The 72,089-nt window shown below is 41.4% G+C and overlaps 1 long non-coding RNA gene across 1 annotated transcript; it reads right to left on the bottom strand.

Annotated features, from left to right (window-relative positions):
* Window positions 1-32,055: 32,055 nt before the first annotated feature.
* Window positions 32,056-44,478, bottom strand: LOC137658283 (uncharacterized). Its single transcript, XR_011047309.1, has 3 exons — window positions 44,396-44,478; window positions 35,339-35,426; window positions 32,056-32,204 (listed from the first exon to the last, which is right to left on the bottom strand). It is a non-coding gene; the product is annotated as an uncharacterized lncRNA (long non-coding RNA).
* Between the last annotated feature and the right edge of the window lie 27,611 nt (window positions 44,479-72,089).

Raw genomic sequence — 72,089 nt, 5'->3', positions numbered from 1 at the left:
GTCCTAGGGTTCGGTCATGTTGGTTGCGGCGGTTTCTGTCTTGATAGAACATTGATCTCGTCGTCCTCAGGGGACGTTGCCGAGGAGTCTAAGGAAGAGCAGCTGCTGAAGGAGGAGAACGAAGGCGGTGCTGACAATGATGCTCCGAGGCGAGATGCTTTGGAGGCCTCGTGGAGCTTCTGAGCCTTCGACAGGAGTTCGTTCATCGGGAGCGTGTCGGCGTCTGTCAATTGGGCCCTTACGTCCTGTGGTAGGCGTCGAAGAAAGATCTCGCGAGATAAGCTAATCTCACATCGTCGGCCGTTGCTGTCTGTTTCGGGGAGCATAAGCAGGCCGGATAACTCGTCCCACGCCTCGACAGGAGAGGTGTCACCTATGGGCTTGCCGGCAAGGTCCAGGACTTTCTGTGTCCTTGCTGAGACGGAGAGGGAGTAGATACCGATGAGTTTCGTTCTCAGGTCGTCGTATGAAACTTGGCCGGCCTGGGCGTCGAGCCATGGGGAAATCTTGTCGAATACCTCTTCAGGTATGGAGGTGAGAACGATGTCAGCCTTGGCGCAGGAGTCGCTGAGTCTAGCGACGCGGAAGAGTACGTCTGCTCTCAGGAACCAGGAAGCGGTGTTGTGTTGAGAAAAGGGCGGCAGTTTGACTTTGGGCGTGGAGGCGAGGCCGTTGGTTGCGATGGGCGTGTTGCTTCCTACATCGTGGCCAGACGACGAGTCGGCGAAGAGGTGAGAAGTTGATATGTCGGTTAAGCTCATCCTACTGCCTTACATGCACCAAAGTGTGGGAGAACCAAAGGCAGGCTCACGCCTAAGGTAACGGAGTATAGAGGAGGTAGCACGGCTGTAATAAGTCCGTTAATGGCAAAGCCAAAACCGCTGATGCTACTTTCAACTTCGGGGACACCAATTGTAAGGACAGTGAGACAAGCGTCACCAAGATCAACTGATACTTTATTCAAATGTGCGTGGGAGTATATTACAATGTGCGGACGGAAAGGTAGGATGGCGCTGGCGCCAAATCAGATTGAATTGCCCGCCAATATATATGTGTTTTCTTACACTTACAAATATACGAATTGTGAGTTAACAGAAACATGTAATGAAATAATACATATGTCAAAATGTAGCTCTGATAGAGCGGAATAGATATACATGGGAAGCCATGGTGGGGCGAAAGGAGAATTCAAATAAATAAATAGTTTGTTGATTTTCTGGACGACGAAGGAAGCGGTGTCCTCACAGTCCGACAAAGAGTTCAGTCTTTCGAGAGTCTGCGGAACCGGCTGGACAAAGAGAACGAGTGTTCTTTTCTGCCATAAAAGAGTGAATTTAAGAAGATTAAATTCGAAACTAAGAAGAAATTGTTCTTTGAGATAGTGCAGGTAAGTTGAAACATAAAGACTTGCCTTTAATTGAATTGAGTTAGATAATTCTAACACTATTACTCTTAAGGTATTTAAACTTAGCCCTTTAAGTAGATCGGATATACTTTCCCGAGATTAAATATTCATGTTGGGTAAAATCAATCGAAAAAGGGAGTAGTGATATAAAAGGGTAATTAACCTAATATTGTTACTTTATTACACAAAATTTACATTGGAAAATCGAACATCTTAACATCAAGCAAAGAGGTTCAAGCAAACACAAAATAAAGTAAAAGAAATGCAAATAAAAACGTAATCAAAATATGCGCGACACAAGGTCTCTTGCAATATGATAAATGATTAAAGTGGGGTCGGACACATGGTCGTTTGACCAGAGACCATACTAGTCTCTGAAGCAAAACTTATAGGCAAAATCTGTACACACTATCCCACAGCTTCAGCCCGAAATATGTAAAATGTCAGTTAAACTAAATCAAGTTAAACGAAAAATTAATCTAGTCTAAAGGGGGAAAACGATGTGGCCACGTGGTTTTGCTTGCACTCCTTATTTGAAAGGCAGCCCTTGTCCTTAATGGGTGTTACAGCTTATTGCTGGTAAATTACCGTCGATCGGATAGTTTGCACCCTTGACTGGCCTACTCTTGGAATCCTCACTTTTGGTAGATAGGGTCTCTCAGGCTCGACTTCTTCCCTATCTCCAGCCGACGTGACCCCAGCATGGCAGCACTCCTTTCATCTGTTTGGTGGGAGTCGAGTTGGGGCTTGGGAGTGAGCCAGAGGTGCACAGATTGACTAACCAGGTCATTCAGCCGGCCACAACCAAGGCTCTTTCACGCATGGGGCAACGACCCTCATGTCGCGTGGATTCATCTCATTTCAGTTTCCAAACAAGTGAGGGTCATGGTGCGTAAAATAACGCAATTTAGGTGCTATATTGGGACTTTAGGGCAGGGCAATGCAACGTTGTAAGGAGTGAGAAGGAGGCAGGGTTTTGTGGTAAATATGAAGATAAATCTTGCAGCTCTAAGGGAGCATAAATACATAATAATCCTACCTATTCTGGCTTACTAAAAATTAATAACTTAAAGGAACAATTAGTAATAGGCTGGTGCGATGGGTATACATCTTAAAATTAACAGACGTGAATAGGTACTGAGAAATGAAATAAGCTATTTATAAGTCAGCAGTACAGTGGCGTAGCTAAGGGTGGGCATGGGTTGGCATATGCCCACCCATGATATTCCTGTGCCCACCTAGGTGCCCACCCACTGGCCACAGGCTCATTAGGGCATCTCCATTAACGAAATATTTTCAAATATAATAAATGTTTTCCCGCAGCTTGGAATCAAAATTTCTATCTTTTTTTTTCTTTGTATTACATAGTTTCATGATTTAAAAATGCCAAGTAGTAATAGAATAGTATTTAAAGTGTATTATAGTATTATTAGTTGTGCATAAATCTTATTGCAATAGGTTAACTTATAGAAATAGATATTCACTTATCTTTTTTGGGATTTCTTTTTTATATCCGGAAACAGATATAGCGTCCAGTAATGAGTGTTACATATGAACTCTTACGACAATATAGTTTATTAAATTTTTATATAGCATATGAATATGTGTATATATGCATACGCACATCTATATACACAATATATTATTGTTGTATATATACACAAACACACACAATGTATATATATATATATATATATATATATATATATATATATATATATATATATATATATATATATATATATATATATACAAATACTGTGGTAGGAGGTATATCTTTGCAATTCATGTTTGTCAACGGTTATATAAGCAGATGAGCAACTTGGTGGAGTAACGAGAACTTTGGGTGTGGTGAAAATGACTCCCTAAATCTCGATGAAGTCATTAGTACCCGGGTGATGGATGTGGTTTAAGGCGAGAGACAAGTTGTCTTTTCGGCTTCTACTCCTGATGCCTGGAGGATGAGGTTACTGGAATTAGTATGGTCCGACAGGGGTCAATCGCCTTAGCTAGATAGGCACTGTGCATCACAGGGAATTGGCTATCCTTAATGAATCTAGCTAGTGAACCTGTATGGATTTTGGTCAGTTTAGGGAAAAACAAAATGATTGAATGGCCCCCAGTCCCAGGAAAAATGGGGTGCCAAGATTCTACCAGTTTATGAATACTAGAGAAAAATTGAAAATTGGTAATTGGAATGTTAGAACCATGAATCAGATTGGGAAGTTACAGCAAGTGGAGAACGTATTTATGAAATATTGGTTGAATATTTTGGCCATAAGTGAAACACGTTGTAAGGGGGTTGGTAAAGAAACTTTAGACCAAGGCAATATATATATCTATTCAGGATGAACAGATGGAGTTGGAAAAGAAGGGGTAGAAATGATGATGACACCAAGAGCAGAAAAGGCATTACCTGAGTGGAGAGCTGTAAATAGTAGATTGTTACTTGCTAAGTTTACATCAAAGCAGTGCAATATGAGTGTTATAGTTTGCTATGAACCAATAAATTATTCCCCTGATGAAAGGAAAGATGAATACAATGAAGAACTGCAGAGTGTAATAGATCGGATCTCAGAGAGAGATATGAAAATTGTGATTGGTGACCTCAGTGTTAAAGTTGGAAGGAGTAAAAAAAGGTATAGAAAATGTGAAGTTGCAAATGATATGGAGCCTATTTTAAAAGTTTTGTTCATCAAAAAATCTAGTTATTGGAGATACTCTTGTCCAGCAAAAGGACATCCACAAATATACATGGACTTCACTATACGGAATTTCGTTACATTTATCTATTGCACCACTATCAATATATATATATATATATATATATATATATATATATATATATATATATATATATATATATATATATATATATATATATATATGTATATATATATATATATACATATATATATATATATGTATGTATATATATATATATATATATATATATATATATATATATGTATGTATGTATATATATATTTTTGGGCTCAAGCCATGTCGTCCTGATGGAAGTTCCTATAGGGTAGCTTCCTAGGGTATATTACAACTACGGCGATATTCCCAGAGAATTTACCTTAAGGTACCAGAATTCTAACTCCTGGAGCGAGTATCCCTCGTGAAAGGGATATCATGACATATCAGAGGACGTATTCTAGACACGTCACATGGCAATCTACATCCTGGACAGAGATTTCGTCTCGTAGGAGGTGATTGGCGAGATACGAATTCGGGAAAGAAAAAGGGGAGCCGCTCCCAAGGCTTCCCTATCCCCCGATTCGTATGCGTGCCTGGCGCCAATCCTGGCGCCATCTGCATTCCTTTTTGCGTAGCTTAACAACTCGGTGTTTTTTCCTGTTTTTCTCGCAAATCTTGGATTTATTCGGCTTTTCATGGCTTCTCCGTCTTCGTTGGTCTCTGATAAGTTGAGTATAGTGTCTGTTATGTATAAATGTAGGCTCTTGGTTAAATTTTGAGTGATTAATAGGATTAATCTTTGATACAAGAGCCGTAGCCTACCAGAGGTGTCCTGGACACTGTCGCTCGCTAGGTATAAATTAGTTAATCAGAGCGACATTCCTGGTTGTTTTGCTTTAATAAATTTTAGCTATTTAGCATTACATAGGATTTTCTTTCATGCTTAGTATTATTTGGCGAAGTATTCGCCATTCTGGCCTACGCTAGGCCATGTAGCCTAGTCTTTTGGTCCTAGTACTTCATGCATGATTTTGGTTTTTCCGAGTGTAATTAAAATTTTATTGAAGCTTTAGGCTATATTTTATACATTTTAGACTGTGTGGAATATTTCCAAGATTGTATACGTGTGAGTTTCGGTGAATTAGGTAATCGATTCTCTTGGTGCCTAGGCTAGTTGCTTATGGAGCCTTAGTATACTTTATCATACTCCCCGGTTGCTTTCTTTTCTTCGGAGAAGGTATGCAATCCCTTTCCCTCTGTTTAAGCCTTGGGCTTATCCCTAAGTGGTTTTTTCCGAATTTATTTTCGATAAAACTATACTAGGGTGTTACTGTACCTTCCTGTTCCTGTAGTTATGGTTCAAGAGGGACAGAACAACAGAGTTTTTAGTCTGAGTCTGTGTTGTCTGGCTTGGGGCTGAGTCCCCCTCGCTGACCTAACACATACAAAGGGAGCTTAGCTCCCTTAGGTCACTACCGAAGGTTTCTGTAGTTATGATTCCTTCTTTTGTGATCTACCAGACTAGTCCTGTTGCTGTTCTCGGGGGAGGATAAGTTCTTCCCTTGGGAGTAGCAACGCCTTCCTTGCTTTGGTGCTCTGGAAGCTGGCAAGTATTGCTGGCCTTTCCCCTTAGATCTCCCTTAGGCTAAGATAAGTTTCTTGGCTGCGGGTGATCTGTCACTAAAGCAAGGTTGGCAGGACCCTCTTGTCCCTTCCCCCTCTATCTCCGTAATGGCCTAGCCATTACTGTACTGTACGTCGTTCTACATCTAGACCTAGTATAGGTTAGGATGTGGAATTGACTCAGCCCCTTGCCGGCCGGCAGAGCTGGCCGGCAGGGGTCTTACTGTACTGTACGTCGTTCTACTTCTGGACCTAGTATAGGTTGGGATGTGGAATTGACTCAGCCCCTTGCTGGCCGGCAGAGCTGCTGGCCGGCAAGGGTCTTATGTTTTCGAGTGCTGCCCGGACCTCTCTTGGTCCCTCATCCATGCCTGCCGGCAGAGCCGGACGGCATTGGTCAAGGAAGCCTGAATTAGTTTCTCCCCTTCCTTATATGCACTCTTTCGGTTGCCGGGCTTGGAGGCTGTGTACACTCTTATCCCGGCATCCATTCTATTTTTCTTCTAGTGCTGTACCTGTCCCGGCTGCCGGCCTATGAGGCCGGCAGCCGGGCAGGTGTAGTCCTCTGGTTCTTTTGCTGCCGGCTGGCATCGGTCTTGTACCTTTGCCGGCCGGCTTATGTCAGTCCTTGCCTGCCGGTCACCAAGAGTGTGGCCGGCAGCTGGGTACTACCTTGTGTAGTTGCTGTCCGGCAGCCATTGCCGGCCAACACTGGCTGTTACCGGCCGGCAGTTGCTGCCGACCGGCACAGGCATTTGAACCAGAGTGCTGCCGCCCTATAGCTGTTAAGTAGTATATTTTAAAGCTAGTTGTGGTGTGTGCCGGCCGGCAAAGGCAGGCCGGCACACATCCCCCTATACTGTACTAGTATTCTTCTGTATAGCATATACAGTAAGAAGAAAACTATAGTAAGGGTTTTGGTACAGCACTGTATCTTCTAACACTATTGTGTTTTCTTGCACATCCCTTTGATGTTGCCCTCAGATAGGAAGCTGAGTTCTTCCCTGTCTATTATCCAGGATTTTAAAATCATTGCTTAGGTGTGAGCTCCACCTGTTTCCTCTGGAACCTTGCATTGGTTACTCTAGAAGAGATATACCATTTTGATTTTATTATCTGGAAGGCTGCAACAATGGGTTGTGAGGGAAACACAAGTGTGTGTCTTTCCTTTATGAATTGTTATGCTATACAATGCATATCCAGTGATACATAGTTCACTTGATACTCATGGAAATTTCTTCTCTTTACAGGAGGACCCTCCGAAGTGCGGAAATGTTTTCTGCAATGTCCGCAGCAAGAACCTCTGCGGACATGAGTGTTGTAGGAGACACGCAGCATGCGCTGTCTCCAAGGTTGATCTCCAGTATTGGGACCCTCAGGTATGTACTGTATGCACTAACCTGATTACTGAGGCTTTTGATTCCCCTAGAACGGCGGAATCAAGGGATATAGCAAGGGAAAAGCTTCGTACTTGGGTAAGGGGTTTCAAGAAGAACACCTCTGGCCCTTATCTTCCAAGTGAGAAGATGAGGGCGTATCTTTTTCCCCAGGCATCAGCTGATGCAGTGATTCCCCAGCCTCAAGAGGAGATCCCTCAAGATCAAGTCCAGGTGGACGTGGAAGTCGCAGTGGCGATGCAAGACATCCAGTTAGATGACAGGATGTCTGACCTGGACGAACGTTTGGAACAAGACCTCCTGGCAGAAGGTCAGGATGAAGTTCAAACCCCGGATGTCGTAGAGGATGAGGTCGACGAGGTGTCGGCTACTCCGGTTCAGATTCCGGAGCCTATTCCCTCAACATCGGCTGGTCTCCCAGTAGAACTGGGACAGGCCCTCTCTTCGATTGTTGGAATGATCCAACAAATGCAGAAGGAGAATCAGGAGAAGGCGGCTGCAATGGAACTGCGTATGCAGTCCCTGGCAGAATCACATGGGCCCCGGAAAAGGCTCAATGTGAAAGACCTTCCCATATGCTCAGATGCTAACCCATGGAGGTATGCTGAGCACATGCCGATGACGACTGGAAAGATCGTCATCTCGGATAAGCTGGGTTCAGTTCCCCTAGAGGAGGTAGAATTCTGGCCCAGCAAGGCATCATATCCGGACTGCTATGTCCGGCTGAGAAAAGAACCAGCTTCAAGGAAGGAGACAGAGCCGAAGGAGGTCATTATTATGGACCAAGCTAAGGCTCAAGCCCTACTTTCATCCTCGATGAAAGAGAGGGGCTTCTCTAACTCGAAGGTAGCTGCATTGAGCAAGAAGCTCCCTTCTTTTGTGTCCTCTCCTGATAGAGCCTTCCCCTTTTTACAGAAAGGGTTTGCGGCTGTCCTAAAGGCAGTCGAGGCCGGCAAGCCTTGCCCCTCCCTGGAGGAGTGTAAACCCTTGTCGCTGGCCCTGCCTATGGACCACAAAGACTGGAAGGATGTCCATCTGACATTCTCAGTGGGAAAGTTGGAGGCTGATATTGCCGGACGGCAATTCGGCGAGGACCTCCCCAAGCTGTCCGACTCTCTTTTACGAAGAGAGTTCGAGACAAAAGAAAGACTGGCTGCCTCAATGTCTCATCAGACTACTCTTGAGACGATGGCAAGTGACCCCAAGGTCCATGAAATGTTCATGGTAGTGGCTAAGTCTCACCTAGCCACAGTGACGAAGGACCTTTATGGCTTCGTCAAGGCAAGGAGAGCTTGCAGGGAGTTCGTGTTCACCGGGGCTTCGGTGAGACACGAGCCAAGGAAGTTAATCTCCTCCAACATTTGGGGAAAAGACCTTTTCCCTACCGATGTGGTCAAAGAGGTTGTTGATAAGGCCGCCGTGGAGAATAGAAACCTTCTCCAGAAGTGGGGCCTGGCTATCAAAAGAAAATCTTCCCCGGATGAGGGTCCTCAACCAAAGAGGAAGAATATGAGGACTAGGCTACCGTCTCGGCCAGCCAAGCCTTTTAGACAGCAACAGCAACTGCAATTGCCATTGCCTCCAGTGCCCCAGATGGTGGCACAAACCCCGACTACTTTTCAGTGGGTACCCCAGGCTGTGCCAGGTCAGTCAACCACATTCACCCCAACGTTCGAAGGACAGTCTTCTTCCTTTCGTGCAAAACCTAGAGGAGCAGCCAGAGGCTCGTCTAGGCGCCCCTCAAGGGGAAGGGGATTCAGAGGTGGTCGTGGTCAGGGAGGCAAGACCTCAGGACGGCAGTCCAAGTGAAACGATACCGGTAGGAGGGAGACTGATGAAATTTTGGGATCGCTGGACCTTCGATCCCTGGGCCCAAAGCCTACTCAAGAATGGACTGGGCTGGAGCTGGTACAGCACTCCACCCCCGTGCCTTCGGTTTTTCCAACACTCCACCCCCGTTTTGGAGGAGTACGTTCAAGAACTGTTGGAGAAAAAGGTGATCCGAAAGGTGAAGTCCATCAAATTCCAAGGGAGGCTGTTTTGTGTTCCCAAGAAAGACTCGGAAAAGCTCAGAGTCATTCTGGACTTGTCGCCACTCAACAAGTTCATAGTGAATTGCAAATTCAAGATGCTAACACTGCAACACATAAGGACCTTACTGCCCAAGAGGGCATACTCAGTCTCTATAGACTTGTCAGACGACTATTGGCACATTCCAATCAGCCGTCGACTCTCCCCCTACCTAGGGTTCAGGCTACAACGGAGACTATACGCCTTCAGAGCCATGCCATTCGGGCTAAACATAGCCCCAAGGATTTTCACGAAGCTTGCGAGCGCAGCTCTCAAACAATTACGCCTAAAGGGAATTCAGGTAGTTGCCTACCTGGACGACTGGCTGGTGTGGGCAGCATCCGAGACCGAATGCTTGCAAGCTTCCAGTCAGGTGATCCAGTTCCTAGAGTACCTAGGCTTCAAGATCAACAGAAAAAAGTCTCGACTTTCTCCATCCCAAAAGTTCCAGTGGCTGGGAATCCACTGGGACCTTTTGTCACACAGTTTCTCCATCCCGACGAAGAAAAGGAAGGAGATAGCGGGCTCTGTCAAGAGACTTCTAGATTCCGAAAGGATATCAAGACGCAAACAGGAGAGGGTACTAGGCTCTCTCCAGTTTGCTTCAGTGACAGACCCAGTGCTAAGAGCACAGCTAAAGGATGCAACCGGAGTTTGGAGAAGGTATGCATCAAACGCGCGAAGAGATCTGAGAAGACCAGTGCCGCCTCGGCTACGTACTCTTCTCAGACCTTGATCCCAAGCCAGACATCTAAAGAAGTCGGTTCTTCTTCATCCACCTCCCCCGTCGATGACGATTCACTCAGACGCCTCAAAGGAGGGATGGGGAGGTCACTCTCATCGGAAAAAAGTCCAGGGGACTTGGTCCAAGCTATTCAGGACCTTTCATATAAACTTTCTAGAAGCTATGGCAGTGCTCCTTACCTTAAAGAAAGTCTCCCCGCGTCACTCGATCCACATAAGATTGGTGATGGACAGCGAGGTGGTTGTGAGATGCTTGAATCGACAAGGGTCGAGGTCACCACCTCTCAACCAAGTGATGTTAGCCATTTTCCGATTGGCGGAAAAGAAGAAGTGGTACCTGTCGGCAGTTCACCTTCAAGGAGTCCGCAATGTGACAGCGGACGCTCTATCCAGGTTCACACCGATAGAGTCGGAATGGTCCTTAGACGCAGGATCATTCTCCTTCATTCTGAATCAAGTCCCAGAACTGCAGATAGACCTCTTTGCGACGAAAGACAACAAGAAGTTGCCCTTGTACGTGTCCCCGTACGAGGACCCCTTAGCGGAAGCAGTGGACGCAATGTCCCTCGACTGGAACAGATGGTCCAGGATTTATCTGTTCCCTCCTCACAACCTTCTGTTGAGGGTCCTCAACAAACTGAGATCCTTCAAGGGGGTAGCGGCAATAGTGGCCCACAAGTGGCCGAACAGTATGTGGTTCCCCTTGGCGTTGGAACTACAGATGAAGTTCGTGCCGCTACCACATCCAGTTCTGACCCAGCGAGTCCAGAAGTCGACTGTCTGCGCTTCATTACAGAAAACCCGGACCCTGAAGCTCATGATTTTCTCGCCCTTGCGGTGAGAAAGCGTTTCAGGATTTCGAAAGCCAGCATAGACTTCCTAGAGGAATATAAGTGCAAATCGACTAGAAGGCAATATGAGTCATCTTGGAGAAAATGGGTGGCCTTTGTAAAGGCAAAGAATCTGCAGGAGATCTCAACAGACTTCTGCTTATCTTTCTTCATCCACCTCCATGGCCAAGGGTTGGCAGCTAACACGATTTCAGTGTGTAAATCTGCTTTGATGAGACCCATTTTATTTGCCTTCCAGATCGACCTAGGTAACGAGATCTTTAATAAAGTTCCGAAAGCCTGCGCTAGGCTCAGACCTTCAGCACCTCCAAAGCCCATCTCATGGTCTTTAGACAAAGTTCTTCATTTCGCCTCCCTGTTGAGCAATGAAGAATGTGCGTTAAAGGATTTGACGCAAAAAGTTATTTTCCTATTTGCACTCGCGTCCGGGGCCAGGGTTAGTGAGATCGTAGCCCTCTCGAGAGAGGCAGGTCGTGTTCAGTTCCTGGATGGGGGGGATCTGAACCTGTTTCCGGATCCTACGTTTCTCGCCAAGAATGAGTTACCCACCAACAGGTGGGGTCCCTGGAGAATCTGCCCTCTGAAAGAAGATTCATCTCTATGTCCAGTAGAATGCCTAAAGGTCTATCTTCGTAGAACTTCAGACTTCAAGGGTGGTCAACTATTCAGGGGAGAAACATCAGGCTCAAATTTATCTCTGAATCAACTCAGAGCGAAAATCACATATTTTATTCGCAGAGCGGATCCTGACAGTACACCCGCAGGTCACGATCCGAGGAAAGTTGCCTCATCCCTAAATTTCTTTAATTGTATGGATTTTGAACATCTCCGCTCATACACGGGCTGGAAGTCTTCCAGGGTGTTCTTTCGCCACTATGCGAAGCAAGTAGAGGAACTTAAGAGATCTGTGGTAGCAGTGGGTCGTGTAGTTAACCCTACTGTTCAACTCTGCGAGGAACAGTGGTCTTAATTGGGACGATTAAGTCCAGGGTGAGTGTGTAGGTACATACTGTACTACAAACTAAATGAGGGCACCAAGTGCCCATATAGACTGTTCCTTCTTTCAAAGGTGAACCTAGCATAAGTTCAGACATGTGTGCCGAGCGTTTCTAACGCTAATGTGATTGATTTGTAATACAGACTTTTATGACTTGATACCTCGGTATCTTATTAAAGTGGTGTTTAATGGTTTTTCTTTCAGATAAACAAGTTCTGTTTACTATCATACTTATGCTGAAAGTTTTGGGTTATCCTCTCCTATATATATATATATATATATATATATATATATATATATATATATATATATTTGTTGTTAACCTGTCTGTTTATTGTCTGTCAATAAACTTGTTCTTGAGAACCTTGCGTCTCTTTCACCTGTGTCAATTTATTGGTATAATTGAGCATTTTAATTCTATGTATCTTATCTGGGATAATTCTGATAGAATTGTTCTGTTATGCAAGCTATGTTGCATTGGTTTATGTAGTCCCCTAATGGGAGGACTCCGTCCCATAAAGGAACGAGGGCGGTTTTATTAGTTTCTTCCTATGCGGATATAAACCTTTGTCCAATACAAGTATTGTGCGGATTACTGGTCAATATATATTGACGCAGTGGTTCTATACAAACTATGCTTTACTTAATATAGGGCGAGACCATTATATTAGCTTGCCTGGTATTCATACATAGATATATGTACTTTTCGAGACTTTTCCAGAGTCTAGTAGGACTCTTCCCTGTAGGGGGCAGGAAGCTCTAACATAGTTTATAGTTAGTTGAAAAGATGTATAACGGTAACATCTTAGGTCTCTAGGTCTAGTCGACCGGGAAAAAATTACCTCCGGGGAGTACGGCACGTTCTGAGAATCCACAGATACAGTAATGCTCTGGTACACTTCCATCAGGACGACATGGCTTGAGCCCAAAAAACGGATTTTGAGCGAAGCGAAAAATCTATTTTTGGGTGAGATGGCCATGTCGTCCTGATGGACCCGCCCTTGCCTTTCTAAGAAAGGGCTGTAGGACCCCTCCCTACATACAGTATCTGTAGCACCTCGTGTACGCTACAAGGAATACAGATGGCGCCAGGATTGGCGCCAGGCACGCATACGAATCGGGGGATAGGGAAGCCTTGGGAGCGGCTCCCCTTTTTCTTTCCCGAATTCGTATCTCGCCAATCACCTCCTACGAGACGAAATCTCTGTCCAGGATGTAGATTGCCATGTGACGTGTCTAGAATACGTCCTCTGATATGTCGCGATATCCCTTTCACGAGGGATACTCGCTCCAGGAGTTAGAATTCTGGTACCTTAAGGTAAATTCTCTGGGAATATCGCCGTAGTTGTAATATACCCTAGGAAGCTACCCTATAGGAACTTCCATCAGGACGACATGGCCATCTCACCCAAAAATAGATTTTTCGCTTCGCTCAAAATCCGTTATATATATATATATATATATATATATATATATATATATATATATATATATATATATATATATATATATATATATATATATATATATATATATATATACAAGCCCCTGGCCTTTCAGCATCCTGCTTTTCCAACTTTGGTTGTAGCTTAGCAAGTAATAATAATAATAATAATAATAATAATAATAATAATAAAGTGCTTGAGAAAAAAAAGAAATAGAGTGATATTAGCGATTATTTTCAACTTGATGCAATGCCCTAAATTATGAAATACTTAATGTTCTAAAAGACATGACATTAATTTTAAGGTGTGACGGCCGAGAGAAGGTTGTGACTCAAAGACAGGTTGAAAGCAACTGAGTAAATTTATTATAGAACACTCTCCTTTATATACAAAAGCTCAAAGCAACAAGAAATTTCATGTTAAAAAAACAGACACTGTTAAAGAGGAGAAAAGCAGACATGTTTATTCTGGTTCTTTTTAGTGCGAGGGAAGAGAGAAGAAACAAGCATAATATATACACAAAATGAACTATGTACGATCATGTGACACGGTTGGTACATGGCATCCCCCCTAAAAATAACATACTGTACATGTTAAATACGGCGCCCTGATCTAGAGAGGCGAACTGTAGGCGGGTCATCTGGCAGAAGATAAGCAGGTTTTAGACGATCAATGGAGACCCAGTCTTCTTTGCCACGAATGTTAGTAGGAATGCTTTCGGACTGCGTCGGATCATAAGGAAAGGGCCCGTGTAAGGGGGCGTTAGCGGTGGCCTGCTAGTGTCGTTGCGCAGGAAGACTTGCAATGCAGAGTGCAAGTCTGTTGGTATGTGATGCTTCGCTGGGGGCTTGTAAGTCTGGCGGCATGGAGTAAATTTTCCCACGACATGACGTATGCTCTGGAGATCGTCGGAGGAGGTTGTAGAAGGAAAAAATTCGGCAGGGACGACCAACGGGTCACCATACACCATTTCAGCTGCCGAGACATCGAGGGCATCTTTAGGAGTGGTCCTTTGTCCCAGGAGGACCCAGGGAAGCTGAGTAAACCTGTTGGAATCCTTGCAGCGGGGCATCAAAAACGTTCAACCATTCCATTGGCAGCAGGGTTGTAGGCCTTTGTCTGATGTAGGGTGATGCCCAGGAGATTCGCTAATGATGTCCACAATTGAGAGGTGAAAGTGGTACCCCTGTCAGAAGTAATATGCTCAGAGATACCAAATCTTGCAATCCATCCAGAGAGTAAGGCAGATGTACATGAGGCGGACGTTGCAGTTTCCATGGGAATGGCTTCAGGCCAACGAGTGGAGCGGTCGATGACGGTAAACCGGTAACGATGTCCTTGTGATGTAGGTAGGGGGCCTACAACGTTGACGTGAATGTGTGCGAAACGACGCCGAGGTTGAGGAAAGGTGCCCACTCCTGAATCCGTGTGTCGATGTACTTTAGAAGTTTGGCAAGAAGTACAGGCGCGGACCCAATCCTTAGCATCCTTAGAAATGCCGTGCCAAATGAACTTTTCCTTCAACAGCTGTGCAGTAGAATGGCACGAGGGATGTGAAAAGCCGTGAATGAAATCAAACACCTGCCGGCGCATGGGATCAGGAATCCAAGGTCGCGTTCTACCAGTACTGACGTTACAGAGGAGGGTGGTGTTGGAGTCTTCGAGGGGGAAGTCTTCCCAACGGAGGGACATGCAAGATGTCCTACATGCTTGATACTCTGGATCCTGTCGTTGGGATTCAGCCAGGGCGTTGTAATCCAATCCCAGTTGAACAGCAGCCAACGTGTTTTTTAACAGGGGATCGGCAACGGGATTCATTTTCCCAGGGACGTATTGAAGGGTGCAATTGTGTTCAGCCACAGCGGAGAGATGTCGGCGTTGCCGGGCGGACCAGGCGTCAGACTGTCGAGTGAAGGCGTGCACCAGAGGCATGTGGTCTGTGCGAATGACGAAGGGCGTACCTTCTAAGAAAAGGCGAAAGTGACGGACAGCCAAGTGCACCACCAGCAATTCGCAATCGAAGGTAGAATAACCCGATTCTGCCTTGGACAGTTTTCTGCTGAAGAAGGCCAATGGGCGGGGCGAGCCATTGACCACCTGTTCAAGTACTGCACCAATAGCGATGTCGCTGGCATCGGTGGAGAGAAGGAGAGGGGCATGTGGGAAAGGAAAAGTGAGAGCCGCAGCAGTTGATAGGGCCTTCTTTGCATTGCAGAAGGCCGCTTCTTGAAGGGGACCCCACGTCAGGTCCTTTGGCTTGCCCTTGAGGGAGGCGTAGAGGGGAGCAAGAGTGGCGACAATGGCTGGTAGAAAGCTGTGATAATAGTTCATCATGCCCAAGAATTCCTGCAGAGCTTTGACGGTCGAGGGCGCGGGGAAGTCCTGAATGGCTGCTACCTTCTCAGGGAGGGGATGGATTCCTTCAGGAGTGATGCGGTGCCCTAAGAACGACACTTCGTTGGCGCCAAAGGTACACTTGTCGTACCGGACTACAAGGCCGTTTTGTTACAGGCGGTCGAGCACGATGAGCAGGTGACGGAGGTGTTCCTCTTTTGAGGAGGAGAACACAAGTATGTCGTCCACATAACACACACAGAAAGGGAGGTCCCCTAAGATGCCATCCATGAGACGTTGAAACGTGGCCCCAGCATTACGAAGGCCAAAACAGGAGTAATTGAAGGTGTATGTACCAAACAGAGTGGTGATGGCTGTCTTGGGGATGTCTTCTGGGTTCATAGGCACCTGATAATACCCCTTCATGAGGTCAAGCATAGAGAAAACCTTCGCTTTGTGCAGGTAGGAGGTCACGTCGGCAATATTTGGGAGGGGGTAGTGATCCGGTTCTGTTTGCATGTTCAGGCACCCGTAATCCCCGCACGGATGGAGGGATCCGTCTTTCTTCAAAACGATGTGTAAGGGTGATGACCATGGGCTGGAGGCCTTTTGGCAAAGGCCCATTATTTCCATTTCGGCGAACGTCTGTTTGGCGGCTGCCAATCGTTCCGGTGCCAGACGTCTGAATTTTGCGAAGACTGGGGGTCCCGTCGTCTTGATATGGTGATAAATACCGTGCTTGGCAGGAACCATGGTCTTGAAGTGGCTGTCCATAAGGCCGTCGGCTTTGGTCATCAATTCCTTTATGGGTAAACTATCGACATCAGGTATGGCAGCGCGTATAGGTCCAGGTAAACGGCGTATCCAAAGGGCACGAAGTAGGTTCACCTCACGAGGAGAGCCGTCTGTGGCAGGTTGCAGGCGAGTGATACTGGTCATTTCCCTGAGGGCAAGCGAAGCCCTTTGGTCCCCCAACGGTTGTTGCGAGAACTGAAAAAGCTTTGCTATACGGGCGGCTGGCGACGGCGAGTACTGCTGCAGAAGGTATGTTTTGAGGGCGTCATACGCTATTGGGGTGTCTCCTTGTTCACAAAGCCAGTCGGATATTTCCGGGAAGGTGTCCTCGGGTATCGCCACGAGAACATAATCTGCTTTGGTGGTTGAGCGAGTCACGCCCTTGATGCGAAACTGGACTTATGCGCGCTGAAACCAAGCAAACGCCTCTCCGCTGGCGAACGATGAAAGTTTCAATGGGGCAGCCGCAGCACCAACTTCCATAGGGTCCGCCATAGTACCAACGATGGAGGGGCGAAGGGGGAGGGGTGGAAGGCGGTGGGAGCGAGTCGACTTCCGGGGTCACCAATGTGACGAGCCGAGAGAAGGTAGTGACTCAAAGACAGGTTGAAAGCAACTGAGTAAATTTATTATAGAACACTCTCCTTTATATACAAAAGCTCAAAGCAACAAGAAATTTCATGTTAAAAAGACAGACACTGTTACAGAGGAGAAAAGCAGACATGTTTATTCTGGTTCTTTTTAGTGCGAGGGAAGAGAGAAGATACAAGCATAATATATACACAAAATGAACTATGTACGATCGTGTGACACACGGTTGGTACAAAGGCCAATTTAGATGGTCAATGTTACAATAGTACCTTAGTTATGAGTGGCAGACACGTAGGAGTTGCAGCATGCATAAAACAAGAGGCACCATTTGCTTCCTAAAATTAGTTCATTATGAATGTTGCATAAGACTTTTTTATAATTCTGACCCTCCTTTACATTCAGATCTTCCTGGACAGTTCTATCCTGTTCGTAATACTAGGCATACAGTTAATTCTCATAGTCAGGCCTTCTCCATCATGAGGCTCAATACTACACAGTATTCTAGAGGTTTTATTCCAGCTGTGACCAAGTTGTGGAATGATCTTCCTAATCGGGTAGTTGAATCAGTAGAACTTCCAAAGTTTAAAGTTGCAGCAAATATTTTATGTTGAACAGGCTGACAAAAGTTTTTTTTTATAGATATATATGAATTATCTGTTTTAATGTTATTAATGTTTTTAAAATATCTCATTTTAATTTTCATTACTTCTTGTATCGTTTTTTTATTTCCTTGTTTCCTTTCTTCACTGGGCTATTTTTCCCTGTTGGAGCCCTTGGTCTTATAGCATCTTGCTTTTCCAACTAGGGTTATTGCTTGGCTAATAATAATAATAATAATAATAATAATAATAACAATAATAATAATAATAATAATAATAATAATAATAATAATAATAATAATAATAATAATAATAATAATAATACAGTATGTACCCTGTCATGCCCATCGACTAAATCTAATTCTTGTCGATGTCATCAAATCTTTACATGACGCTTCACAATTTTTCTAATAGTTGGAAAAACTGTTTGTATTTATTATTATTATTATTATTATTATTATTATTATTATTATTATTATTATTATAAGCTATGCTATAACCCTAGTTTGAATCGCAAGATGCTATAAGCCCCAGGGCTCCAACAGGTAAAAGTAACTCAGTGAGGAAAGGAAGAAAGGAAATAAATAAACCACAAGAGAAGAATAAACAATGAAAATAAAATGTTTCAAGCAAAGTAATAACATTAAATTAGATCCTTCACATATAAACTATAAAAGCTTCAAAAAACAAGAGGAAGAGAAACAAGACAGTGGTTCGTATGTCCATGCTAAGCGGACAAATGTACAAAAAGAACTTTATCCTAATGAGCAAACAAGAGGGCTAAAACGACAGTCAAATACCCAATGTGCTTCCAGGTATCATGCTTGCATTTAATCAGAGACAGGTTGTGGTACGTGGTCTGGAAGATATAGAAGATGGCATTAATGCAGATAGGGCTATTCATGCAAGCGGATCGATATGTTAAATAAATGCTCATTTTGTTATGAGGTTATTTATCATGATATAAATTCTTGGTATGAAGGGGACTTGATAAAAACTGGAGAATTAATTAAACTTTAACAGTTCTGCTTGAATAGCTGCATCTAGTTCCATCTTTTTTTTTTTTTAACCTTTGTGTGATGAGGTAAAGAAGAATTCAACAGCTCTTGGTTTTCATACTTTAGAGTGTAGAGTACTGTAGACTGTCAAGGAAGCGGAGAATTTCTACCAAATTTGAGGAGTTTGTTGTCGTTGATCTCAGTGTTAAGGATTCAGCATGAATTCACTTTTACTACCGTATTGCGGACTATATGCTGTCAAAATGAAAATGCGGTTTAGTAATGAAACATGCACGCTTATGAAAGGATTACAGTAACTTAACCCACGAAGTACGAATTCTTACCTTTCGATAAAATGTGTGGACGTATGCCTGAAGATCTCAAACATGAGCTGTACTTTGAAAGACGCTCCAAGGACGTAAGTGACCCTGAAAGGCCTGAATCATTGTTAGACTTACTGAAAACTCTTAATCCATATGTGGAGGCATTTCCTGATCTCTGCAGACTAGCCAAAATTTTTGTAGTGTTACCTGTGTCATCATCTTCAGCAGATAAAAGCTTCTCTGCTCTAAAATTAATTAAGAAAGACTATTTTCAGAAATGCAATGAGCACTGGTAGATTAAGTAATCTTGCTGTGTTATCACTTATTATTATTATTATTATTATTATTATTATTATTATTATTATTATTATTATTATTAGCCAAGCTACAATCCCAGTTGGAAAAGCAAGATGCTATAAGCCCAAGGGTTCCAACAGAGAAAAATAGCCCAGTGAGGAAAGGAAATAAGGAAATAAATAAACGATATAAGAAGTAATGAAAAATTAAAATTAAATATTTTAAGAGACCTTAATAACATTAGTATGCGAGTTAAAAGACTAGATCTAGAGGAATTTGTTGAAACATTTCCTGAAAATCGCAGCAAGAACAGGAGAATATTATAGAAATGAGCCATGTCGCAGTAGTCTGTTGCTTCATCACATTTAATATATAGCAAGCCATTTATTTCGTATTTTGTTACTTTCAATATATATATATATATATAAATATATGTATATATATATATATATATATATATATATATATATATATATATATATATATATATTCATTCATTTATTTTCTTATCAAGAGTACCAACTACATAATATACTTATAAATTCGACTTTTTTGTTCTTTTGTTTCCATGTTTTTATTTTACAGTTTCTGCACGCACTGGAATTTCTGTGTTTTTCATAGCTTACTTTATGTTTTTCAGTTACATTTCTGTAACTCTTATTCTGTAACTACGTATAATTATAATATACCCTATTTCTGTTCATCTCTGTTTTACTTGATATACTATTTAGGAATCACTGATATTTGTATGATACCTGAATATCCATCGCTGATCTCTGAATGTGCCCAAATACCTTTCCTATATAGCTTCAGAATGGTTGCAAGTTGCATAGTGCCCGCCTAAATTCAGATGTGCCCAGTAGGTGCCCACCCACTGGCAGACTCCTAGCTGCGCCACTGCCTAGAATGCATGCAAGGCAGACGTGACTAGTACTAATGATAAGACTACAGTATCGCGACAATTGGCACTATGTGGTTGTGAGAACAGTGGTATAGCTTCCTGTGTAAACTATAGCAGGAAACCTTTAAGAATGTCTATTCTTAAAGTATTTCCTTACCTTCAAGTCTCCTTTGTACCGCACGGGTTTCATACATGCTCATATACTGTAACGGTTTTGCTTTTTTGTCTTATCAGTTGCTCTTCCCTGATCTGATAATAAACCAACCTGTGTAAGCATGCTAGCTCATGTATTATTTTGTTTGAATTTTTGTGATGTTCTTGCCTGCATGTCCTGTTATATAAACTCGATTTCTCTTTAATAAAGTTTAGTTGCATTCACCTCGCCTCTCAATTACAACCTAACGGCTCACTCTCACGCCTCTCTCAACTTCTGGTCATGTTCAACACTAAAATTTATTCCTTTCATATATATTCTTGACTTAAGCTCGCACATACAGTAGGCTACACATCTATTACCTTAAGTATGTTCCTTAAAGTATGGTCAAGCGTACAAGCGCACAGTGATCTGCATATGCAGCATGAATTAACTTAAAATTACAGAATGAGAATAAAACTTTACATGCGTCATTTTCATAACAACAATGATAGCTTGCACCCGATCTACCACCATAAGTCAACCAATCTGCAGATTGGTACAATCGGCAGCAGGGAGTTAAGATGGCTATCAGGAGATTACAACCTTATTCTTTCTCTTTTTATGCGTATATGTATCATATAAGGAAAGCTCCTTCCTTTTGCACACTGCACAGTTTAATACTTTTGTCTGCTCCATTTGCAAAAGGCAAAACTCTGTGGTGGGATGTGACAAATTTAGTTTCCCAAACATGGTTGACTTCCAATTCCGTAGATATCTTTGAAATCTTTCAAGTGCAAACAATAGAGAAAATAATTGTAACTCCTTATTACATCTTCATTGATTGACTGATTTAGAATTCTCTAGCATCTTGACATCAGAGGTCATTGCCAGATATATCGTTTATTATGAATAAAAAATAAAAGAGGATTCAATTCAAAACCATAAAAGGAAAGATGTCTTTACAAAATTTAAACAACTTTCAGAAGATCTGTTTCGAAAATAATATAAATACACCGCTGGCATAGTACAACACATTATGTCCAAGAATCTTGGAAAGGATGAACCTACCATCCTCACCTCGAGCCTCAAACAGAAATCTATTTCATTTGGTGCTATAAGTGGGGCATTTGGTCAACTAAATGTCTCACTGTCAAGGGTACCAAACAGTCGTCGCAATATGGCTGGTGTTCGCCAGTTAGCAGAAACTTGTGTGTCAACCGAGTGTGGCCAATGCGGAGATGACGAAGAGTAGTCTCCCCCTTTCTGGGTATCAGGTTATACCTCCAAGGAAATATAACATTCATTATTTTTCTCATCTTATTAACAACTAGACCATACTAATGGTGTTACCAATTATTATAAATAAAATTCTTAATGCTAGGTAAAAAATCATTACAGAGAATGAGATACTTTCTTGGTAGCAACTCAGCTGCAGTAAATCTGCCTTCTCATTTCCAGTCACACCTACGTGTGCTGGAACCCAGCAAAATTGAACTGCTATACCTCTCAGCCAAATAATAAAAAGCCACTCTAAAATCTTTGAAACTAATGGGTACTGAGATTAAAAACTTCTAAAGCTTGTAGGACAAATCTTGCATCGCTAGAGATGGTAAAATTGCCCTCTTCTTTTAATGCTATTTTTTTCCATAGCAGTTAGTATGCCATATAGTTCGGCTGTAAATATAGAAGATACTAGAGGAATTGAACCTCTACAATTAAAAGTGCTACTGTATACACTGAATCTGACGCCAGCATCAGATTTGGAGTCATCATTATATATAAAAATCACATTCCCATGTTCTTCAACATGTTCCATAAAAAGAGACCTGGCTTCTAAGTCAGTCATGTTCTTTTTAATGCCAATAAAATTTTCAAAAAAGATATCTCTGGTAGTTTCCATGATATCTTAAATAGTAGTACTTTATTTCTAGCTATATCAAGACTTTAATACCTTCGTCAAGTTTATTGCAGTGAAGGTTATGAGTTGATAGGTGTTGTCTGTCTGTGTTTTGTGATTTACATAACTTAAAAAAATAAATTTGACCGAATCTCATGAAATCCGGTGGGATGATTGCCCGTGATCCAATGACAAATTGATTAGGTTTTGGTAGTGATTGGGTCTAAAGTCAAGGCCAAGGTCACGAAAAGGTAAAAGACGAATCACAAGACTCAAAAAATATTTGACTAAATCTCGTGAAATAAGGTTGGATATTTGGCCATGATCCTAGGAAAATTTTATTATATTTTGGGAGCGATTAGGTCAAAAGTCAAGGCCAAGGTCATGAAAAGGTAAAAAATATCTTTTTGCCATATCGTGGCCAATTTATATCCGATTTGTATGAAACTAGTTCCAAAATTTGCATAATTCAGTTCCCTATTTCATGATGAACATCATGATATAGTGATGTCATTTGGCTACTCTTGTTTGTGTATTTATTTGTTTGTATGTCTGTCTGTATGTTTGTGATTCACATAACTCAAAAACCGTTTGACCTAATTTCATGAAATTAGGTGGGATGATTGGCCATGATCCAAGGAAAATTTGATTAGATTTTGGAAGTGATTGGATCAAAGGTCAAAGTCAAGGTAACGAAAAGGTAAAAAAAAATCTTTTTGCTACATCATGGTTATTTTTTCCGATTTGCATGAAACTAACGCCAAAATGTTCATAATTCGATTAACTACCTTGAAATATACAGCATGATATAAGCGAAGGTAAGACCTTTACCGAGTGCCCGTTCTATATACAAATGTTTTTACCCGAGAACTATAAGGTTGAGGAGATTTTGGTTGCAACTCAAATATCTGCCAAGCCTTATAAGATTTGCAGTCTGATAGGCTGAAGAATTAGGGAGTCTTTGCAACCTTAACCAATATTGAACATTAGAAGACTTTCGGTAATGGTTCAAATATTATTCTCCTACATCAATAAGGAGGCATGGGATAGGTGAAGTTCTAAAGGCTCCTTAGGCCACTCTGACACCAGCATAGTATATAGAATTTAAAATCTTTAATTGGCTTGGGGTGACTAAAGAGTATATTTCACACCAATAACTAATTTTTGAAAAAATTAAAGCCTTTATAATTTTAAAAGTTTTGCAGTCTGATCCCATGGTGTAAGGGACAAAACTTTTAAACGAATCAGAGCTTAAAGACATCTTAATTTTAAGGCTTTCAAGTGAGGAATCCATGTCAGCCTGAAATCAAATATTAATCCTAAAATTCTAGCTTCACTTACACATAGGTTCTGTTGACCTTTGATATACATATCCAGGACTGGATGTACTCCCACGAATATGACAGAAATAGACAACAACAGTTTTACTTGTCGAAAACTTGAATCCATTCATATCAGCCCACTGTATAATTTTGTCAATTGAGAGTTGTATTTTTTTTCTGAATCATTGACATTCTAGTTCCAGCAAATGATATGGAGAGATCATTTACAAAGAGCGGTGACCGAATATTTTGGGGAACTCCTTCTTCCTGGCATTTCCTCCTAGACTGAGTTTCACCGACTCTAACTTGGAAAAATCTGTGGGAAACTAATGCTTGAAATGAACAATGGTAGCTCTCCCCTCAATCCCAAATTATAAATAGTTTCAAGTATACCATATCTCCATGCAATATATCATATGCCCTTCCAAAATAAAAGACTATTACATAGAACTGTTTGGAAGGAAATGATACACAAATAGAGGATTCAAGTCGTATCAACACATCAGTCGTTGAGTGATTTTTTTTCTAAATCCACACTGGATAGGTGATAAAATACCATTCTTCTCCAGATACCACATCAGTCTTGTATGGTCCATCTTCATGATCTTACATAAACAGGAAGTCAATGCAATTGGTCCAGAGTTTGCTGCTAAAAACTTATCCTTACCGGGTTTTAAAAAAGGCTGAAAAAAAATGGCTAGTTCCCAATGAAAATGCCATATTCTGTTAATACTGCTTAAAATAAGTAGATAACTAAGTATTTAGTCATTGCATATGGAATTCCATCGGGTCCAGGGGTTGTATCATTACTTACTTTACTTTACTTTGATGGCTGCTTTTCCGGTCCCATACAGCAGGGAACCCCGCTCTCTACAGGACCTCCACTGTCGTTTTACCTTGTTCTTTCAGAGTATTTAACGTTTCATATTGCGTATTGTTCATTTACTGTTAAATCGTCACTGTCAAAGGACTCATGAAATAAGAGTCTTCAGTTTCCTCTTGAAAGCCTGAAAGTCTTCAATCATTCGAATGTTTCGTGGGAGTTTGTTATATAGTCTCGGGGCCGCATATTTAAAGGCTCTGGAGCCTAAAGTAGACTTATATCTAGGCTCTAATACTTTGAAGCCATCTGTAACTATTCTCGTGTCGACACGATTTGTTGGCTGCACAAAATGTAGCAGTTCTCTTAAGTATTTTGGACGCCCGGTTCTGATAACTTGGTGGGTTATTGTACATATTTTAAATTAAATTCTCTCTTTAATCGGCAGCCAGTGTAAATCGATTAGCATAAGGGTGATCCTTTCTCTAGGTGGGACACCTTTTATCAGTCTTGCTCCTCTGTTCATTATGTTTTGTAATTTCCTAAGTTGCCCTTTTGGTAAATTGTAATAGATAGAGTTGCAGTAGTCAATCCTGGTAATAACACAGTTTATCACAAGTTTTTTTTTTTTCAGAATTTTCGTTCAGGTACTTTTTTATAAACACAATATTTCTTAGATGATAACCAGCAGTTTTTATTACATTATTTATTTGGGCATTTAGAGACAGGTTACAGTCAAGAAATACACTTAATTCTCGAACTTTACAAGATATCGGCACCGAGTCATTATTTATGTTCATTTGAATATCACCCAAGTTTCTCACGCTGTTTCTCTTGCCCACCACCATGAATTCAGTTTAGTTCTCATATAATTTTAGTTGTTAAAATGTCATCCATTCTCTAACACTAACATTTGCAAGTAGCAAATGCAGAATCCAATTCCCTTTCAGTAAAAGGAGCATTGTAGGATTCATCCTTTACTGTTGTAAAATTTAGCATTTTCTGTTCTTTAATGCATCCATACTTGTGATCAGAAGCTGCTTCACACATCGGAGAAATGATCAGCCAAGGCATTGCTAACCTCAGTTGTTCCAGTCACATAGGCCTACTGACCATTCACCTTCAACATTGGTGGTTGGTTGGAGTAAATTTACCTGCTATCTATTTTACTTTCCTCCAAACAGAAGATGGTGGTGTTGACTGAGGAAACAAAAGATATCCAAGACTAGCACCCAGCTTCTTTCATGGCACGACGGAACTGTGCTCTACATTTTTTGTATATTATCAAATTCTCCTCTGTACGGCGCCTACACAATCGAATCAAAGATTTTCTTGTGGCTTTGTGCAAGGCAGTTAGTTTTGAAGACCACCAGGGGACTGGTTGCAGTTTGAATAATATTGTGGTTTTTGGGAATTGAATTGACTCCTGCTGTATGATAGATGTCAGGATGCCAGAAAACTTTAGATTAATCAATCAATCCTGCTGTATGGAGAGTTCCATTCACCAAGTCCATGGCATCATCAACACTTTCAAACTGTTCTGCATTTCCTTCAGTTTCACTTAGCTACCGAAATCTACCCTAGTCTACCTTGTCAAGGCTCCATTACGGCAATGTCTGTAAAGGTGGATTATTGTGGTGCATGATCACTAGTATGCCAATCATCTAATGTTCTCTAATCAAAATCAAGATGGCAGTTAGAGCTTGCAATTGAAAGGTCAATGCATGACAAGGTACCTGTTTGGCCATGCAAGTGTGTGGGCTCTCCTGTATTAAGGAGTCCTACATCTTCATTCTCCACAACTGATGATATAATATTACCCCTTGCATTTGCTAAAACATCGCCCCATAAAGGATGTTAAATCTCCCACTAATATAAAAGGTTGAGGGAGTTGTTGAATCACCTTTACTAAATTATCATACAAAATGTTATCATTTGGAGAAAGAGAGAAAATCGTATATTTTCTACCTATAACAATTTGTACAACCACTGCGTGCAGAGGGGTACAAATAGATAAAGATATTTGGGGAACATGATGAAGGTATTTATATGAGACTTCTGTCATGGCTCCCTGCTTGTTGATTGTATGGCATCCTATAGCTAGCATGCTCTCGAGGACAAGGAGTATTAGCACCAAGTTTGTTCTCCTGTAGACATAAAATTATGGGGGAGTGCTCATGAATAAGGACTTTAATTTCTTCACATTTGGTTCTTAAACTCTGACAATTCCATTGCAAAATGGAGGAAAAAACTGTGGATTATTTTTTGAAGATTTCTTGGATGAGGTCTTCCAATTGACAGTTTTCGATTCAACATTATTTCTTGATAAAATAGGTTTTACATTTGCTTTATCATGTTCTTTTTACATAATTGTTGAGGGGGATGGTAGACCTCAACTTCAATTTTTGATTGATTCAAGTTTTCTAAAGGTTCATCTTTTTTAGATGAAATATTGTACCTATTTTTGCATTTCTCGTTGGAAGGGAAAGGGATAGGGGTCTCCCTCTTTTTCGATTGAAAGATGGAGAGCTATTAGGATTATGTACCTCCATTATGACAGGTACATCCAATAGCTCTCTAGCATAGGATTCTTCCCCTAAATCTGGTAATGATGCTGCCCGAGATGAAATCCTTAGGCTGGTCATCCAGGGTATAGCAGATTTAGAAGGAGGTGATGCCTTTTTGACAACAGGCACCGAATCTAAATCATGAGACATGGTAATAGCGTTAGGAGGTGATTCAGCAATATTATTATTATTATTATTATTATTATTATTATTATTATTATTATTATTATTATTATTATTATTATTATTAAATTTATCATCATCACCATCACCATCATCTTCATGATTGCAAGCTGAGCTATGACCCTAGTTCGAAAAGCAAGATCCTAGAAGCCCAAGGGTTCCAACAGGGAAAAAATAACCCAGTGAGGAAAGGAAATAAGGAAATGAATAAACTAAAAGAGAAGAATAAGCAATTCAAATAAAATATTTCAAGAACAGTAACAACATTAAATTAGATCCATCACATATAAACTATAAAAGCTTCAAGAAAACAAGATGAAAAGAATTAAGATATAACAGCATACCCAAATGTACCCCCAAGCAAGAGAACTCTAATCCAAGACAGTGGAAGGCCATAGTACAGAGGCTATGGTACTACCCAAGACTAGAGAACAATGGTTTGATTTTGGAGTGTCCCTCTCCTAGAAGAACTGCCAACTAAATCTAAAAAGTAGCCATTGAACAATTAGATTTGCAGTAGTTAACTCCTTGAGCGGAGGAGAATTGTTTGGTAATCTCAGTGTTGTTAGGCGTATGAGGACAGAGTAGAATGTGCTAAGAATAGGCCAGACTATTTGGAGTATGTGTAGGCAAAAATAAAATGAGCCGTAACCAGGGGGAGGCATCCAATGTAGTACTGCCTGGCCAGTCAAAGGACCCACTAACTCTCTGGCGATAGTAACTCAACAGGAGGCTGGTGCCCTGGCCAACCTACTACCTGTACATTACCTGGTCTAAGTGGTGTTGCAATTCTTTCTGGGTGTCCTGCATCCTTAGATTTTAAGGCCTTGGCATAACTTTAAGTTTTACTTATAGTCGCCTAGTACTAGATGGAATAAGAAATGTTATTCCATCTTGGCCTATCATATCCTACACTAATATGCTCTTGTATCGCACGTGTTTCATACACGCTCATACAATGTAATGGTTTTGATTTTTCATCTTATCACTCACTCTTCCCTGCACTGTTAATAGACCAACCTGTGTTATCATGCCAGTTCATGATTCATCATGTTTAAATTTTTGTGACGTTCTTGTTCGCAAGTCGCTTTATATAAACTCGATGATTGTTTAATAAAGTTAGTTGCATTCACCTCGCCTCTCGGTTACAACCTTACTGCTCGCTCGTACACTTTACACCTACCTTCTGAACAGCAGCTTTGCAATAGAAGTGCAGGGTTCATGCTCTGGATTCGAACAATTGTTGGAGATCTTTTCGTTTCTGCATACAAGTTGAATGTCCAAAGTTATAGCAATTGTAGCACTGTGGAGGTTTCTGTTTATAGACGCAAACTGGAATTCTCTTATTTTCAGTGTATACATGAGAGGGTATCTCATGATCTTGGAATGTTAAAATAATCATAGTGGTTCTGGGAACCTTATCAACTTTTCCTATTTCTCTATTATTTCTTCCACACTAAATTCATCAAGGTTTTTGTCAAAGATCACCCCTCTTCCATAACTAAAATTCAAATGCTGTTTGATATCCACCATCAAATTTTCTTCTACCTTTACGTATTTTATGCTTAATGTGCGGTAATTTATTCCAATTTGTGTTAAAATATGTGAAAAGTTGTAAATCTATGCAGTGTGCATCCAAAAACAATCTCCTGTCGTTGACTTCGACAGGTGTTGTTATCAAATTTAAACTAACCATCACAACACTTTATATTTATTCGTTAACATTATTTATTGACGAAACCTATATCTGAGGGAGAAATTTAGGTTAGTTAGTAAGTTTCGATTCATATCACTTGGTAATAACGCTGTATTTCACAATGAACATTATTCTATCACTTTTCAGCGTTTTTTTACATCATGAGACATATTCCTGCTGAGGGAAAACAATTATATGTTAAAGTATTTCGAGAATGGAGGTGCCTTAGTGGTCCCGTGGCCAGTGGGTGGGCACCTGCATAGGAGGATTCTTGTGGCAGGACACGTGCCTTACAGTCGTAAATCCAGGGAATATTCAGCTTGTAGAAATGCCATAACCATATTATTTTAACTTTTTTTAGTTAGACATTTTTAGCAATCGTATTTTCACGATTAATGTAAATAACTTTTATCTTTTTATTTGCTAACATTTATCATTTTGTTTAACTTTTGTTAGGCAAGATTACCGCACCTCTCCCCGACCAACGCACGTTAATAGGCCACTTGCCCTTAACACCAACAATTCAATAACAACAGAAAAGGTATCTGTCTTAATGATATGTTGGGGATTCTTTTTGCTAATGATTGATATTGAATAAAAACCGAACTTGTACGTATGACACTACAAACCCCATTATAATCCTCCCTCTGGGCCCTGTGCTTCCCTTCCCCGGCCCTAAGCATACCCTTCGACTGCCTAAATAGAAGTTTGTAATATATGAGACTCTCTCTCTCTCTCTCTCTCTCTCTCTCTCTCTCTCTCTCTCTCTCTCTCTCTCTCTCTCTCATATTATCATAAGTATTATTCTTATTATTACTATTCTTTCTTAAATTCTCTCCTTTTCTCCTATCAGAGAGCGGCCCTTTAACTGGGCGGCCCATCTGGAAAAATCTGGAATCTCCAGATGGCCAGTCCATCACTAGTTGGAAACGAAATTTGCATTCTCCACTATCGGCACAGCAAGAGAATACTTCCCAGATGATCCACTCTGTACCCTACCCTTGGAAAAGCACCAAAACAGATATAAAGGCACAGGTGTAAACTAAACCCGCCTGTTAGAACTGAGACCAAGTAAATGTGGAATCTTCCTCCTCATATCTGTAATGATGGGCTTCCGGCCAGAAGCCGAGAGTCCTACCTCAAGGATTTGGTCACCCGGATTATGATGACCCAATCCCTGAGAACAATAGTTCCGCAAAAATAAGAAAATAAAATAAGAATAAAAAAGTCCAACCCTCATCGGGATGGCTGAGATCATCCAATACTCTCACATATAGCTTTGAATGTAAATTCCTCCTACCCGTGATCCCTTCTCCCATTCACCTAAGCAGGCAGTAATAATGAATGTGGAGATGTCCACGCCATTTAGGAAAATAGAATGAAAAATAAATAAGCAAAATCTATATATAAAGATGAGCGAAATATCATCATTGAGTTAGGACAGCAAGAAGAAAGAAACTATAAAATCAGGAGGTCGGAGCAATGTTGAGAGTAGGAAACAGATTAAAGAGAGAGATTTAGATTCAAACTAGGAGAACTTCTTCTTCTTCTTTGTCTACATCTTTTCCCACTTCTATGTGGGGTCGATGTTTCTGGTCAGCTTTCTCCATCTACCTCTGTCCCACACCACATCACCGGTTAATCCCTTTGATCGAAGGTCATCCTTGATACAGTCCACCCACCTTCACTTTGGTCTCCCTCTCCTTCTCGTTCCCTGTACTTCCATTTCCATCACTCTCCTCATGACATGACCATACCACCTCAGTCTACTTTCTTGGATCTTATTTGATAGTTTTCTAACTCCTGTGGTACCCCTAATTACCTCATTCCGTATCTTATTTCTTCTTGTCACCCCACACATCCATCTCAACATTCTCATCTCTGCCACATACATCTTCTTCTCTTCTGTCTTCTTTACTGCCCACGTCTCCGCTCCATACATCATTGCCGGTCTCACAACTGTCCTGTGTACCCTACCTTTCAACTTGACCGTTGGAAGAACAATTTCCCTAAGTTCGTCGCAGTGCTTCAACAAGGAAACTACTGTATCCTTCATGTTGAAGGCGAGTAACTACTTACTTTACTTTACTTTGATGGCTGCTTTTCCGGTCCCATACAGCAGGAGAACCCTACCCTCTACACTGGCCTCCGCTGTCGTTTTACCTTGTTCGTTCAGAGTATTTATCGTTTCAGATCACGTATTGTTTACAAAGGATATTCTTCTGGTTTTCTTTTTTCTTTTGCGTAAATTTTATTTCTATATATTCAAAGCTTGATATACTAATTCTTTTCAACGTTTTGAGATTTAAGTAACTTGTGAATAAGGAGTCCGACATCCCCACCAGACCTACCTTCTCTCGTCACAGTGCTTCAACAAGGAAACTACTGTATCCATGTTGAAGGCGAGTGACTACGCCAAGGCATTCTCTCGTTAAAGGGGTATTTATTACGTCTAAAGTTACAAAGGTTCTCATATAAAGTTACTTCTTACTTTTAAAATTCATTTTATTTACTGTGATGAATGAAATAACTTGTATACTCATAATTAGCCCACATAGGTAAGGTAAATAATACACAGGAAAATCTATCCAGTACATTAGCTTTGTTCAGTTCTAAATGCAATAGATTACAATGTATGAAGATAATGTTACAGTTTAATACAACTTAAGACTAAATTCCTTTGCTTAAGAAGATTTTAACTAAGTTTAAATGTTACACATGATGACAAAAATTCTCCGAATTCAAAAATTTTATTGATATTAAGATTTAAAAGTAGAGCTATCGTGGTAGTGTAGGGGGGGATACCCTACACCAAAATAGCTGTTATAGATAAAACGTCATATAGGTACAAAATTGTTTGGAATAAATAAGTGACCTACAAAAAGATATCTTTTAAAATGGGAATATTATCAATTTACTTATATTACTCATCTCCTCATCTTTATCTATTCATCTGTAAAGGTTCAAAATACATTTTACAGGGCGATTAGCCTTTTCATAAAATTTATGTCATAAACCAAGAATATAACTTCAAATATACTTTTGATGTTTAATTCCACAAGTGCGTAATTTAAGAATTAGGTTGTAAGTGAAAATACTACGGATAATACAAGGTTAACTATGTGTGAGGTTTTCCACCTGCTCTGTGGTGTGTTATAAGAAGGTTGGCAAGCCTTAACATTGCAAACCACCCATAATAGGTCCATTGATTTATTGAATAAGAAAGCAATTTCTTATCCTATCGGCTGGCTCCCCTATAAGAAAAAAATAGCAACGTACACACTTCTCTTAAAAACACCAAGTGCTTATAAAGAATCATTAATGCTAGCTGTTTATTTTCTCTGTTTGTTACTCTTCCATTTAAGCACGACACAATTTTTTCTGTTGTATATTTATCATGGCAACACTGGTTATCGGGAGTGCAAGGACCAGACACATACTCTCTTACCTGACAATCATAGATGCAAATGTGTTCATCTAATCCAAACATCCGAATGGGTATGGCACTTCCTGTAATTAAGATAAGAAGAATTGAAAATAAGGATTTTTTTTACTGTAATAACACTTATAAAGCACACATGGCGCATACTGCAGATCACACTATAGTCAGTTCTTTTTAGTGAGGCAGATTTGCACCGACTCGCAGGGGTGCCCTTTTAGCTCGGAAAAGTTTCCTGATCGTTGATTGGTTGCACAAGATAGTTCTAACCAATCAGAGAGCAGGAAACTTTTCCAAGCTAAAAGGGCACTGCTGCAAGTCGATGCAAATGTGCCTCATTAAAAAAATTGAGTATAGTTGCACGGCACATGCATACCTAGACCAAAGGTCTAGAGTCAGAGTACAGTATACAGGCTTACTAAACCGTGCCTTGTAACAAAGTCCAGAGTAGGGAGTAATATCTGTACAATTTGCCTAGTAGTACAATCACTCGCTTATGACGTTATAGTCTCTCACTGTCTTGGGTTAGAGTTCTCCTGCTTGAGGGTACACTCGGGCACACTATTCTATCTAATTTATCTTCCTCTTGTTTTGTTAAAGTTTTTATAGTTTATATTGGAAATATTTATTCTAATGTTGTTACTGTTCTTATAATGTTTCATTTTGTTTCCTCTCTTCACTGGGCTATTTTCCTTGCGGGGGCCCCTGGGCTTATAGCATTCTGCTTTTCCAACTAGGGTTGTAGCTTAGCAAGTAATAATAATAATAATAATAATAATAATAATAATAAGATGCACTCCTAGATATCTACCGTATGTGCCGCGAGATCCATATCGGCCATGGTAGCTCATGCGTAAAAACCGCCTCCATCATGTGAGCAGTGGCTAGCATGGTAATCGATATAAATAAATGTCGGAAGCAGTATAAACTTCGATATTTACCTAGATTTACCTTGATATGTTACACTGATTAAATATACATTTAAATATTATTATTTATTGGTGCATATATAGGTTACATTTATATTTATATATTATTATTATTATTATTATTATTATTATTATTATTATTTGCTAGGTTACAACCCTAATTGGGAAAGCACGATGCTATAAGCCCCGGGGCCCCAATAGGGAAAATAGCCCAGTAACATTATGATAAATATTTCCTATATAAACTATAAAAAACTTTAACAAAACAAGACGAAGAAAAATTAAGTAGCATAGTGTGCCCGAGTGTACCCTCAAGCAAGAGAATTCTAGCCCAAGACAGTGGAAGAGCATGGTATAGAGGTTATATCACTACCCAAGACTAGAGAACAATGGTTTGATTTTGGTGTGTCCTTCTAATAGAAGAGCTGCTTACCATAGCTAAATAGTCTCTTCTACCCTTACCAACAGGAAAGTAGCCACTGAACAATTACAGTGCAGAAGTTAACCCCTTGGGTGAAGAAGAATTGTTTAGCAATCTCAGTGTTGTCAGATGTATGTGGACAGAAGAGAATATGTAAAGAATAGGCCAGACTATTCGGTGTATGTGTAGACAAAGGGAAAGCGAACCATAACTAGAGAGAAGGTTATATATAGGCATATATAACCATACATGCTACCTAAATATATGTATGATATTATTATTATTATCATTATTATTTTTATTATTATTATTATTAGGTAAGCTACAACCCTAGTTGGAAAAGCAAGATGCTAGAAGCCCAAGGGCTCAAACAGGACAAATTAGCCCAGTGAGGAGAGGAAATAAGGAAATAAACGATATAAGTAATGAAAAATTAAGATGAAATACTTTAAAAACATTAACAACATTAAAACGGATATTTTATATATAAACTATAAAAGGACCTATGTAGGCCTGTTCAACTTAGAAATATTTGCTGCAAAGGGTAACTTGCCTAAATTTAGATGCACCCAGAGAGAGACTATGTAGACGTCATTACTGAAGGCCCTCCCACTCATTGATACTCTACTGTAGTATGACGTAGTTACTATACACTTCTGTCGTATAGTCACTTTATGAATGAAGACACACAAACAGTTACCCTATACACTTCTTCTCTCTCTCTCTCTCTCTCTCTCTCTCTCTCTCTCTCTCTCTCTCTCTCTCTCTCTCTCTCTCTCTCTATATATATATATATATATATATATATATATATATATATATATATATATATATATATATATATAAGGAGATCAGTAGAATAGGTGAACTGTTAAATATGGTTGATGAAGCTAGTCAGTGAAATAGTTTTCAGTCAAGAAAAAGTCTGTCATATCTTATTCTTATTGTGAAAATTTAAAAATACATTAATATAAACAAAATATTTTTATATCTCATTTTTTTTTCCAAACTCGTCATTCAAGTATGACCCCTATAAAATTTTATTTAGGCTTCCTGTCTGAATCATTTGGTGTTTGTACATGATCTGTTATCCACTTACCTGTTAATATTAATCATATGACGCATGCGGTTATTTTCTTTATTGCATACTGCAAAAACACGCAGTACGAAAGCAGTCTTGCAGCCACGAGGACAATTTGCCAGACCTGCCATAAGTGAAGCACCAGACAGCAGTCACATAGAACAGATTGGCTTTGACGTATGAATGCTCTGCTGTCCTCCTCCTGTTATCGGCATGTTTACTATTGTGAATGGAAAGTTTACTGGGTATTACGTCTGTTGTCATAGTTCACGTCACAACAAGCCTCTCTAGGGGTGCGTCTAAATTTAGCTAAGTTACCCTTTCAATTTCTTATAATTACTATGGTAAGTGCCTTTATTATTCCAATTAGACGTTACTGCATATTTTTGCCAATTAGGCTGTGGCTTCAAATGCCTATTTCCAAAATGTGACCCATATCCGATGTTTTGGTAGGATTTTATCAAACAAAATCAATTGGACACGGCCCTGAAATGCATAGTAGTTGCCTTGACTAGACCGTACGTTTGTTGGTGCAGCCAAAGACAGTACAAAACTGCAGTAAACTAACGATAAACAATGATGAGAATTGAATTTGTACCGAGCTACCTTGATAAGTTCCCGTTGCAAGATGGCTGTCGTCTACATGTATGAGGGCTCGGTTCATGTGACATCTATGGTATGATGTCTATGGATATAACAATATATGGCATATGGAACAAAGAGTAATAAGTATAATATACTTTATTGAAACTGTAATGAAGAGCATTGTCTTACCAACAACAGCTTCCAGGCATACGAGGAACAGCAGAACTACGAGGCTTACTTGAAGGAATCTCATTGTGGTTGATGAATTCGACAGGGCCTGAAATGGGCGAATTGAATGAGGCATTCATAAGAAATTTGTAAAGGAACTTGTTAGTTGTGGGTGATGATTCATTAAAAATAGAAAGATATTGTTTGGGAAATTGTACGAGGAATTCATTAAAAACTCAATGAAGCGTTAGTTAGAAACGGAGAATTAATTTCTTAAAAATCTTAATGAGAAATTTTATAGAAATTAAAAACTCGACGAGGAATAGTATTGAAATAAACGAGGAATTTATTAGGAACTGAAAGAGTAAATTACAATCTGATACACGAGAGTGAAATTCAATGATGATAGTTTTTAACGCATTTCTTTCTAAAATTCAGCGACTTTTTTATTTTAATAACTAGAAGTAGACTATATTTTATCGAGTGTTGATTCGTATGATAAAACGTAGAAGAATAATAACGGTAAATTGAACATGCACCTTACTTACTTGGAATTCGAAATAGACACACACACACATACTGTATATATATATATATATATATATATATATATATATACATACAGTATATATATACATATATATTTATATATGTATATGTGTGTATGCGTGTGTATGTATATATATATATATATATATATATATATAAAAGATGTGTGTATATACCCCTCTCTCTCTCTCTCTCTCTCTCTCTCTCTCTCTCTCTCTCTCTCTCTATATATATATATATATATATATATATATATATATATATATATGTATATATATATATATATATATGTATGTATTTAAATATATATATATATATATATATATATATATATATATATATATATATATATATATATGTGTGTGTGTGTGTGTGTGTGTGTGAATGATGAATTTTGCGCATTTAGACATGTTTTTATATTCAAATAAGCCATATATTTGGATACATTAATGCCTGGATCTTCTTACCGACCCCGGATCCGAGCCCAAGGCGGAACCACTCAAAGACAATAGCATCTTCATGGTTAAGTGGTATGTCACTGTTGTTACAATTTTTCCTGGACCAGTGTTCAATTCCCGGCCGGTCAGAAGCTATTATCTTTGAGTGGCTCCGCCTGGGACTCTGATCCCGAGGTCGGTAAGAGAATCCAGACATTAATGTATCAAAATAAATGGTTTATTTGAATATAAAAACGTCTAAATGTGTAAAATTTATCATACACATACACACATGCATATATATATATATATATATATATATATATATATATATATACATACATATATGTATACTGTATAATATATATATATATATATATATATATATATATATATATATATATATATATATATATATATACATATATATATATGTATATATACGATATATATATTTATTTATATATTTTACAACATAAACGAAAAGAAAACCATATCGATTATTAACGATTTTTTTCATTTCATGATCTGGCTTCCAGTGCTAATTGTCAGAAGGCGATGGATCTATTAAGGAAATTGAATGTTCGGGGTCGTGTATCAAGATCTATGCAATCCGGTAAGTTTGCATAAAGTAGGTACAAGTTAAATGTGTAGCTGGTTATGCATCTATCTATCTATCTATCTATATATATATATATATATATATATATATACATATATATATATATATATATATATATATACTGTACACACCCATTTATATATATATATATATATATATATATATATATATATATATATATATATATATATATACGGTACACACCCATTTATATATACATATATATATATACATATATATATATATATATATATATATATATATATATATATATATATATATATATGTATATATATATATATATATATATGGTGACCGGTAAGTTGATTCCCGGTTTTTTTATTCCGGTTATTTGATTCCCGGTATTTTGATTCCCGATAAGTTGATTCCCAGTATTGTTGATTCCCTGAAATTTGATTCCCAACTGACCATACCTATTCGGGTAAATAAGCCAAGAGGCCATTTATTTACTAAATAAGGTAGTTCTTTAATTAAGCAAATAGACTAATTATTTACAAAAACAAACTTCCAAATAAAGAAACGCTTTATTAACTAAGTTTTTTATTTTTTTTTATTTAGAATAAAGTCAGTCTTTAACCATGCCTCGTACCATTCTAAAGACCCGTGAAGGACAAAAACTCGTAGACGATTTAAATTACACATACGAGAAGCATAGAAAAAATGCTGATGGATCCAAAATTTATTGGAGGTATGATGTGAAGAGCTTATAAAGGACGCCTGCATACTGCAACAGAAGAAAATGATTACCAGGTGTTGAATCATCTTGGTGAACATCATCACAGTTCATGTGAAACAAAGCCAAAAGTATGTGAGGCCTTAACTAGTTTGAAGGCTGGGGCACTTTCAAGCCAGGAAACATCACGGTCATTTATTGCGTCAAGTAGTGCATCATTAAGTGAAAATGAAAGAGCTCAACTTCCTGTACGCAAGACTGGATTTATAATACCAAACGAGTTTAGGGTATTGGACAGTGAAGTTTTCCTACAATTTGATAGCGTCGAAGCAGGTGAAAGTAGGTTACAAATTTTTGCAACAAATCCGGGACTTAATGATTTGATGCATGCAACACACTTAGCTGGGGATGGAACGTTTAAGTGTGTGCCGAAAGCATATTTCCAGTTATTTACTTTACATATTCATATTCATAACTTCAGTGTACCAAGGTTATTTGCCCTCCTGCCAGACAAGAAAGAAGAAACGTTTAACAGACTTTTTGCAAAAATTTTGGAATTAAGCCCAAAATTAAAACCCCAGGCATAAATTATGGACTTTGAAAAAGCGCATATGAACTGTATACGTAATCATTTCCCAAATGTTTCTATTTCATCATGCCTTTTCCATTTATCGCAAAGTATTTATCGCAAGGTTATAGATTTGGGCTTTAAAGAAAGATATCACCGAATTCAGTGGGAAAGTTAGGTGTTTTTGTGCCCTGTCACTACTTCGCACCAATAATAATTTATAAGGTTACCACTGTGCTCTATAGAGTGTTGTTTCAGGTGTTCATCCTAATATTTGGAAGTTAATTTTACCATTGAAAAAAGAAGAGCCTTGCTCATTTGAAAAAAAGCTCAGTTTGATGGTGGCCACGGTATTCCAGCGAAACGAAAATACAACGACTTGAACGACCGACTGAAAAATGTTGTTTGCGGTATGATTCACAGAAAAAAAAAAAAAAAAAAAAAAAAAAAAAACAGACTTCCTGAGGGCTGTTACAAGGATTTCACATTACTAAAACTATCATTTCCCCTTTGTAATAATTTTTATAAGTATGCTTGTTTACCAAATTTTATATATGATTTTTTTTTAATAAATATTGTTTCTGTACTAATACTTTTACGTTTCCTTATTTTTGGTGCTTTTGAAACAATTATTAATCAATAAACTCCTTTATGGCTAAATAAGCCAGTAGACTATTTATTTACAAAACAAATTCACAAGAAAATACCAGAAGCTCTTTATTTATTTGTTAATAATTTGGAATCAAACTACTGGGAATCAACTATACTGGGAATCAACTTATCAGGAATTAAAATACCGGGAATCAAATAACCGGAAGCAAAAAACCAGGAATCAACTTACCTAGAACCATATATACATACATATAAATATATATATATATATATATATATATATATATGTATATATATATATATATATGATAAATTTTGCACATTTTTACGTGTTTTTCATATTCAAATAAGCCATATATATTTTTGATATATTAATGTCTGGATTCTCTTAACAACCTCGGGATCACAGACCCAGGCGAAATCTCACAAAGACAAGAGCTTGGCTCCGGCCGGGAATCGAACCCTGGTCGGCAAGCTTATATAGACAGTGACTTAACCCACTTGGCCACGAACAAAGATAAAAGTCAATGACAATTCCACTGTACTTCTACCTGTCGAATTCAGGTATTTTGTACTTAGAATTGAAATCAACCCATCTTCACCATCGTAGCCAATTGGTAGTTTGTTACTTGGCATTCAATTTATGATAAATTTTGCACATTTTTACGTGTTTTTCATATTCAAATAAGCCATATATATTTTTGATATATTAATGTCTGGATTCTCTTAACAACCTCGGGATCACAGACCCAGGCGAAATCTCACAAAGACAAGAGCTTGGCTCCGGCCGGGAATCGAACCCTGGTCGGCAAGCTTATATAGACAGTGACTTAACCCACTTGGCCACGAACAAAGATAAAAGTCAATGACAATTCCACTGTACTTCTACCTGTCGAATTCAGGTATTTTGTACTTAGAATTGAAATCAACCCATCTTCACCATCGTAGCCAATTGGTAGTTTGTTACTTGGCATTCAATTTATGATAAATTTTGCACATTTTTACGTGTTTTTCATATTCAAATAAGCCATATATATTTTTGATATATTAATGTCTGGATTCTCTTAACAACCTCGGGATCACAGACCCAGGCGAAATCTCACAAAGACAAGAGCTTGGCTCCGGCCGGGAATCGAACCCTGGTCGGCAAGCTTATATAGACAGTGACTTAACCCACTTGGCCACGAACAAAGATAAAAGTCAATGACAATTCCACTGTACTTCTACCTGTCGAATTCAGGTATTTTGTACTTAGAATTGAAATCAACCCATCTTCACCATCGTAGCCAATTGGTAGTTTGTTACTTGGCATTCAATTTATGATAAATTTTGCACATTTTTACGTGTTTTTCATATTCAAATAAGCCATATATATTTTTGATATATTAATGTCTGGATTCTCTTAACAACCTCGGGATCACAGACCCAGGCGAAATCTCACAAAGACAAGAGCTTGGCTCCGGCCGGGAATCGAACCCTGGTCGGCAAGCTTATATAGACAGTGACTTAACCCACTTGGCCACGAACAAAGATAAAAGTCAATGACAATTCCACTGTACTTCTACCTGTCGAATTCAGGTATTTTGTACTTAGAATTGAAATCAACCCATCTTCACCATCGTAGCCAATTGGTAGTTTGTTACTTGGCATTCAATTTATGATAAATTTTGCACATTTTTACGTGTTTTTCATATTCAAATAAGCCATATATATTTTTGATATATTAATGTCTGGATTCTCTTAACAACCTCGGGATCACAGACCCAGGCGAAATCTCACAAAGACAAGAGCTTGGCTCCGGCCGGGAATCGAACCCTGGTCGGCAAGCTTATATAGACAGTGACTTAACCCACTTGGCCACGAACAAAGATAAAAGTCAATGACAATTCCACTGTACTTCTACCTGTCGAATTCAGGTATTTTGTACTTAGAATTGAAATCAACCCATCTTCACCATCGTAGCCAATTGGTAGTTTGTTACTTGGCATTCAATTTATGATAAATTTTGCACATTTTTACGTGTTTTTCATATTCAAATAAGCCATATATATTTTTGATATATTAATGTCTGGATTCTCTTAACAACCTCGGGATCACAGACCCAGGCGAAATCTCACAAAGACAAGAGCTTGGCTCCGGCCGGGAATCGAACCCTGGTCGGCAAGCTTATATAGACAGTGACTTAACCCACTTGGCCACGAACAAAGATAAAAGTCAATGACAATTCCACTGTACTTCTACCTGTCGAATTCAGGTATTTTGTACTTAGAATTGAAATCAACCCATCTTCACCATCGTAGCCAATTGGTAGTTTGTTACTTGGCATTCAATTTATGATAAATTTTGCACATTTTTACGTGTTTTTCATATTCAAATAAGCCATATATATTTTTGATATATTAATGTCTGGATTCTCTTAACAACCTCGGGATCACAGACCCAGGCGAAATCTCACAAAGACAAGAGCTATATAAGCTTGCCGACCAGGGTTCGATTCCCGGCCGGAGCCAAGCTCTTGTCTTTGTGAGATTTCGCCTGGGTCTGTGATCCCGAGGTTGTTAAGAGAATCCAGACATTAATATATCAAAAATATATATGGCTTATTTGAATATGAAAAACACGTAAAAATGTGCAAAATTTATCATAAATTGAATGCCAAGTAACAAACTACCAATTGGCTACGATGGTGAAGATGGGTTGATTTCAATTCTAAGTACAAAATACCTGAATTCGACAGGTAGAAGTACAGTGGAATTGTCATTGACTTTTATCTTTGTTCGTGGCCAAGTGGGTTAAGTCACTGTCTATATAAGCTTGCCGACCAGGGTTCGATTCCCGGCCGGAGCCAAGCTCTTGTCTTTGTGAGATTTCGCCTGGGTCTGTGATCCCGAGGTTGTTAAGAGAATCCAGACATTAATATATCAAAAATATATATGGCTTATTTGAATATGAAAAACACGTAAAAATGTGCAAAATTTATCATAAATTGAATGCCAAGTAACAAACTACCAATTGGCTACGATGGTGAAGATGGGTTGATTTCAATTCTAAGTACAAAATACCTGAATTCGACAGGTAGAAGTACAGTGGAATTGTCATTGACTTTTATCTTTGTTCGTGGCCAAGTGGGTTAAGTCACTGTCTATATAAGCTTGCCGACCAGGGTTCGATTCCCGGCCGGAGCCAAGCTCTTGTCTTTGTGAGATTTCGCCTGGGTCTGTGATCCCGAGGTTGTTAAGAGAATCCAGACATTAATATATCAAAAATATATATGGCTTATTTGAATATGAAAAACACGTAAAAATGTGCAAAATTTATCATAAATTGAATGCCAAGTAACAAACTACCAATTGGCTACGATGGTGAAGATGGGTTGATTTCAATTCTAAGTACAAAATACCTGAATTCGACAGGTAGAAGTACAGTGGAATTGTCATTGACTTTTATCTTTGTTCGTGGCCAAGTGGGTTAAGTCACTGTCTATATAAGCTTGCCGACCAGGGTTCGATTCCCGGCCGGAGCCAAGCTCTTGTCTTTGTGAGATTTCGCCTGGGTCTGTGATCCCGAGGTTGTTAAGAGAATCCAGACATTAATATATCAAAAATATATATGGCTTATTTGAATATATATATATATATATATATATATATATATATGTATATATATATATATATATATATATATATATATATGTATGTGTGTGTGTGTGTGTGTGTAATGCATATTTAGAATGTCGTGTCCTAAACTGTCACCTATAGACCTATGTTGGGTTTAGTGGTGAACAACTTATTGAGGCATAAGAGAAATTAAGACTTGCAAACAGAACACTGCACTTTTTATTGGCCATTTGTGATGTGACATTCAGTTATTATTATTATTATTATTATTATTATTATTAAGCTACAACCCTAGTTGGAAAAGCAGGAGGCTATAAGCCAAGGGGCCCCAACAGGGAAAATAGCCCAGTGAGGAAAGGAAACAAGGGAAAATAGAATATTTTAAGAGCAGTAACAACATTAAAATAAATATTTCCTATATAAACTATAAAAACTTTAACAAAACAAGAGGAAGAGAAATTAGAGAGAATAGTGTGCCAGTGTACCCTCAAGCTGTTACTTAGTCTGATTGGTAAATATACCAGTCATATTAGTATATTACTGTTGATAATTACTTATGTAGCAAATTTATGTATATATTATTATCACTAGTAGTAGTAGTAGTAGTAGTAGTAGTAGTAGTAGTAGTAGTAGTTTTATTGTAATTAGACATTGCTAGTAGCTTTTACTAATTTCATCAAAAGTATTGATATCATTGTAGTTATTATTAGTACTATCTTCATCATTATCATTAGGCTACTTACATCACTTTTATGATAATTAAGACTGAATATAGACACATCCACATATAACGTTTCCTTGCTAATTCTCTCCAGTTAACATTGAAATTTCAATAAAGAGGGAATTTTAACTATTAAGATTGAGTTAGCATATAGTACGACAAAAGTGCAGAATCAGGGTACGTTACGGTACGGAAAAATAATTGAGGGTACGGTACGGTTTTATAACCAAGTACGAAGTACGTAAAACATTCTGTGCCGTATTACCATCATTGCATGTAGGCACAGAAACAAATATCCTCCCGAACTCCACACGACACATAGGGCTGCGCTGCCATTGGTTACAGAGCCCGTGTTCCAAAAAAAAAAAAACCAACCAGCTGTTTCCTCATGCTCTCCTAGGCAATCCCAACTCTTAAATACTTCTTATCCACTCATGAATAAGTGAATATACTAATTATGCTCTGCAGTGCGCAATAAATTGCAGTTGAATTTTATTTTTCTACCATTATTCGCTAGTATGTGTCATCAAACATTCCCCTGTTAATAGACTATACTTCTCACTTTTACTTTAACTTACGGCTGTTTTCTTGGTCCTATCAGCCACAAGATTTGTTTGTCGTATACATTCTTGTGTATTTAGTATAACACACAGCATATTCCAAGGTTATTGTCAAATACGCATTATCGAAGCACTTAGAGTACCGAAGACTGACACGGTGTTGTGTAAAATAAAATCGAATAAGCGTCTGAAGTACTGGTTTGTCCCCATATTCAGAAATTCGTACATTGAACTTAAGGATGAGAATACATCTTCCATCACTATAATCTAATAAAAACAACAGAATCATATAAATAAAGTAAATACCAGATAAATAATGGATGCTATATGTTAAGTTATAACCTTAAGTTGCAGTGAATCAAATATAATACATTTAATGCTTATTTTTTTTGCAACAAATGTGCATTTTAATTTAATGTTTTAATGCCCTTTTAGCTATTTTTATTTGAATGATCCCCTCTTGTGTTGCTTGCTTTGTCCTGTTTTTTTTTTTTTTTTTTTATAAATACTAAAGATGAAACAGTGTTTCCTTTTCCCCCAAGTTCCAACGTCAATCACTTTTGTCTATTATCATGACGGATCTTACACTATATTAATGATAAAATGATGAACAAAGAGTAGATTCTTAGCTTCATCTAAGAAGTGTTGTACTAACCTATAGCAGGGCCCCTACTAGACATATTTATTTTGTGCCTTACCGGACAATATGACGGGCTAGCCTAGACTGGGCGAAGGAATTGCAGCAAATGGAGCGAGTGAAAGTGGAAAACCACAGCATCTCTATCAGGTCTCAAAGAGAGAGTCTGAGATAGAACGTACCTTCTGTGCTAAGCTAACGGTAGGAGTATGCGCGAATCAAGGTATAAATACTGATGTGATAAGACCCTCAATTCTTAAAAAAAAACCGCTTACCTCAGACTACTGTAGGCTTAATGACAAATCAACTAATCAATATGAGATCTATAGATTTTCCAGATTCTTCCCTGAAAAGGCGTAATCTAAAGTTTATAGTAAATTCGTCTTAATTCCCAAAACTGGTCTGCGAGATTATAAAATAATTGAAGATGGTAATTCTAAAGAAGTTAGCTCTTAATTGCACATAAATCCAAAAAAAAAAATGTCAGGAGATCGGTTGACATTTCAGGCGTTGCAAGCAATTTTACTCCTATGGTTTAATATAGTAAGGATCAAAATAGAATATACATTTCTGGAGCAATGGCGTCATAAGATGTTCAAATTTCAATTGCAATATAGTTTGAGGGAACATGTCACATGGTTATGGTTAAGAGAAAATGCTGGCTTTAATTTTCTTGATTTGTAATCAATGGACCGGAACTCTAGTTTTTGGTTTGTAGGTCCTTAGAGCAAATGTAGGTCTATTTTTCTTTATTTCTAGCAACTTATGAACTGCCCAGTATTATTAACGCTGTTTAAAAGTATAAAAATAGTATTAGCTTAATATTCTTTAATTTGTCCAAATTCATATCTCTGTGTAAATAACCGTAAAATATTAGGTTATTTATGAATGAACTGGAGATCTTGCAGATATTTTGTAAAGTTACATTTCATATTAAAAACTATACTAGGCCTTGAAATTCTCTCTCTCTCTCTCTCTCTCTCTCTCTCTCTCTCTCTCTCTCTCTCTCTCTCTCTCTCTCTGTATGTCTTTGAACTGTTTGTGGACTTTCTATCGTCAATAAAATCGACGTTTATTCCCCAGTAATTGTACACACACACACACACACACAGATGTTTGCTTTAAAAGATGGAAATGGAAACAATGTCAACAGGAGAGATGGTGAGATAAAAATTGCAGGGGATTTTTATACAATAGTGATATAAGCAAAAACTTTACCAATAGAAATAATGAAACACATGAGCCGGCATCAAAAGTAACAGCATGAGAAGAAATGAAAGCATTTAAAGGTATGAAAAGAGACATAACAGCAGGAGAAGATGGCCTAACAATTGATTTAATAATAGATGGAGGATATTATATAGTAGTAAAACTCATTAAGATTCTCACAAAATGTCTGCGAGAATGCTCTATACCTACAGCTTAGAAAAACTGTTATTATACTCATTCAAAAAAGGGAGACACAAAAGGCTTGAAAAAATTACCTCCTAATAACTTTACTCTCAGTAGTATATAAAATATTTGTAAAGATCACATGAAGCCAAATAGAAAAATAGCTAGACTTTTAATCAATCAAAAGATCAGGTAGGCTTTAGAAGCGGGTATTCAACAGCTGAACATATGTATGTAATTAACCAGCTAATGGAAAAATCAATAAAGAAAGCTTTTGAATCTGTCAAAATTTCGGCTGTAATGGAAGCCTTTCAAAGGCAAGGTACGAGTATAGATGAATCTCATGTTAGAACACTTGAAGATATCTATAAAGGAAGTTCGGCAATCCTAAAACTACACAAGATAATAATAATAAAAAAAATCCAATTGAAAAAGCAGCTAGGCGATGAGACACTATCTCTCCTACATTTTTCACAGCATGCCTATAAAATTGTTTAAAGAATTTAGATTGGAAAACTATAGGAATCAACATTGATAGGGAATACCTTAACAACTTAAGATTTGCAGATGGCATAGTTGTAGTTTAGTGGATCATAGGAGGAATTGCAAAAGATGATAGAATACTTGAATAAAGCAGAAATGTAGGACCGAAAATGAATATGATTAAAACTATGATATTTTTCAATGAAAATGCAGAGCCAAGAAGTTATGGACGATCCTCTATAGATTGTTTATGCATATACATACTTAGGATAGACAGTAAGTGTTTCCCCAGGATTTGAGACCGCAAGTAAAAGAAGGATAAGAAGGGGACGGAGAACGTTTGGCAAACAAAATGAGATTATGTAAAGTAAAATGCCACTTGCATCAGAAACTTATAGCCTTACTAAAGCCTTAGAACATAAATTAGTTATACAACTCAAAGAGCTATGGAAAGAATACTGATGGATATAACACTAAGGGACAGAAAAATAGCAACATGGAGAGGAGAAATAACTAAAGTTGACGATATTCTAATCATAGATACCCTATCTATCTATAAGTCTAGGAAAAAAATTTACATGGGCAGTACATATTAAGAGAATGACAGATAACAGATGGACAAGAAGAATAACAGAATAGGCCAATAGAGAATGCAAATTAAGGAGAAGGAGGAAGAGAAAGCGATGGAAGGACAACTTAAGAACATTTGCCAATAGCCTATAGACTGCCATAGAAAGACCATAAATAGACGTGAGTGGAAGGACACGTCTAAGGCCTTTGTCCTGCAGTAGAGTAGCAATGGCTGTTGATGATTACACACACACACATGCACACACACACACACACACATATATATATATATATATATATATATATATATATATATATATATGTATATATATATATATATATATACATATACACACACACACACACACACACATATATATATATATATATATATATATATATATATATATATATATATATATATATATATATATATATATATATGAACTCTCTAAGGGGGCAAAGAAGAGGAAGCATATACCCATCAAAAAAAGAGATAGATCTGTTATAACAACAGAAGATGAAGAAAGACAACGTTGGATGGAACACTTTAGTAAGGTTATGAATAGGAAATATGAAGGGAATAATTTGATTGATATACCTGAAGCTGATGAAGACCTTGATGTGCCCATGAAAGAATTCAGTGTGTTTGAAGTTGAAGCTATCCTCAAAACACTAAAGCGATGGAGAGACCCTGGATACGATGGAATAACTACCGAGATGATACTGGCCGAAAATTAAGTGACTCCCAGAGTACTTACAAGATTATTTTGTAGAATGTGGTATGAAGAGGCAAAACCTGATGAATGGGAGTTAGGAGTGTTGGTGAAAATGGTAAAAAAAAGAGACTTGACTGATTGCAATAATTAGAGAGGCATAACACTTATGTTAGTTGTTATGAAAATATATATTATGCTTATTCAAGAGACTGGAGAGAAAGATTGATGAAAAACTGAGAGATGAACTAACAGGATTTACGAAAGGTAGAAGTTGCGCTGACAAAATTTTCATTTTGAGACATGTTGTACAGTAATGTGTAGAATATAGAAATCCACATATGATGGCATTTTTGGATTATGCAAAAGCCTTTGATATTGTGCACCGGCCAATTTTGTGGAGAATCCTGCGTTATTATGGAATTTCTCTTAAATACGAAAATTTGAATAAGTCTGTTCATGTTCATGGAGTCTTATCAAATGAATTTCCAGTAAACAGCAGAGTACTCCAAGGGAATGTGTTGTCACCTATGTTGTTTATCCTCCTCATGGATTTTTTTAATGCGTAGAACCGTCGCAGATGGTGGAGAAGGATTCGAGTGGATTGGTGATAGGAATTTAGCAGATGTAAAAAGTATGCTGATGATGCTGTTCTTGTTAGCAGAACTCAAGAGGATTTGTAATGTTTGCTTACAAGAATGCATGAAATATGACGCGAGGTTGGGCTCAAGATAAAAAGAAAACAGACAGAGATGATGAGAACGGAATGTGCAATGGAACATGAAATATCATTGGAAGGAGAAAGGATTAATGAGGTAGAATCATTTAAATATATAGGAACTATGATCTCCAATACAGGGTCTTTAGAATTGGAGTTTAGTGAAAGACTGAAAAAAAGCAAATCAGACAATGGCTAGGTTAAGTAATATTTGGAAATCAAATCGCCTGAAATTACATATAAAAATCAAACTATACACCAGTTTAGTGAGACCGGTGTTACTAAATGGACATGAGTCATGGTATGACAATGCAACAATCTCCAATAGATTTAGTATATTTGAGAACAAAACCCTCAGAAGGATATTGGGGGTTGAATGGCAGGACAGGATTAGAAATGAAACTATAAAGATAGATTACTCGACTGCCATATGTGGACGAGATCATGATTAGGGGTAGATGGAGATAGTTTTGGCATGATCTTCGCACTCCCCAAGAGAGATTAGTTCACCAAACGTTCAGCTGGGCTCCACAAGGCACTAGAAGAGTTTTAAGACCCAAACCTAAGGACTACGAAGTGCTAAGAAGGAGATAATGAATGGAGAGGTATTAGATTAAAAGCTCAAGATAGAGACAACTGGCGAAATTTAACCGAGGCCCTTTGCGTCAATAGGTGTAGGAGGAGATGATGATGATGTTGTATGTATGTATATATATATATATATATATATATATATATATATATATATATATATATATATATATATATATATATATACAGTATATATATACTAATATATATATATATATATATATATATATATATATACATATATATACATAGTATATATACATATATCATTATCATTACTTGCTAAGCTACAAACCTAGTTGGAAAAGCAGGATGCTATGAGCCCAGGGGCTCCAGCAGGGAAAATAGCCCAGTGAGGAAAGGAAACAAGGAAAAATAGAATATCTTAGGGAGAGTAACATCAAGATAAATATTTCCTATATATACTATGAAACCTTTAACAAAACAAGAGGAAGACAAATAAGATAAAAAAGTGTACCCGAGTGTACACTCAAGCAAGAGAACTCTAACCCAAGACAGGGGAAGACCATGGTACAGAGGCTATAGCACTATCCAAGACTAGAGAACAATGGTTTGATTTTGGAGAGACCTTTTCCTAGAAGAGCTGCTTACCTTCAGTAAAAAGTTTCTTCTACCCTTACCAAGATGAAAATGGCCACTGAACAAATACATTGGGTGAAGAAGAATTGTTTGGTTATCTCAGTGTTGTCAGGTGTATTAGGACAGAGGAGAATGTGTGAATTATATGCCAGACTATTCGGTGTATGTGTAGGCAAAGGGAAAATGAACCGTAACCAGAGAAAAGGATCCATTGCAATACTGTCTGGTCAGCCAAAGGGCCTCATATATATATATATATATATATATATATATATATATATATATATTTATATATATATATATATATATATATATATATATATATATATATATATATATATATATATATATATATATATGTGTGTGTGTGTGTGTGTGTGTGTGTGTGTGTGATGTAACGTGCAGGCTACGCTCTTTAGAGTATTAATCGGAATCTCTAGTCAACACTATATCGTTGTAATAACCAGATCGTCTAATTGACAATGATGTTCTTCAAATTGACTGAACTCGTTAGTTTTTCCCGAGGTTCATTTATACGAAGAAATACTGAGCTGCACCTCGCTGTTAATATTCGGGTAGGAATATTATCAAGCATAGGTAAGTAAACAACATTTACTACTCCCCCTGGAGGAGAGATCGATCTGGTCTCGGAGACAGGACAAAGGTTAATATTCGAATAGGAATATTATCAAGGCATGAGTGAGCATATAACATAATTACTTATATTATTCTTCTCGTTCTTCAGGGAAAAGGGGTAAATGAAACTATAACAATCGTATATTTCTTGATAAAGAATAGGAGCGAAGAGAAACGCACATGGAATAAAATAGACATTTTATTTCTAAGATTGCAGATCATTATGGTAGTAATTTCAATAATGAATATAGAGTTTATTTACAATAATAAAAGAATAATGTACATAGAAAATAAAGACTTTAATCTTGATTCTGAAAAGAAAATTTACTTTTTAGAAACACAAGTTCCAGAGGAACGCCAGTCTTTTTTTAAAATTTCAAAGAAAACACATCATGCCCTACGGCATGTGGCACTCATGTAAAGTCTATGACATTTCACCTTGGTAAGAACAGTCTATTAGAAACGCTAAGTGTCCATTAAATCATTATGTATCACAAAAGGGTCAACACAGGCACCCGTAGAGTTAAAGTCCTAAGTAACTCACTGTTCTATGTAGAGTTAAACAGCAGGTTTCATAACACTACCTGCGGCTACCATGAAATGCTTTACTTCGTGCACTTGTTTTGCGTAGTGCTTGAAGAAAACGCGCGATGATTTCCAGCCTGTAAAGCTCTTGGGGCTTTCAAAATCCATACTCTGGAAGAGGTTCAGAGAAGAAGCGACTTTTCTAGGATCGTGACCTGCGGTGTACTGTCAGGATCCGCTCTGCGAATGAAGTAGGTAATTTTCGCTCTTAGTTGTTTCAGTGACAGGTCGCTACCCAATGTTTCTCCTTTGAAGAGTTGTCCTCCACCGAAGTCTGAAGTTCTTCGAAGATAGACCTTAAGACTCTCCACTGGGCATAGAGAGACATCTTCCTTCAGGGGGCAGATTCTCCAAGGGCCCCATCTCTTGGTGGGTAGTTCATTCTTAGCGAGAAACGTTGGATCGGGGAAGAGGGTAAGCTCTCCTGTCTCTGCGAACAGGATATGACCCTCTTCTCTTGATAATGCCACTATTTCACTGACTCGGGCTCCCGAGGCGAGAGCAAAAAGGAAGATAACTTTTTGAGTCAAGTCTTTTAGAGGGCACGAATCGTTGTGCAGGCTAGAAGCAAAATGGAGCACCTTGTCCAGGGACCAGGAGATAGGTTTTGGTGGGGGTGCTGGGCGTAGTCTAGCGCATGCCTTTGGCAGTTTATTGAAGATATCACTGGACAGATCAATCTGGAAGTCGTATAGGAGTGGTCTAGTCAAGGCCGATTTGCAGGTGGAAATCGTGTTGGCTGCTAAGCCTTGTCCATGAAGGTGAATGAAGAAGGACATACAAAAATCAATGGTGATTTCTGTAGGATTTTTTGCCTTGACGAATGAGACCCACTTTCTCCAGGAAGATTCGTATTGCCATCTGGTAGATTCAGTCTTGTATTCCTCGAGGAAGTCTAAGCTTTTCTTCGAGATCCCAAACCTTTTTTTTTGCGGCTAAGGAGAGAAAATCATGAGATGAAGGTCCCTGACTTTCAGTGATGAAGCGAAGACAGTCGACTTCTGTACTTGTTGAGAGAGAACTGGACCCGGTAGGGGAATCAGCGTGGGCTGCAGCTCCAGGACCAGGGGGTACCAATTGCTCCGGGGCCACTTGGGAGCCACTAGGGTTGCTGTCCCTTCGAAGGTTCTCAGTTTGGAGAGGACTTTCAGCAGAAGGTTGGGAGGAGGGAACAGTTATATCCTGGACCATCTGTTCCAATCCGGTGACATGGCATCCACTGGTTCTTCATTGGGGTCCTCGTACGGGGCCACATATCGAGGAAATTGATTGTTGTCGCTCGTCGCGAAGAGATCGATCTGAAGTTCCGGGACTTGGTGAGAGATGAAGGAGAATGACCTTGCGTCTAGAGACCATTCCGACTCTATTGGGCTTCTCCTCGATAGAGTGTCCACCGTCACGTTGCAGAATCCTTGTAGGTGAACTGCAGACAGGTGCCATTTCTTCCTTTCTGCCAAACGAAAGATCGGAAGAAGTACCTGATTTATCTGGGGCGATCTCGAGCCCTGACGATTGAGACATCTGACTACCGCCGAGTTTCCAGAGTCAGACGAATTTGGATCGAGGGAGGCGGGGAGAGTTTCTTCAGGGTGAGAAGAACCGCCATGGCCTCCAAGATGTTGATGTGAAACGTCTTGAATAGGGAAGACCATGTTCCTTGAACCTGTTGTTGGTGGGAGTGACCTCCCCAACCCTCCAGTGAAGCATCCGTGTGGATGCTGATCAATGGAGGCGGATGTTGAAGAGGGATGGACCTTTTCAGGGCCTTTGCTTATGACCACGGCTTTAAGAATAAGCGAAGTCTGTTTGGAAGCCGTCTCTTGAGGTCTCTTCGAGCGATGGATGCAAATCGTCTCCAGACTCCTGCGGCATCCTTTAGCTGTGCGCGAAGCACTGGGTTTGTCACAGAGGCGAACTGTAGAGAGCTGAGAACTTGTTCCTGCTGTCGTCTTGAGATCCGTTTGGATTTTAGAAGCCTTCTGACAGACCCTGCTATTTCCTTCCTTTTCTTCTGTGGGATGGAAAGGCAGTGTGACTGAAGATCCCAATGGATTCCCAACCATTGGAACTTCTGAGCTGGAGAGAGGCGAGATTTTTCGGCGTTTATCTTGAAGCCCAGATGCTCTAGGAACTGGGTGACTTTGTTGCAGGCTCTCACACAATCTTCGGGCGATGTCGACCAGACTAGCCAGTCGTCTAGGTAGGCCATCACTTGGACGCCCTGAAGACGTAGCTGTTGGACGATTGCGTCTGCCAGCTTGGTGAAGATCCGTGGAGCCACGTTGAGCCCGAAGGGCATGGCCCTGAAAGCGTAACTTTTCCTTTGGAGTCGAAATCCTAGGTAGGAGGAAGCGTAATGATTCATTGGGATGTGCCAGTAGGCATCCGCCAGGTCTATGGAAACCGTGTAGGCCCTTTGAGGCAGAAGGGTCCTTATTTGTTGCAGAGTCAGCATCTTGAATTTGTTGTTCGCAATGAACTTGTTGAGGGGGGATAAGTCTAGAATGACTCTGAGTTTGTCTGAGTCTTTCTTGGGAACACAAAAGAGTCTCCCTTGGAACCTGGTTGACTTTACCCTCCTGATCACCTTCTTGTTCAAGAGTTCCAGGACATATTCTCCCAGGAGGGGGGTTGACTGTTGGAAGAATTGCTGGAAGGATGGGGGTGGTTGAGTCCAGCTCCAGCCCAGTCCCTTCTTGACGATGCTATGTGCCCAGGGATTGAAGATCCAACGATCCTGGAATTGGCGGAGTCTTCCTCCCACCGGAAGCACTTCATTGCTTCTGGTGTCCCGAGGGTTTGCCACCTCGGCCGCTAGCTCCCCTTCCTCCTCTGCCTCTGGAGGGACGGCGAGAAGAATCTCTGCCGGAACCTCTGGGACGTAAAGTTGTCGAGTGTTGCTCGTAGGCAGGGGTGAAGACCGGCGACTGCGACACCACCGGCTGGGGGACCAACTGAAAGGTCTGTTGCAGCTGCGTGGCCACTTGGGGAGTAGCGGGACCCAGGAACTGTCGTCTTGGTTGACATTGCTGGGGTCTGGGTTTCGAGGATTTCCTCTTAGTCTGAGGGCCATCATCCTGAGAGGACTTCCTCTTGCGGGACATGCCCCACTTATGGAGAAGGTTCCTATTCTCCGTGGCAGCTTTGTCCGCTATCTCTTTCACCAAGGTAGACGGGAAGAGATGCTTGCCCCAGATATTGGAGGAAATCAGTCTCCGGGGTTCGTGTTTCACCGTTGCGCTGGCGAACACGAATTCTCGACAGGCTCTGCGAGCCCTAGCGAAGTTATATAGGTCCTTGGTTACGGTCGCCAGGTGCGACTTAGCAAGGACCATGTAAAAGTCCGGGACTCTGGTGTCCCCGGCCATGAGTTCTAGCTCTACCTGATAGGACAGCGAAGCGGCGAGTCTCTCCTTCGTATCCTGTTCCCTACGAAGGAGGTGATGGTTCAGCCTTGGGAGGTCCTCATTGAATTGATGACCTGCCACATCAGGTTCCAGTTTTCCTACCGTGAAGGTCGACTGGATGTCTTTCCAGTGCCTATCATCAGGGGGAAGAGTAATGGAGAAGGGTCTGCACTCCTCCAGTGCAGGACAAGGTTTCCCTTCCTCCACTGCCTTTATGACCGCTGTGAATGCCTTTTCGATGAAGGGGAATGTTGCAGAATTTGGCGTAACGAAGGTTGGATGCTTCTTACTAAGCGCCGGCATCTTGGAGTTAGTGAAACCCCGACTCTTCACTGCCTGAGCCAACATAGCTTGGGCCTTCGCGAGATCGAACACAATCACTTCTTTTGGTTCAGTCTCTTCCTTTGAGGCTGGTTCGGACCTGAGCCGGACGTTACAGTCCGGATAAGCCTCGAAATTTGGGAAGAACTCCACTTCTTCCAACAAAATAGAGCCAACCCTTTCACTGATATAAATCTTGCCAGTTGTAATTGGCATATGCTTGGCGTATCTCCATGGGTTAGCTTCCGAGCAGGTGGGGAGGTCCTTAACCGAAATCTTTTTCGGTTGTTTGAAGCCGACGAGAGTCGTCCGGAATTGCTCCTGAGTCTCGCGCAGCTTCTTGTCCATGAGGGCTTCAAGCATTTTGAAGACCTCTTAAGTGGCCGATGGAAGAGGGTCCGGGGTGGCAGAAGTCGAAGGAACAGGTTCCTCGGATGGTGCAGGAGTTGCTGGGGGAGCAGGAGCGACCTCGGTCTCCGAATCAGGGTATTCCACCTGATCTTCCTCATAGTCGAGCTCCTCACCCATGAGGTTCTTCTCCGTCTCTTCAGACACATCCGACATACGTTCCACGTTGTCAGAATCAAGATGGCACTCACGCATGGACTGTGCCATGACTACGTCAGGTTCGACCACTATCTGGACGGTGGGGATCTGATCACGGGGAACCACTGAGTCTTTCAATGCTTTTGGGAAAAGCAAGGCCCTCAAGTCTTCGTTGGGAAGGTACGGTCCAGTGGCGTTCTTCTGGAAGCCAAGCACCCATTTGCGTAGCTTCTCCCTAGCAATGTCCCTTGCCTCCGTAGTAGGAGGATCGTCGAACGCCTCAACGAGAAGACTTTTGCAGACTGTACAGTTCTGCGGGTCCCAAAACTTCAAGTCGCCTTTCTTGGCGGCGCAGGGGGCGTTGGTCCGGCATGCCTTGTGCCCGTAGAAGTCCGAGCGCTTCACCCCGCAGAAGTTGCTCTCACACTTCAAATACTCCTCCTGTAAAAGAAAGAGATCATGAGTACATGGAAGGCATAAGAATGACTTACATTACTCTAAAATTAATAATAACTTAATCTAAAGTTAAGAATAACTTAATCATAAGAACATATTAATGTTTAAGATTGATGAGCGGGAAAGGAAGTAGATAGACACATACTTGTGAATCCCGCCCAGCCGGTTACCGTAACCTTATCTGTAGGCAATTCCTTTGTACCTGAAGGTCACAATGGGGTAAATCCGTATGGATGAGCCAAGCTAGGCTTTTAACAGGAATTGTCCACAGAGTGTACTAGGGTCTGAGACCACTCAGAGCCCTGGGGGAGAGGGGAAATAGGATAAACCCCTTAGTAAATGTAGGTTCTGGCAATCGACTGCACTGAGATACACAGAGTATGCTGGAATTATTGTAATGTGCAATCAAACAGCATAGCCACTATCTTTGGATGGTAAGACAATACCTATATGGAAGTGGTCAAGCTATCTGGCTGCAACATATTGACTGTCGGCATGTTGCCGGAAGCCAGGGAAGGGGTACATGTCCCTTAACGTCTCATGAGGGTGCCGGCAGACCGACGAAGGCTGACGTCTTAGAGGGGGGAGGCATCTTATGAAAGAAGGTCACCTGAGGTAGTGGCGGGTATCGCCGGCAGTAGAGATGGCAAGGGACCGGCACCAAGATAGAAAGAGAGAAAGGTAAGGAGGGATGGAAGGGGTAAGATCCTATACCCCTTCGGCATCCCTCCGGAGAGACTGCACTCATGATAGGAGTGGATACTCCTAACATCCGGCGGCAGGGAGCCGGCAGGTGGCCGGGTGCCTGTGGTAACCCAAGGGAGGGATAGAGGGCACTCAAAGAGGGGGGAATCCCCTGCCGGCAACCACCCCCATAGAACGCTATGAAGGGTATGTGTACCAGAGCGGCCAGCTCAGCAGGAGAACCAAGTTAGCCCTACCACTCCACCCAAGGGAGGAGTTGTAGGACTAAGGACAGAGGTGTGTAGGCAGGCCTACACCAAAGGGATAGGTGGGGAGGGAGAAGAAGGGGTCTTTCTAATGAGGAGACTTTGCATGAGAGCAGCCACCAAGGCAAGGGAGAAAGCTCCCTAACCTAGGATAGGTAGCCCAGATCAAGTACAGTACTAATGTACTGTCCCAAACTATAATAAGACAGAGTCTACCCCCAGAGCTTAACCTAGAGTAGGAGGACTAACTCCTAGGCTAGGAAAGCCTGAAAGACACATCGCTAGTTGCAGGGAGGAAGGAGTAACCCAACCAAGTGCAACTGGGGAAGGGCAGGGTCCTTCCTAAGATCTCAGCCACGATTCTAAGGGGGGTTCATTCCCTTAGGGTAGGCAGAGAAGCGATAAATACTCTGGTTGTAGACGAGATTCCCCTATATAGAAGGGAAAGCAAGTCTACCCAGAGGGAATGCCCGCAGGCAGGGGGAATAGGGAACATACAAGGGTTCCTACATTAGGTTAGGAGGGGTTGATACACAATCAACAAGGTCCCTTATATGGTTCCCGAAGGCGAAAACACTTACATCCCAGTAAATAGTATGTTTAATAATGCCACAATCTTCATAACTTAACTTAGGAACACTAATATATATCATGCATGAAAACAAGCACTAGGCTGTCCAGCCTAGGGGCTAAGCTAGCGAACTAGTATGGGGTCGAACAGCGACCGAGTCTGAAGAGCGCTAAAACACGATATAATGATTCCCTAGCTATGAAGACTAAATAACTAATAATATTAATTAGTTAAATGACCAGTGAAGGCTGTTCTGGCTAACTAAATAACGGATTTTGAGCAAAGCGAAAAATCTATTTTTGGGTGAGATAGCCATGGCGTCCTGATGGGAGGTTCCTTTTTGGTAGCTTCCTTGGGTAAATAACTACTAGATATTCCCAGAGAATTTAACCACAGGTTATCACAGAATTCTAACTTCTGGAGCGAGTATTCTAAAGGTTTCCCTTTAAGACATCGTATATCAACAAGGGACGCATGTATTAACGCGCCACATAGCTATCTGCACCCCACATAGAGTTAACACTTCGATGTGTAGGGGCGGAGAATAGCTGGGGAGCCGTTCCACAGCTAATCTCGTCCGTGGCTACTTTTGGTACTCGAAACGTAAACAAACGGGCGCCATTGCTAAATGACGTCACGTCCGTCCTCATCCTGAAGCCAGTTGCTTGCCGATCACCATGATACAGCAGGACAGGGTGGGATCTGAAAGGCTGGACGAAGTAGCAGGGAGGGTCCATCAGGACGCCATGGCTATCTCACCCAAAAATAGATTTTTCGCTTCGCTAAAAATCCGTTTTTTGGGCTCAAGCCATGGCGTCCTGATGGAAGAATACCAGAGAATCAATGTATCGTGGTAGATTTTCCCCTTTTAGTGTAAGTGCCGAGGGCTTTGAATAGAGTAAACATGGTAATCTTGATAGAGGTTCCGTGGGGCAGAAACTTCCTGCCCCCCTTGGCAGAGAAGTCCCAACGGACCATGCTGAGGATCAAAGTGGTTCTTGAAGGGCTACCCACCTTGCGGGGAGAACGTGAAGAACTCGGAGACAAGACAGAATGGTTGCTATTCGTATAGGAACATTCTCAAAAAACAGACAAGTGGTGGTTAGGCACTGTATATTGTAAAGGAGAACAGTCTGGTCTCGAAGGTATAGCGCAAGTAAGTATTCAGTTAGGAATATTACATAGCATAGGTGAGTATATAATATGGATTGAACCAATTATCTTCATCGTTTTTATAGAGGAAAAAGGGGAAGGATAATGAAACTATGACAACCATGTATTTCATAGTATAAGTAGGAGCGGATTGAGACGCACAAGTAAATAAAATAGAAATTTTATTTCACAATTGCAGAATATGGTAAATAAATGCAATAAAGGATGTAAAGGTAATTTACAATAAATTATAATGTACATAGTAATGAAAGACTTCGCTCTTGAATCTGAAAGAAAATTTCAAATTATTAGAAAGCACGGGTTCCAGAGGACCATTAGTCTTTAAAAGAAAAACACATCATGCACTAGGCATACGGCACTCATGTGACGACTATGACATTTCACCTGAGAGAAGAACAGTCTATGAAAAACACTAAGTGTCTCTGAATTCACTACGTATCACGCGAGGGTCAACATAGGCACCCGAGGAGTTAGAGTCCCAAGTAACTCACTGTTCTATGCAGAGTTAGGTGCAGGTTTCATAACACTACCTGCGGCTACCACAAAATGTTTGACTTCATGCACTTGTTTCGCGTAATGCTTGAAGAAAACACGCGAGGATTTCCAGCCTGTGAAACTCTTGAGGCTTTCGAAATTCATGCTCTGAAAGAAATTCAGAGACGATGCGACTTTTCTAGGATCATGACCTGCGGGTGTACTGTCAGGATCCGCTCTGCGAATGAAGTAGGTGATTTTCGCTCTTAGTTGTTTCAGTGACAGGTCGCTGCCCGATGTTTCTCCTTTGAAGAGTTGGCCTCCACCAAAGTCTGAAGTTCTACGAAGATAGACCTTGAGGCTCTCTACTGGACATAGAGAGGCATCTTCTTTCAGGGGGCAGATTCTCCAAGGGCCCCATCTTTTGGTGGGTCGTTCGTTTTTAGCGAGAAACGTCGGATCCGGGAAGAGGGTAAGGTCTCCTGAGTCTGTAAACAGAATGTGACCCTCGTCCCTTGATAATGCCACTATTTCGCTGAGTCGGGCTCCTGAGGCGAGAGCAAAAAGAAATATAACCTTTTGAGTCAGATCCTTGAGAGGGCACGAATCGTTGTCCAAATTGGAGGCAAAATGGAGCACCTTGTCAAGGGACTAGGAGATAGGTTTTGGTGGGGGTGCTGGGCGTAGACGAGCGCATGCCTTCGGCAGTTTATTGAAGATGTCGCTGGACAGATCAATCTGGAAGGCGTACAGTAGTGGTCTAGTCAAGGCCAATTTGCAAGTAGAAATCGTGTTGGCTGCTAAGCCCTGTCCATGAAGGTGAATGAAGAAGGACATGCAAAAATCGATGGTGATTTCCGTAGGATTTTTTGCCTTGACGAATGAGACCCATTTTCTCCAGGATGATTCGTAGTGCCGTCGTGTGGATTCGGTCTTGTATTCCTCAAGGAAGTCTAGACTTTTCTTCGAGATCCCAAACCTTTTCTTCACGGCTAGGGAGAGAAAATCATGAGATGAAGGTCCCTGACTTTCGATGATGAAGCGAAGACAGTCGACTTCTGTACTTGCTGGGAGAGAACTGGGCCCGGGAGAGGGATCAGCGTGGGTTGTAGCTCCAGGACTAGGGGGTACCAGTTGCTCCGGGGCCACTTGGGAGCCACTAGGGCCGCTGTTCCTTTGAAGGTTCTCAGTTTGGAGAGGACTTTTAGCAGAAGGTTGGTGGGAGGGAACAGGTAGATCCTGGACCATCTGTTCCAATCCAGTGACATGGCGTCCACTGCTTCTAACTTGGGGTCCTCGTACGGGGCCACATATCGAGGAAGTTGATTGTTGTCGCTCGTTGCGAAGAGATCGATCTGAAGTTCTGGGACTTGGTGAGAGATGAAGGAGAAGGATCTTGCGTCTAGAGACCATTCCGACTCTATCGGGCTTGTTCGAGATAGAGCGTCCGCCGTCACGTTGCGGAATCCTTGTAGATGAACTGCAGACAGGTGCCATTTCTTCTTCTCTGCCAGACGGAAGATTGTTAGAAGCACCTGATTTATCTGGGGCGCTCTTGAGCCTTGGCAATTGAGACATCGAACTACCACCGAGTTGTCCAGGGTCAGATGAATATGGATCGAGGGAGGCGGGGAGAGTTTCTTCAGGGTGAGAAGAACCGCCATGGCCTCCAAGATGTTGATGTGAAACGTCTTGAATAGGGGAGACCATGTTCCTTGAGCCTGTATTTGGTGGGAGTGACCTCCCCAACCCTCCAGCGAAGCGTCCGTGTTGATGTTGAGTGATGGAGGTGGGTGTTGAAGAGGGATGGACCTTTTCAGGGCCTTTGCTTCCGACCACGGCTTTAGGAGAAGCCGAAGTCTGTTTGGGAGCCGTCTCTTGAGGTCTCTTCGAGCGATGGATGCGGAACGTCTCCAGACTCCCGCGACATCCTTTAGCTGTGCACGTAGCACTGGGTTTGTCACTGAGGCGAACTGTAGAGAGCCTAGAACTCGTTCCTGCTGACGTCTTGAGATCCGTTAGGATTTCAGCAGTCTCTTGACAGACCCTGCTACTTCCTTCCTTTTCTTCTGGGGGATGGAAAGGCGGTGTGACTGAAGGTCCAAATGGATTCCTAACCATTGGAACTTCTGAGCTGGAGAGAGGCGAGATTTCTTTGTGTTTATCTTGAATCCCAGGTGTTCTAGGAACTGGGTAACTTTGTTGCAGGATCTTAAACAATCTTCGGGCGATGGAGCCCAGACCAGCCAGTCGTCGAGGTAGGCCATCACCTGGACGCCGCGGAGGCGAAGCTGTTGAATGATGGCGTCTGCCAGCTTTGTGAAGATCCGAGGGGCCACATTGAGGCCGAAGGGCATGGCCCTGAAGGCGTAGCTTTTCCTTTGGAGTCGAAATCCTAGGTAGGAGGAAGCGTGGTGGTTCATTGGAACGTGCCAGTAGGCATGCGCCAGGTCTATAGAGACCGTGTAGGAACCTTGAGGCAGAAGGGTCCTTATCTGTTGGAGAGTCAGCATCTTGAACTTGTTGTTTGCTATGAACTTGTTGAGGGGGGATAAGTCTAGAATGACTCTGAGTTTGTCGGAGTCCTTCTTGGGGACGCAAAACAGTCTCCCTTGGAACCTGGTTGACTTTACCCTCCTTATCACCTTCTTGTTCAAGAGATCTAGGACATATTCTTCCAGAAGGGGGGTTGATTGTTGGAAGAACTGCTGGAAGGTTGGGGGTGGTTGAGTCCAACTCCAGCCTAGACCCTTCTTGACGATGCGGTGTGCCCAGGGATCGAAGGTCCAACGATCCTGGAATTGGCGGAGTCTTCCTCCCACCGGAAGCACTTCATTGCTTCTGGTGTCCCGAGGGTTTACTGCCTCGGCCGCTAGCTCCCCTTCCTCCTCTGCCTCTGGAGGGACAGCGAGATGCGTCTCTGCCTGCACCTCTGTTTGAGCCTCTACCTTTGGGACGAAAGGTAGTTGACTGTTGCTCGAAAGCAGGGGTGAAAACCGGCGACTGTGACAAGACCGGTTGGGTGACCAGCTGAAAGGTCTGCTGTGGCTGAGCTGCCACTTGGGGAGTAGCGGATCCCGGAAACTGCCGTCTCTGTTGACGTTGCTGGGGTTTCGGCTTGGTGGATTTCCTCTTAGGCTGAGGGCCGTCATCCTGAGAGGATTTCCTTTTCTTCGACATGCCCCACTTGTGGAGAAGGTTCCTGTTCTCCGTGGCAGCCTTGTTGGTGATCTCTTTCACAAGGGAGGAGGGAAAGAGGTGCTTACCCCAGATGTTGGAGGAAATCAGCCTCCGGGGTTCGTGTCTCACTGTGGCACTGGAGAACACGTCTTTTACTACGGTCGCCAAATGTGTTTTGGCGAGAACCATGTAGTAGTCAGGGACCCTAGTGTCACCGGCCATGACGTCGAGCTGTACCTGGAGGGACATGGATGCAGCGAGCCTTTCCTTCGTGTCATGTTCCCGACGAAGGAGATGGTCATTAAGTTTCAGGAGGTCTTCGTTAAACTGATGGCCAGCGACGTCAGGTTCTAGTTTTCCTACCACGAATGTATGTTGGACATCTTTCCAGTGTCGAACATCGGGGGGAGTAGTCAGGGAGAAGGGTCTGCACTCCTCCAGTGCAGGGCAAGGTTTTCCTTCTTCCACTGCCTTATGTACCGCAGCGAAGGCCTTTTCCAAGAAGGGGAGGGTCGCATCGTCTGGTGCGACGTAGGTAGGGTGCTTCTTGCTAAGCGCTGAAAGTTTTGAGCAGGTAAAGCCCCTACTTTTTACTGCATTGGCCAGCATAGCCTGGGCCTTCGCGAGATCGAACACAATCACCTCCTTTGGTTCGGTCTCTTCTTTAGAGGCAGGTTCGGATCGAAGTCGGACGTAACAGTCCGGATAAGCCTCAAAGTTCGGGAAGAATTCCACTTCTTCCAGGACAATCGAGCCGATCTTCTCACTGATGAAGATCTTGCCTGTCGTAATTGGCATGTGCTCGGCATACCTCCAGGGGTTGGTATCTGAGCATGCCGGGAGGTCCTTAACCGAAATCCTTTTCGGCTGCTTCGAACTTCCCATGTTGGACCTGATGTACTCGTTTGTCTCACGGAGTTTCTTATCCCTGAGAGCCTCGAGCATTCGGAACATCTCCTGGGCGCTGGATGGGGTGAGATCCGGGGTAGCGGAGGTAGACGGGAGTGATACGTCCGTCAGTGTAGGAGTCGGTGTGGCGGTGGAAGGTGGAGCGACCTCCTCCTCCGACTCAGGGTATTCCACCTGGTCTTCCTCATAGTCCAATTCTTCGCCCATGAGGTTCCTCTCCGTATTCTCCGACACTTCCGACATACGTTCCGCGTTGTCGGCATCCAAGCGGCACTCGTGCATGGACTGGGCCATGACTACGTCAGGTTCCACCGTTATCTGGACGGTGGGGATCTGATCCTTGGGGACCACAGAGTCTGGGGATGCCTTCGGGAAAAGCAAGGCCCTCAAGTCTTCGGTGGCAAGGTATGGTCCGGTGGCGTTCTTTTAGAAGCCACGCACCCACTTGCGTAGCTTCTCTCGAGAAGCGTCCCTAACCTCCGCTGAGGGAGGATTATTGAACGCCTCGACCAGGCGGTCCTTGCAGACTGTACAGTTCTGCGGGTCCCAAAACTTCAGATCGCCTTTCTTGTTGGCGCAAGGGGTGTGGGTCCTACACGCCGTGTGCCCGTTAGAGGTGGGGGCGTTTCACTCCACAGAAGCCGTGGTCGCATTTCACGTACTCCTCCTGTAAGAGAAAGAGAACATGAGTATGGGGAAGTCATATTAATGACTTATATTCTAAAGTTAAATATTAAAAGGTTAATTTTTAACTTAATCTTAAGTGATATAAACATTGCGATGTTTGAGAGTGGAGCGGGAAATGAAGTAGATAGACACATACTCCGTGTAACCCGCCCAGCTGGTTACCGTAACCTTATCCATAGGCAATTTGTTTGTGACCGAGGACACAAGGCAGAATTCTTCATAGATTGCCAGGGAGGCAAGGGGAATTCTAGTAGGAATTGCCAAGGATATAAATCTGGGACTGAGACCACTCAGACCATTGAATGGGGATGTAGAAGACCCCATAGGGTAACGGTTTCCGGCAACAAGCCGTGCTAAGATACACACAGCATGCTGGAAAATTGTGATATGCAAGAAGACAGCACGGCTACTAATAGAACGGTAAGACAATACCTATCTATTTATGTAGTCAAACCATCTGGTTGCAAGGTAGGGCTATCAGCATGTGTTGATAGCTAGGAGAAAGGGTGCAAGTCTCTTGGCGCCTCCGGAATGCCCCGGCAGACCGGCGGCACGCCGGAGGCCGCTCCAGCAGAGTTTCTGGCATTAGGGAAGACAAATAGAGAAGTCAGGAGTAATGCCAGGATGGCGGCCGCCGGTACAACGGCGGCACGCCGGCGGGAGGGGGCGGCTCCGGCAGCCGAAGGTTGCCGGCTTGGTGACAGGGACAAGGATGAGCTATAGCAGAACCGGACCGCCGGCAATGGATGCCGGCACGCCGGGGGCCGGTCCGATGGACGGACGACCGAAGCTAGGAGGTATGAGGGTAGGCCATCGGCTGTACGCCGACGGGAGGCGGCAGCCCTCCGGCACACGGAGGGCTGTCAGCCACAGGGGGCAAGGAAGGTGTCACCAAGGGGGGGGGAGGTCGGTATCGCCGACAGTAGAGGCGGCAAGGGACCGGCACCAGGACAGTGAAAGAGACAGAAGGAGGGATGTAGGAGTACGGAGACGAACCCCTAGGCATCCCACCTGAATGGGTGTACCCATGATAGGGGCTAGCCCTATCACCCAGTGGCAGGGGGCCGCAGGCGGCCGGGAGCCAGTGTAGCCCAAGGGAGGGCTAGGGGACACCCAAGAGGGGGGAGAACCCTTGCGGACAAAACGCATCCAGTGGCTAACCCCATAGGACACTATGAAGGGTATATGTACCAGAGCGGACTGCACACAGGGAATCGAGGTAGCCCTATCACTCCACCCTAAGGAGGAGTTGTAGGACAGGGGACAGATGGGTATAGGCTAACCTAAGTATAGGCTAGGCTATACAAGAGATAGGTGGGGAGGGGAGAAGAAGAAGGGTCTTCCATAGGGGAGGTTCTGTACCAAAGCGGCCACCAAGGAAGGGAGGACGCTCCCTAGCCTAAGGTAGGCAGCCTGGCTGAGAACGGTGCATGGGTACCGTTTCAAGCAAGGCACAGAACTAGCTCCCCCCAAGCCTAACCTAGAGCAGGGATGTTACACCCTGAACCAGGAAGGTTGGAAGACGTATCGCAATTGCAGGGAAGGTCAGGTAACCTAGCCTCAGCAATAGAGGAAGGGCAGGCCGTTCCTCATTCTCGGACGCAACCCTAAGGGGGGATCATTCCCTTAGGGAGGACAGAGAAGCGATAAGTACTCTGGTATGAGCTTGATCCCCTTACGTGGTAGGGGGAGCAAGGCTACGCAGAGGGAATGCCCTAAGGCAGGGGGTGAAGGGAGCATATAGGGGTCCTACATTTAGGTTAGGTTAGAAAGGCACACTATCAAACCTATCCCCTATATGGTCCCTGAAGGCAAAAACACTTGCATCACAGTAAACAGTATCATAAAATAATGCCACTATCTTCATAACTTAACCTAGGATCACTGTAATATATCATGCATGAACACTGATGATAGGCACTCTGGCCTAGGGGCTAGGCTAGCGATCTGGTATGGGGTCAGGCGGTGACCAATAAAAGAGCGTCAAAACACGATATATGAAGTTCCTAGCTATGAAGACTAAATAACTAATAGTATCGATTAGTTGATAAGGCCGGAAAGGCTGTTGAGGCTAGCTAAATAAGGCATGCAAGACAACAGCGACGCCATAAAATGGCGTGTCCGGTAGCAGCACAGCTCTGCCAAAAAACATAAAATATCTCGAAAAGTAAAAGTTACTTTACGGTCAGAGCTTATTTAAACAATACTGGAACCTGGTACTCAACTTTCCAGAAGAAGGCGAGGCCGAAGGTAGAGACATAGCTAAGATGCAAGTCGATGAAATAAGCACAGGGAAAATCCGTCTTAGTAAGGCAAGCTACTATGCGAAGGATGAGGACGGACGTGACGTCATTTAGCAATGGCGCCCGTTTGTTTACGTTTCGAGTACCAAAAGTAGCCACGAACGAGATTAGCCGTGGAACGGCTCCCCAGCTATTCTCCGCCCCTACACATCGAAGTGTTAACTCTATGTGGGGTGCAGATAGCTATGTGGCGCGTTAATACATGCGTCCCCTGTTGATATACGATGTCTTAAAGGGAAACCTTTAGGATACTCGCTCCAGAAGTTAGAATTCTGTGATAACCTGTGGTTAAATTCTCTGGGAATATCTAGTAGTTATTTACCCAAGGAAGCTACCAAAAAGGAACCTTCCATCAGGACGCCATGGCTTGAGCCCAAAAAAAGCATGCAACATGAACAGCGGCGCCGTAAAATGGCGCGTCCGGTATCGGCACAGCTCTGCCACAAAACACAATATTTTACGAAAAGTAGAAGTTACTTTATGGCCTGAGCTTATCTAAACAATACTGGGACCTGGTACTCAACTTTCCAGAAGAAGGCGAGGCTGAAGGTAGCGACATAACGGCGATGTAAGCTGATAAAGAAATCACTTTGGAAAAATCCGACTTAGCGAAGAAGCTACAGACGAAAGGATGAGGACGGATGTGACGTCATTTAGCAATGGCGCCCGTTTGTTTACGTCTCGAGTACCAAAAGCAGCCACGGATGAGAGTAACTGTGGAACGGCTCCTCAGTTACTCAGCCACCTTGCCATATCGAAGTGTTAACTCTATATGGGGTGTAGATAGCTATGTGGCGTGTTAATACATGCGTCCCCTGTTGATATATGATATCCTAGAGGGAAACCTTTAGGGTACTCGCACCAGAAGTTAGAATTCTGTGATAACCTTTAGTTTAATTCTCTGGGAATATCCACTGTAGTTAAATATACCCTAGGAAGCTACTGAAGGAACCTTCCATCAGGACGTCATGACTTGAGCCCATATAGCCTATATATATATATATATATATATATATATATATATATATATATATATATAATGACTAGTCATATCCAGAAGTCTTACAATGTATACCCTCACAGCACCGGACATTATTACTACGGACTTCTGATATACCAGACTAATTTCAGATAGCTATAGTAGCATTTTGTTGGCAAAGGTCACTATAAGAAGTAAACAGTTCTTAGATCTATATATTTATTTACTGTATTTACATATAAAAGTAATAAAATAAATTTGTCATTTATTACTGGTATATCTTCATAATAAATGGGCTATTAAAAATAATGGTATATATTTGAAATAAACTTTTTTTTTTTTCAATGCGAGCCCATCTCCGAACATGTAAACTCAATCAGTTTTGATCTAAAGCAACCAGTCTCGACTACATTACATACCAACATGAATTACAAGCAGTATTCTTGACAGTGTAGACTATAAGATGATGTTATTACTAATGTCATTTTATTTACGTAGTCTTGCAAATTCAAAATAAACGAAATAAAGCCGTTTCCATATCAGATTTCCCCTACATATGATGCCAAAAAGGAAAACACAACAAACAAATGAACATACGCATTTACACATCCAATTGATAATTATTGACACTAATAGCTTAAAGTAAACTCTATGTAAACTATGGTAATTAATAACATATAGCGTAGACATTTGTTCAGTATCTATTATAGGATGCTCTGAATAAGTTTGGAAATTTCATTCAGGGCCCAGCTGATACATATAAACATTGTCAGCTGATTCAAGTTACCGCTATCAAGGTTATGTACTATATGCATAAATATTCTTAATATAATTTCCAAACTTATTCAAACTGTCACATAATCACTAACAAAGGTTTCATACAGATTACTAAGAAGTATAAATATCATTAGTTATCACTTGTATGTATAAATGTGTTAGTTCATTCCTTTATCGGTGCTACTATGGCGTGAGGTCTACCGCCATAAGTCGCCTACCCAGGTGGAGGGTGAGGTCTACCGCATGACCAGTGTTCCAGAGCCCCGCACCTAACCATCGAACATGTGAACTGCTCAAATCCATCAAAAACGTGACCTGTCCACGTGACCTGCCCATATTAAAGGAAGCAAATGGAGCTCCTAAATCAGTTTTTCCCTCGCCCTAAAAGAGATATCCTCGATTGAGGTTACTCAAAATGTTGCTGAAGGAGTTTTATAAAGTCATTCTGACAGAAGAAACAGTACTCGCCTTTTTAAGAGAGCACAATCTCTTGGATACAGTTCAAGAAGCAGATCCATGCCATGAATGTGGTTCTGTTATGCAGGAAAAAAGAAAGCGTAACAGACGAGGAGAATTCAAGCCTGTGTTACGTTGCCCTCGAAAGGGTTGTCAAACTAAACGGTCTGTTCGTACAGGAAATAAATTTTTCAATTATACGGACATGAACAACAAATTGCACTGCAATCTAAGCCTGTATGAAATATTAGAATCAATATTTCTCTTTGTATTGGATATACCAATGTCCACAGTAACAACTCTCACAGGAAAATCTGCCAATACTGTAACCGACTGGTTCAACATGTGCCGAGAGGTGTTGGTCGTCAGCTGTTCCAGTCTCACCTTGATGATTTTTGCTGAAAGGTGATGAGAAAAAATTCCAATGATCTATTTGTGTCATTCCTAGAAGATGTACGAAGTGTATATCGCTAGAATAAATGTATGGAAATATATGATAACCTGTTTGATGTACGATGAGTGTATCGCTAGAATAAATGTATGGAAATATATGATAACCTGTTTGATGTACGAAGAGTGTATCGCTAGAATTAATGTATGGATATATATGATAACAATTTTGATATACGAAGAGTGTATCGCTAGAATAGATATATGAAAATATATAACATGTTTATTTTGTCCTTTATTCCTATTTTTTAATGTAATTAGAAATACAATTATCTATTTAAGTCATTTCTAAGATATGTTTACATAAAGTGTTTATTGCTTAAACAAATGTATGAAATGTGTTTTATCTATGAGGGACGAATAATTCAGCAGTAGACCTCACGCTTTAGTACTAACGAGAGGTAGATTTCACGCTATAGTGTGGTAGACCTCAAGCTATAGTAGCACCCCTTTATCATTTGTTTGTTTGTTTGTTCGTTCGTTGAGTGAAATGTAAACAAACAAAATGGTTTTCCTTTTGGGCATTGTAGGCTATGTAGGGCAGATGTGACATAGAAACAGTTTTATTTAGTTTATTTTGAATCTCTACACATACATTAAGTAAATTGGAATTGTAATAACATCTTTACATAATCAAAATCTAAATTATAGGCTATGCTTACAAAAAAGGTTTTTTGGGCTCAGGCCATGTCATCCTGATGGAAGGTTCCTTCTGTAGCTTCCTTAGGGTATATTTGACTACAGTAGATATTCCCAGAGAATTAAACTATAAGTTTCACAGAATTCTGATTTCTGATGCGAGTACCCATAAGGTTTCCCTTTAGGATATCGTATAATAACGGGACGTATGCTTGACACGCCACATAGCTATCTGCACCCCACATAGCGTTTACGCTTCGAGGGGGAAGTGTGGCAAGTTATGGGAGGAGCCGTTACTAAGTTCTCCTCCTTCGTTACTGTTACGGTACTCGGTGACGTCATAACCGCCACCATGTTTGGCCACCATCTTGGTTGAAGTCACCGTTGCGCGCCTTCCTCATTCCTTCACTCGTAGCATCTTTGCCCAGGTGTCTTTTTCCCAGTTATTCGCTATTAGTTTCGTCATGTCGCAATCTTCAGCCTCGCCTTCTTCTGGAAAGCTGAGTACCATATTCTTGTACAGTATTGTATAAATCTACTCTGGCCGTTAAGTAACGCCTATTTATCTTAAAATACCGTGTTTTGTGGCGGAGCTGCTGCCTTAACCAGAGGCGTCATGACGCTGACGCTGTTGTTCGCATCGCATGCTTTATTTAGTTAGAAAGAACAACCTTCCTGGTTTCATAACTAATAATCAGTATTAGTTATTTAGTCTTCATTGCTAAGAATTAGTTATATTATGCCGATAGAATTCGTTTTCGGCGAGTGTGGTTAACCGAATTCACTTGCTAGATTGATAGCCTTGCCCCTAGGCTCGATACCCTAGGCGTTTTAGTTTACTTTCATGCATGATATAATAAGTGTTCCTAGTGTTAATTTAAGAAATGAAGATGTTAGGCATTTATACATATAAGATTCAGTGATTGCACATGTTTTTCCTCCTTCTAGGAAGTATACAAGGGGTTTCGATGATCTTGGTAGTCGACTCCCCCGCCCCTAACCTAACGCCTGGGGCTTTTGTATACTTTCTCACCTCCCCGGTTACCTTCATAGTAAGGTAATATCTCCTCCCTCTGATGTAGCTTAGGCTACATCCTAGCCCTCCTTACCTTGAATCGTATTCAAGTGAGGTTAGGCTAGGATTTTCTTTCCCCACCCATAGCCATAGTTTATAAGCTTTGAGTTTGGGACAGAACCTCAGAGTTCCAGTCATTTGCCTCCAGGTACCCCATTAGGTGAATGAACTCTCCTTTTGGTTCCGCTGGTCGGCAAAGGGGGAGGTCTCTGCCCTTCCCCCTAGACCACACCTGGTAGGGTTACGACTCTTCCTCCCTGTGGCCTAGCAACTTGTCCTACACCTGCCTTCCCCGGACTTTGGGATATGTTCCCCTAGCCTAGGTTAGGCATGGCCCTGGGATTCTGTTTCTTTATAGTTTAGGACATCACATCCGTGCCGCTCCTTCTCTGTACTAACCTACCCTAGGGTGGAGAATGAATTCTTCCTACACCTAGGTTAGTGCCGGTACTGAAACAGTACCCCTCCCTGGAGTGCCGGTGTGGGCTCACGCTTTCCCCTACACTCCTTCTCAGGACCCTCTCCCCTCCCCCTCTGTCCTTTGATGATGGCCTAGCCATCACACCCCTGCCCACCGTCCTACAACTCGACCGAGTGCCGGCGGGTTGTGGGGTCGGCCCGGTCCTTTCGTTGGTTAGTCCGAACTGCTAGGCTTCCCGCATATAGTTGAACTAAGGGATAGCATCCAACAGGTCGGTCTGCCGGCAGAATACCTCACTTTCTTAGAGTGTTCTTCGGTCCTCCCTTGGGCCGCCACCCGCAATTCTACCCGACTACCGGCTCTGTTGCGGCTGGATGGTAGCTTGCCATTCTCTCCCTTCCATTTGCACCCTCCTTCCGGAGGAAGACGAGGTTAGGGTAGTGAGCTACCGCCCTTCCCTCCTCCTTCCTCCATACTTTCTCTCTATCTCAATCAGTGCCGGTCCACTGTCACACTATTCTGCCGGCAATAGCCGTCAGTTTAGACCTGGTATCCTCTCTGTCTCATAGATTGAAGTCAGGGTCGGAGTACCTAAAGCCGGTTGCCTGCCGACTGCCGGGGGCCGCCGACATGCCGGCGATCTGCCATCATCCTGAGGTTTCGCCCCTTCTCCGCCACATAGACTGATGGCTGGGAGGGGTTCCCCCTCAATTGGAGATTCACCGGCGCCCGGCGTGCTGCCGGCGCCTCCTAATCATATTACATCAGTGGACTGTCACTTTTACTGTGCCGGCAGTGTCTATTGTATAGCTGTATACGATAGCCAGTACATCTATGGTATAGTACATACCCTAGTCAGAAAACTATGGTGTATAGTTATGCAGTAAATATTTCTTGCATACTCTGTGCATCCATGCGCAGTCCCTTGCCGGGACCTACCTGAATTGGGGATAATCTACTCTCTTTTTCCCTTAAGCTGAACAAATTCAGCTCTCTCCCTCTCACCATTGCTAATACTCTGGAGGAAGTACAAGCTGTGCTAATTATCCATTTTGGATATCCCTTCCCCCTCCTTAGGGCATTCTCAAGAAGGCCCTAGAATTAGTTATGGTGTGAGGTCACGGCAATTGACTGGGCGGGATGCACAAGTATGTGTCTTTTCTGCTTCATTTCCAGCTTACCTATCCCAAGCTTACACTTGGAAAGGAATCTTATATTGTAATTGAAATTACTTTAAAAACTTATCTAAGATTACTCTAAGTCAATGATATAGACTTCTGTAGACTCATGTACCCCTTTCTTCTTTACAGGAGGAGTACATCCGGTGTGAGAGCGCCTTCTGCAGCGTTCGGCGCCCGGACTCCTATGGCCACCTGGCGTGCCGAACACACGCCAGCTGTTCCGTTTCCCAAGGAACTCTCCGCTATTGCACCGTTCGAGGGGCCCCCCCCCCACCCCTCTGCGGAGGCCAGGGACATCGCTCGCAAGAAACTACGCAAATGGGTGCGTGGTTTCCAGAAGAACGCCACGGAGCCCTATCTCCATAGCGAGAAGATGAGAGCTTTGCTCTTCCCCAAAGCATCTGCGGATGCTGTCATCCCCAAACCGGAGATCCCCTTCGTCCAAGTGATGGTCGAACCGGACGTATCGGATGCACTTCAAGACTTCCATCTTGACGAGGTGGAACGGA

The sequence above is a fragment of the Palaemon carinicauda genome, chromosome 19, assembly GCF_036898095.1.
Source record: "Palaemon carinicauda isolate YSFRI2023 chromosome 19, ASM3689809v2, whole genome shotgun sequence".
Taxonomy (NCBI): Eukaryota; Metazoa; Arthropoda; class Malacostraca; order Decapoda; family Palaemonidae; genus Palaemon; species Palaemon carinicauda.
Note: the sequence above shows the minus strand (reverse complement) of the source record. Positions and strands in the feature narration are given on the sequence as shown.